A 72,089-nucleotide genomic window follows, 5' to 3' on the forward strand; every position below is an offset into this window, starting at 1 on the left:
TACCTTCCACCGTCATTCACATTACACAATCACTTAGTCTTCCTGAGTCTAAACTCATACCGTAACATGAAATTTACTTCACTCCAAACAGGAGACATGAAAAGATTCTTCACGCGCCCATAACTCGGGGCTACACATCAGATCACAATGAAAATCAAACACTTAATAGTTCATCTATTATCCTGACGCCCTTCCTCGTCACCTCCAAGTCATATAGATATATCTCGCAATACTAACATACTCCTCACGTGGCTATCCAACCATCATTCCCACTAATAGGGACAATACCAGACATAAAATTTCAAAACTCTTGCTCGCACAATCAGCACTTCGGTGCTCAAGCCATAGGCAAGGATCTAGCCTCAAATCCTCCAGACTGGCCTAACATCAAACTCATAGCGATTACGTCTCGCCCTTCGTCCGGAGAATTACAAGCCATCAAGGCACATCTAATACTGAGCGCTCGTTCGCGCATACGAACACGTGGATGAAATTGTAAGAGTTACTTTTTTTTTTCCAACTGAATCAAGGACGCACGATAAGAATTCAAGAATATGAAGTTTTCCTAAAGGTTCTGTAGCCTCTCAAGGATAAATACAGACGTCTCCGTATTGATCCGCGAGACTCTACTAAACCTGCTCATGACTCGCGAGACCTAGTAACCTAGGCTCTGATACCAACTTGTCACAACCCAATTCCCGAACCTGGTCATGATGGCGCATCTCATGAAGACAAGGCCAGCCATTCAACCCAATTCATCCTTTTAAGACTATTAATTAACATAATTTTAGTATAAACATGGTTTAATAATATCCAATAGCGGAAAATATAGATAAAATACGGAAATCCAACCCAACTCAGCCCTAACCGGGGTGTCACAAGTCATGAGCTACTACAGAGTTTACTAAAATTCTACAAAGTATGGAATTAGGAACAAAGTCTGAAGATATCATAAATAACAGAAGATAAGGGAGAAAACGGGTCTGCAAACGCCATGCAGCTACCTCGATAACTCCGATGAAAACTGAACAGCAAAAAACTCGCTCTATGCCTCTGGAATACCTGTACCTGCACACATGGTGTAGGGAGTAATGTGAGTACTCCGACCCAGTGAGTAAAAAATATAAATAATGACTGAAGGTAAGAAAACACGTTAAGGCACACAACATTCTATACAGAAGCAGTGAAATCATTTAAAATAACAATTCAGTGAAATATCATGTGAAATTTCTTTTAAACCAGTAAAACAGGTAATTTGGTAGTAAAATGATAAGTAGAAACCTGCCCCTCGAGCTCAATATCAAAACAACAAGTAGAAATCTGCCCCTCGGGCTTAATATCAAAATAACAAGTAGAAATCTTCCCCTCGGACTTAGTATCAAAATAGTAATTAGAAATCTGCCCCTCGGGCTCAGTATCAAAATAATAAGTAGAAATCGGCCCCTCGGGCTCAGTATCTCAGAACAGTATCAGCCCCTCAGGCTCAGAACAGTATGAAGCAACGAGTCAATGAAGTAAGAGCCCATAATTATTATGGTAGATAATGTAGATAAGGAATAAATGCATGAGTGCAATGCAATGCATATGACAGTACCCTCTCGTACCCACTGCGGCGTGCAGCCCGAGCCATCCATATTTATTTATCGTCGACGACGCTCATTGGGGGTGTGTACAGACTCCGGAGGGGCTCCTACAGCCCGAGCGCAATAACAAGCCATCTCGTGGCATCAATCAAGTCCTGGTCAGTCATTGTTACCTGACCAATTTATATCACACAGTGTCATTGTTACCACTGTTTCAAGTCACATCATACAGTGTCATTGTTACCACTATTTCAAATCACTACTTCGGCGCGCAGCCCGATCCATGCTCAGTCGAGAAATCATAATAAGCCCCTTGGGCATTCGTAAAACAATAGTTCTCAGCCCGAAATATCATTTAGAATTATCATTTAAGTTTTCAAATCTTAGAAAGATGGCTGAGTTTGCAAAACATTTTTTAAAACCTTGGACTGAGATCAAATGATATGCAAAATATGCGAAAACAGTGATATCAATCCCTGAAGGATTCAAATAATTGGCAAGAAGCCCAAATGTAACAATCAAATCTAAGTAAAGATGATTCTCAATTTAGTTCAAGTAGAAAATACGGTAAAAAAAAACATCTCTCGAGACGGACCAAGTCACAATCCCCAATGGTGCTCTACCCCATGCCCGTTATCCGGCATGCAAGTCACCTCAATATAGCGTTATGATGTGAAATTCCGGGGTTTCAAACCCCCAGGATATCATTTACATCAATTACTCACCTCAAACCAACTATTTCTTTAATTCGCGACGCCTTTGCCCCCCGAATTGGCCTCTTCATGCGTCGAATCAATCCAAAATTAGAACGAATATGTCACATTATGATGTAGGAACAATACCCAATCGAAAATAACTGAAAAATATCAAAATCCCGAAATTTGGCAAGACTCGAGCCCCGGGCCCACTTTTCGAAATTCAGAAAAATTAACATCAACAGATTCCTTATCTCGCCACGAGTCCATACATATAAAATTTACCAAAATCGGACATCAACTCGACCCTCAAATCTTCAAATCTTATTTTGAAATCCATAGGCCTAAATCCCCAATTTACTCCTCAAAAACATGTAATCTAGTCGGATTATTCGATGATAATTCAATATTATGGAGTAGAAATAATCACAAGTGACTTACCTCAAGATTTCCCATGATTTCTTGCTCAAAAATCGCCCCAAGCCGTGTTCTTTCACCAAAAAAATGTGAAAATGAGCAAAGAAAACCAGAACAGCATTAATAACCCAAATCTGGTCGCTAAAAGACCCATTCCCGTCACTAAAAGTCCCAAATCCGGTCGCTAAAGGTGCACACCAGAACCTTCTGCACCAGCAATATTTATTTTCACTAAAAAGGCTCTAACTCCACCATACGAACTCGGAATTAGATGATTCTTGTTCCTATGAGTCACAAATAATGATACGAACATAGTCATTCAATCGAAACTCAATTTCGAAGCTCGTTTGCTCAGTGTGATATCCATTTCGCTCGTTAAACAATTAACTCATGTTTCGCGTAAAAAACCCAATCGCGACTTGATGAAATTAGACCAAACTTTCCAGATCACTCCTATAATTCATTATTTAAATTCTGGAAATCTCGAAATAAAATTTCGATCTCTAGAACTAATAATGGACCGTTGGGTCATTACGTGTTTATGCTCAAAACAACAAAATTTTTCCAAAAACTCTTCCAAAACTTATCCGAGCCTCATGTGACCCCGACCAAATATGCCAACACACCCCATAATATCGTTCAAACTTTTTCCAATCAAAGAAACACCTAAAACAACATCAAAACCATCAATTCACATCGAATTCAAGCCTAAGTTTTCCAAAAACTTCCGAAACACGCATTTGATCAAAAACCCGACCAAATCACCTCCGAATGATATGAAATTTTGCACACACATCCCAAATCACATAATGAAGCTACAACAACTCTCAGAATTTCATTCCTACCCTTGGATCAAAATCTCACCTATCAACCAGAAATCGCTAAAATACTACTTTCGCCAATTCAAGCCAAATTCCACACCGGACCTCCAAAACCAATTCCGATCGCGCTCCTAAGTCATAAATTACCTAATGGAGCTAGACAAATCATAAAAATTCCGATCCGAGATCATTTACACATAAGTCAACGTCCGGTTGACTTTTCCAAAACAAACCTTCCTTAAAGAGACTAAGTGTCTCATTTCCTACTAAAACCAATCCAAATCAACTCGTTCACACCCAACACTGATAATGAAGCATAAAGAAATAGGAAATGGGAAAAACGGGGCGGTAACTCACGAAACGACGGGTCGGGTCGTCACAGTATCTTTTATAGTGTCTGGACAACTCTGTTTACCGGTTATAATTGGATCGCTACTGTACTTGCATGAATTGACCACTATTTTCTTTAATAATAATAATGTCCGCGCCAGATTACGCGTACCTCGACTACTTCTACGGAATAATCATCACCTCCTATCAGCTTTGACCACTATTGAAGTGCTATTTTTTTTTCTAGAACCAATATTCCACTAATATTCGTTCACCTTCACTTGTGGGATTATACTGGGTTGTTGTTGTTGTATTCGTTCACCTTCGTTCTTCAAACAAAAATATTCTTTTACTTATTTCAGTAACTGTGAACCATTATTATCCTAGTTCTAGTGTTGTTAATGATTGTGTATTTTTCAATTAAAAGTTTCAAAAAAAGATGTTTTGTAATATCATAATTTTTATAATTTATGATATTTAGGTTAAAATAATTATTACAAAGAAAATAAAAAATAAATATAAACAAAAAAATTGTAAATCACATGATAGATTAGTGTTATGAAGTCAACTTTGAGGGGCGTCTCTAAAAATATTCCTATATTCTACAAGAAACTTATGGATCAATTTTTCTTCCCTTGATTAAATTAATTTGAAACTAATAGTATACTAAAGTTTTAAATAAATAATGTTCTAATCTTTCTAGAGATTGATTGAATATGCTCTTTGACATTGTAATCTAGTAATCATTTTGCAGCATCAAAAAGTATGGCTTCGTCTTTCTCCATATCACAAATGTCAAGTTTTAAGCAATATCTTAAATATTGTTGATAATTAAAAAAATTAATACTAACTTTTTTTTCATGAAGCAGGAAAAAACTTTTTAAATGCATCTGACCTTCAAAATTCTTTATGTTACAACTGACACCTTGGAAATCCTATTGCCTCTGTATAATGTGGTAGACATTCATGAAAACCTCTTTGCCCGTTTTAGAATATTATTTTAATGTCTTTGCAGTGATTTTCTTCTTTAAACAATGAAAGCCATCAAGAAATTAAGTTTGTGTACGTGTCAATATAAAATACCATAGCCAAGTTTTCTACCAGAAAGGAGAATTGTTCCATGAACAATATGGTAGCTGCCGTCAAAAGCATTTCATTTGTCGTCTTTTCTTATTATTAGAAATAGAAACCTTGGACAAGAAGACAATTTATCCAAATGGCAAACTCTTAAAGTTTGGCCTTTGAAGCATCACTTTGTTTTGCAATAGGTGGAAATAGGCGGGCTATATCAACTATAAACTAATCGACACCATTTATTTAATTTCAAGTGAAAAATTAAATTAATTATTTAGAAGGGTAATTTAGTAATTTAACTTTTAACTTAAGGGCTTTTCACTTTTAATTTAGTATAAATATAGATATGATAGAGATTGAAAAGAATACATAAATAACATAATAGGATATGAAAGATAGAGAATATGATATAAAATATCCTATCTCGACTAAACAAGTCTAATGCATGTAAAGAATACATTGCACCAACATATAGATGACATGCACAAGGAAATCATTTAAGAATACATCAAGTAGCTAGCAGAAAGGATCACTTTAAACAGATAAATCTTCCACCTTTATGCTTAAACTAATCAATCCGAAAACCCATTGGTATCTCAAATCACAACCTGCACAAACATAGTTCAAGGTAAAATGGGTGATCATGACTCTAGAGGGATCGATAAATCCAAATCCATGCGCAATAGAAACATAAATTTATACGCCCTTTAGCTAGAAATATGTATGACATGCTATTAACAAATACCTAATCGGAACGTGAGTCCACATGCCCGAATAGCTCAACGACTCCCAACAATCTCAAGATAATCAATGAGAACAAATACATATGCTAACAAAAGTACATATAAGAAACAATATATGACTATGCAGTATTATCATATAAAAAATGTACATGGAATAAATAATGTTAAATGATATTTGGATATAATTTTATATTTTAGAATTTTAATGATAAATTATGAAATATTTGATCTTAATTGAGTTATTTTATGTGTAGGACTATTGCAACATGATATTAGACTATATAGATGATATTTACACCTCAATATTACCATACTTTATTGTGGTTTTATAGGCAAATTGATAACAAAATGCTCTAATTGGTGTTCTTTTGCTTCGCAAGGAATAATCTAAGTGAGGAAGCACTAAGGAGTGTTTTGAAGTCAATAAAGTGAAGAAAACGCCCAATCAAGAAGTACCCGAGCATGAAATAGTGAAAATGGACTGAAGGAAATCCACCGCGGTCGCGGTGGAACCGCGGTTAAACCGCGGGAGATCAAGTGACGAGGCAGAATGTTTAGCGTTCACCGCGGTTCTGCCGCGACCAGGTGAACTGTTCATTCGCCAGAAAATTGTGGGACCAAAGTGCAAAAATCGGGAAAACTTGTTCCAAACCCTTATTAAACTTTAGAAGCTCACACACAATAGAGCAAAGCTGGTTTAGACATTAATGGAGGCAAGAACAAGTGTGAGAAGATCAACCAAACATTAGAGTTTTTCTATATCCCTTTTATTTTCTTGCAATCTTACATTATGAACAATTTAGTAGTTTTCTCTTATTTTGTTATGAGTAGCTATAACACTTATCTAGGGTTGATGAACCCAATTTTTGGTTGAAGTTTTGACTCAACTTGTTATAATCGAGCCGGATTTATTATATGATTGTTCTACTATGTTTTGTATGGTGATTAATTGAATGGTCCCTTGATTAATCGTGTCTAGTTACCTCTTATTGCTTGACAAAGAATATTGGATTAGATTAATGTTGAACAACACCACTTTTGGGTAATTGAAGAGATTCATTACTTGAACTTAAAAGTGGGCTTAGAGATAACGAAACTTTGGTGGGATAATTTAGAGCTGTATATATTGTCAGCTAGAGTAGTTCGAGAGAATGCTCTAGTAAATTATTGTAGTTGATAGAGAGATAATTACGATAAATCATAGCTCTTAATCCTCATAGAATATTACGGCGAAATTATAGCGAACGAGTCAAGAATCTAAAACTAGCAATTGGGGACATCACTGCCCTAGACCTTTTACCATTGAATTATCTTTGCTTAAGCTTATTGTTATTTTTAATATTATTTCAAGTATTTAAATGAAAACCAAATCTTTATTAATCAAAATATTACATCTAGAAAGTGGTTGAGTTGATAATAGCATTGCCAAAAAGTTGTAATAGATAGGTTAGTTCCATGAGGATTCGACTCCGGACTTAAAATCGGATTATATTTACAACGACCGCTTTGTCTTTTAGAAGACATAGTTGGGCGTGATCACAACACAAAGAGAAATAAAAGTTGCACAAAAGAATATTAAAAATATAAGAAAAGAGTATGAAAGTTCTCGGGGTGGGGGGAAGGGTTGGTGGTAGTGGGGCAGGGGATAGGGAGTGGGACGGGAGGCAAGGGGGGTAAGTGAAACAAGGGAGCCTATAGGTTGAGGATATGGTCATCGAACATAGGTACATTGACGGGTAAGTCTACAGAGTTGGCGAAGATTCTCCAGAAGAGGAAGGTTAATATAGTTTGTATCAAGGAGACTAGGAGGTAGGATCGAAGGCAAAGGATGAAGACGGGTATAAGTTGTGGTACTCTGGAGTCATCAAAGGTAAGAATGGAGTGGGTATTTTAGTGGATAGGGAATTAGAGAGTCTGTGGTTGAGGTTAGGCGGGTGAATGATAGATTAGTGACTATTAAGTTAGTGGTTGGGGAGTGTACCCTAAATGTCGCTAGGGTTTATGCATCGCAAACAAGCTTGGATGGGGAGGTTAAAGGGCTCTTCTGGGAGGGGTTCGATGAGATTGTGCATTGTATTCTGCTTGCTGAGAGGTTATTTATAGAAGGGGATTTCAATAGTGATATTGGGTGGATTGCTGGTGGCTATGGCGAGGTGCATGTCGGCTTCGACTTTGGTGATAGGAACGGAGGAGGAACTTCGCTATTGGATTTCATTAAGACATTCGAACTGGTAATTGCGAACTCTAGTTTTCCAAAGAGGGAGGAGCATTTAGTTACTTTTCAAAGTACGGTGGCGAAGACTCAGATTGATTATCTCCTCCTCAAGAGGTGCGATAGAGGGTTGTGAAAGGATTGCAAGGTTATCCCGGGTGAGACCCTCGCGATGCAGCATAGGCTCTTGGTGATGGACGTCGGTATCATGATAAGGAGGAAGAAGAGGTCTGTTCGAGGATCACCGAGAATCATATGGGGAGCCTTGACTAAGGATAAAGCTCAAGAGTTGGAGGGGAGGTAATTGGCTTTGGGAGCCTGGAGGAGCAGTGGGGATGCGAGCTTTATGTGGACGACGATGGAGAACTGTGTAAGAGAGTTGGTGAGACAAGTGTTAGGGGTATCGAACAATTTCTGTGGCGGGCACAAAGGTGACTAGTGGTGGAATGAAGTGGTCCAAGGCAAAGTGGATGTGAAAAAGGCGGTGTACCCGAAGTTAGTAGGGAGAACTGTGAGGATGAGATGAGAGCAAACATAAAGAGGTATAAGGTAGCAAGGAAGGAGGCAAAGTTGGCGGTCATGGAGGCTAAGACTACGGCTTTTGCTCATATGTACGAGGAATTGGAGGACAAATGCGAGGATAAGAAGTTATTTCGGCTTGCTAAGGCGAGAGAGAGGAAGGCTCGAGATTTGGATCAAGTGAGATGCATCAAAGATGAGGACGATAAAGTATTGATAGGGGAGGCTTAGATTAAGCGGACATGGTAGACTTACTTTCATAGACTTCTGAATGAAGTGGGAGATCGGGATAGTGTGCTAGGTAATTTGGGGCACTTGGAGAGTCACCAAGACTTTAAGTATTATAGGCGCATTAAGGTTGAGGAGGTCGTGAGGGTTACGCGTAAGATGAGTAAGGACAGAGCAATAGGGCCAAACGAAATTCCGGTAGAATTTGGAAGTGTGTGGGTAAAGTAGGCTTGGAGTGGTTGACTGGACTGTTTAATGTTATTTTCAGGACGAAGAGGATGTTGGATGAGTGGAGGTAGAGTACAGTGGTACCGTTTTACAAGAACAAATATGATATCCAGAGTTGTAACAACTATAGGGGTGTCAAGTACTAAGTCATACCATGAAAGTTTGGGAGAGGGTGGTGGAAGTGAGGGTGAGGAGGACAGTGACTATATCCGACAATCAGTTCAGTTTATGCCGGGTCGTTCAACCACGGAAGCTATACACCTTATTAGGAGGTTGGTGGAACAATACAGGGATAGGAAGAAGGATCTGTACATGGTGTTTATTGACCTAGAGAGCGTATTAAAGGTCCTTAGGGAGGTTCTCTGGAGATGCTTGGAGGAAAAGGTATGCCAGTAGCTTACATTAGAGAGATCAAGGATATGTATGCAGAGATAAGACTCGGGTTAGGATAGTGGGAGGCGATTCGAAGCATTTCCCAATTTTTATGGGGTTACATGAAAGATCTACGCTCAAACCATTCATATTTGCCCTGGTGATGAACGCACTAACACAACATATTCAATAGGAGGTGCCGTGGTTTTTGTTATTCATTGATAACATAGTTATGATTGATAAGACGCGAGGTGGTGTTAACGAGAAGTTGCAGATTTGGAGAAAGGACCTTGAGTTTAAGGGTTTCAAATTAAGCAGGACTAAGACAGACTACCTGGAGTGCAAGTTTAGCATCGAGTCGAGGGAAGCGGGCAGGGATGTGAGGCTTGGAACACAGGTCATCCCCAAAAGACGCAGTTCCAAGTACCTTGGGTCGGTTATCTAGGAGGACGGGGAGATCGACGAGGACGTCACACACCATATAAGGGTGGGATGGATGAAATGGAGGTTAGCATCTGGAGTCCTGTGCGATAGGAAAGTGTCATTGATACTCAAAGGTAAGTTTTATAGAGAGGTGGTTAGACTGGCCACCTTGTATGGGGTATAGTGTTGGCCGGTTAAGAACTCACATATATAGAAGATGAAAGTAACATAAATGAGGATGTTGAGGTGAATGTGTAGTCACACTAGGATGGATAAGATTAGGAATGAAGATATTCGGGAGAAGGTGGACGTAGATCCTATAGATGACAAGATACCGAAGCGAGGCTCAAATGGTTTAGGTATGTGCGGATGAGATACTCTGATGCCCCGATAAGAAGGTGTGAGCAGTTGGCTTTTACGGGTATGAGAAGAGGTAGAGGGTTGCCTTATAAGTATTAGGAAGAGGTGATCAGGCAGGAAATGGCGTGGCTTCGGATTTCCGATAACATGACTATAGATAGGAAGGTGTGGATGTCGAGTATTAGGGTTGTAGGTTAGGAGGTAGTTGATCATTTTTCTACTTCGTACCACGTGTGAAGCTAGTCTGATAGGGTTTGTCTTAGACTTCTAGTGGTTAATATTGTGTTCATACTATTCTTCCATTTTTCATAGCACCAGGCCTTATTTACTAGTTCTTGTTATTGAGTTTCATCTATTTTATGGTTCTAATAATGCTGTTATTATTTTTGTGGTTTCTGTTGAGGATACTGATATATTGTCTTTTTTTTTCTTGAGCCGAGGCTCTATCGGAAATAGCCTCTCTACTCCATCGAGGTACGGGTAAGTTCTGTGTACACACTAACTTTCCCATACCCCTCACTTGTGGGATTTTATAGGGTTGTTGTTATTGGTGTTGTTGTTGTTGTTTTTGTAAGAAAGAGTATGAAAGGAAAAATCGGTGAAGGCACGGTGGAGCTCGCCCCAAACCTCGCCTATAATGACAGTACTGGTTGTTTTGTGTATTTGAGAACTTTTTTCCTATTTGATATTTATCGTATGCTTGTTTGTAATTTTGTGACTTGCAGACATAGTTGGCTTATTTTCGGGGAGGTTTAGGATTAAATTGGAATAGTTAGTTATATTGTTGGAAGCTTAAGTTGTAAGAGTTGATCAAGGTTTGACTTTTATATAAAAGATCTTGAATTTGTGATTTGATGGTTTCATTAGGTTCGTATGATGATTTTGAACTTAGGAGTATATTCGTACTTGGATTTGGAGGTACCTAGGATGTTTTGGCTCTATTTGGTGAAGGTTGGCAATTGGAAGGTTTGGAGTGTTCCTAAGTTTGATAGGGAGTTGACTTTGATGATATTGAATTTGGGTTATTGCTCCAGAACTTGGAATTTGTTTGTTTTATTATTTCAAACTTGTTTGCAAAGTTTGAATGTAATCCGGATTGGATAGGCTTGAATCGAACGCTTGATTGGAAGTTTGGAAGTTCTTGAACTTAAGGGAAGGCCAACTTGTGTTTTGATCTTTGATTCATTAATATGATATTATTGCATGTGTTTGTAAAATTTTGATAGGTTCGGAGAATTTGGATAGGTTTTGATAGTATTTATAGACTTGTTGGTATGACAGGACAGGGTCCCGGATCACTTGGGTGAGTTTCTGACCATCCGAAGCATGATTGGAGTTGGCTGATTTTGTTGGTTCTGGTGTTCATCGCATACGCAAGAAAAGCCTTGCTTTCATGATGAAGGATTTAGTGCTGGGGGGATTGTTTCTTTACGTTCAAGCCTGGGTGGTCGCTTTCGCGATGGCTGGCAGATTGGTTCTTTGCGTTCGCACTAGGAGGGTCACGTTCACAATGTAGAAGGGAGATCGGGGATTTGGTCTTTACATTCGCGAAGGTTTGGTCGCGTTCACAGAAAGTTGGGATGTTTGGCCTTCACGATCACTATGGCTATGTCGTGTTCACGATGTGCGTTTTGGGAAGAGGTAGATTTTATGATTTGCAAACACAAGGCCCATGCTGCATTAGCGAAGAGTAACCCTAGGCATTGCATTTGAGTGTTGAATTTCAGGATTTTAGCCCATTCTTTCATATTTTGAATCTTAGATTTGGAGAGGGCCGATTTTGCTTGGAGATTTTTATATAAGACTTTGGGTCAAGTAATTTCTACTCATTTTTGGTATTATTTCAAGAATCTATATGGATTGTTAACACCCAAACATGAAATTTTGAGGTAAATTTGGGGGGTTTTCCTACTACTTAAGAGAGTAAAAATTGGGGTTTTGAGTTATGATTTGGTCTTTGTTTTAGAATCTAAATATATATTTGGACTCGTACGATTATGGGTAGTCGTAATATACCAATTGACTTGGGTTTTGACCATGTGGGCCCGGGTTGACTTTTGTTGACCTTTCGGGAATTGAATAAATATTGAAGTTTTATCATTTGAAATTGATTTATATAGCTTTGTTTGACTTTATTGAGTTATTTTTTGTTAGATTCAAGCCAGTTGGAGGTGATTTCTAAGGGAAAAGCAATTTTCGAAGGTTGATTTGGGCTTTTTAAGGTAAGTACCTTGCATAATCTTGTATGAAGAAATAACTCTTAGGATTTCACCTTATTTGTCTAATTGTAATATATTAAAAATGACATATATGCAAGGTGATGAGCGTATATGCGGGGTGCTATGTATGATTCATGACAACATTAAACTTTAGACTTCTAATAGGCCTTGTATGGATTGTGTGCTTTATATGATATATGTTTAATCATTTGTATGACTACATGAACTTATCCTTTCATGCTAGAGACTATTTTTAGAATTATTATCTCCTAATTGGCCAAGATGCGCTAATGTGGATTTCTTGATTTAGTTGATTTAGTCGTAGTCATGTTTCATATCTTGAGCATACATCATATTTTATTATTATCATGTCCTTGTGTACATTATTGATAAATTATAAGCTTATATTTTGATGAAATTTGACATTAATATTTTTGTGATAATTATGGCACATGTGGACATGTGGGGTGGATTATTTAGGTGTTGGCATAAGATTTCTACCATGTGGATATTGTTGTGTTGATGATGTTACGGCACAAGGTCTTTGTTGTGCAACTATGACGATATTGTTACTATTTTGCATGAGTATATTACACTGTGCAGCGTGTGGACTTGGATCCATCCCCCGAGGATCGCCCTCCCACGTTTCTTTCTTGATGGAATATATGCAGATTGTTGTAAAATGACTGATGTTGGTTTATTCTGCTATAGAATTCAATGATGATGAGTTTTGAACATAAAGGTGGAAGCTTTGACCATGCAAATGACTCCTTTGTACCTTATTATGCATGATTATATGTTGAACTTTAACATGCTACTCTATGACTCTATTATTTATTTATGACTTGACTATCAATATTGATTATCCATGCATTGTTGATAGCTCGTGATTCGATAGTTGATGATATTGCTTCATGTTATATTCTTGTTGCAAATTATTATGTATATTGCACAGGTCCTTTGATTAGTGAGTATCATATGGCTTGAACTTTGTCAGTACTCCATCAAGGTTAGTTTTGATACTTTAGTACACGTCGTCCCATACTCTTACTACACTTATGCATATTTTGTGTAGATTCGGGCGGTGGCAACATCGGATCCCAAGAGTGAGCGTTATTGTTGATTGACAAGATTCAAGGTAGTGTTGTATGATCGTCGTAGACCCTTGGAACCCCCTTCCCTTATCTCTTACTATTATTTACTCACTGAGACATTATTGTACCATTGAGATATCTTCTTGTATCAGTTTTAGAGTTTATGACTCTGTACATCCTAATTTAGGAAGTTTGGTATTATGTATCACTGTATTGACCATTGTTGGAGTATTATTCTTCTATTTATGTTATTTCAGACATATTATATCTTATTTTGTTATTTTAAATTCTTATTGCATGTTGTCTTACCTAGATCTTGTCACGACCCAAAATCCCAACCCGGTCGTGATGGCGCTTCTCGTGAGGACAAGGCCAGCCAATCAACAAAACAGTACATCTCTTTATAATTACTTAGCAGGAATAAGTCTAAATCATGGGCAATATAATCTTAAATGCGAAATAAACATGATAGAACAAGGAAAACCCTCCCGACTTAGCCCGAAATCGGGGTGTCACAAGTCATGAGCTACTACAGAGTTTACTAATATTTTACAAAGTCTGGAATTATCATAAATAACAAAGATAAGGGAGAAAACGGGGCTGCGGACGTCAACAGCTACCTCGTTACTCCTAGTCACCGCCTGGTCTGGAAAGAATCAGCGCTCAGGAGCAAACTCAGCTCTGCCTGTATCTGCACACATGGTGCAGGGAGTAATGTGAGTACTCCGACCCAGTGAGTAATAAAAATAAATAACGACTGAAAACATGAAATCTCATAACGACACAATATAGCGCTATCCCAAGCAGTAAAATCAGTTATACAGTAAAATAGTGAGTATCAGATAATTCTTCTTTTAAAACAGTAAAGACAAATAATTTCCACAGTAAGGATAAATAAAAAGCTTGCCCCTCGGGCTCAATATGTAAATCTCAATATAGTATCAGCCCCTCGGGCTCACTCCCAACTTACCAACACACAACATCAGCCCCTCGGGCTCACTCCCAACTCACCACACATAAGCAACGGCCTCTCGGTCCCACTCTTAACTCGCCTGGGTACCCTGCGCTCACTGGGGGTGTGTACAAACTCCGGAGGGGCTCCTACAGCCCATCCTCATATAACACTCGAGGCCTGAAAGCCTCCTCATATAACACTCGAGGCCTGAAAGCCTCCTCATATAACACTCGAGGCCTGAAAGCCTCCTCACATCACTCAACATATCCTCACGTATGGCCCTCGGCCTCAATCAGTCCAGAAAATAATCATAAGCCTCTTGGGCATCAGTAAAACAATAGTGCTCAGCTCAACAGCATTATAAATATCATTAAATCTCGAGTTGAATATAAATGTAGCTGAGTTCACAAAATAATATAATTCAATTGGACTGAGTTCAAATAATATTTCAATTCGTGAGGAAAATAGTGATGTAAATTCACAAAAGATTTCAGATAATTGGCACGAAGCCCAAATATGGAAATAAGCCCAATCATAGTGAAAAACAATAAATCTTTATCAATTACGCGGTAAAAATATCAACTGGGATGGACCAAGTCACAATCCCCAATAGTAAATGACTCCGCGCTCGCCATACAACGCGTGTCTCATCTCAACGTAGCAGTATGTTGTGCAATCCGGGGTTTCAAACCCTCAGTGCATAATTTAAAATCATTACTCACCTCAAGACGGTCCAACGTCTACTCCGCTATGCCCTTGCCTCTCGAATTTACCTCTTCGCGTGTCGAATCTGGTAAAAACCACAACGAATACATTACAATAGGCTAAGGGAATATAACCCAATCGAAAAGACTCGAAAAAGATCGAAATTCGCAAAACCCGAGCCCCAGGCCCACTTCTCAAAAAATTACGAAAGTCACATCACCGGATTCCTCGTCTCGCCACGAGTCCGTACATATAAAATTTACCAAAATCGGAGTTCAAATGGCCCCTCAAATCTTCAAATCTTATTTTCAAATCCCTAGGCCTAAATCTTCAATTTACTCCTCAAAAACATGTAATCTAGTCGGATTATTCGATGATAATTCAATATTATGGAGTAGAAATAATCACAAGTGACTTACCTTAAGATTTTCCAAGATTTCTTGCTAAAAATCGCCCAAAATCCGAGCTTGGAAGTCAAAAAAAAAATGACCAAACTCGGACTACTGGACATTAAATCTGTCCAGAAATTTTTGGTACTGTTCACGCGGGGGCACTGTTCACTGCTGCAGAAAATACAGCAGCTTTTAAGAAATTTGCAGCACATCCATTTTTCACTAAAATGGCTCTAACTCCATCATACGAACTCGGAATTAGACAATTCTTATTCCTATGAGTCACAAATAATAATACGAACACAACCCTTCAATCAAAACTCAATTCGGAGCTCGTTTGCCCAGTTCAATACCCATTTCGCTCGTTAAACAATTAACTCACATTTCACGTCAAAAACCCAATCGCGACTTGATGAAATTAAACCAAAATTTCCAGATCAGTCCTATATTTCATGATTTAAATTCTGGAAGTCTCGAAATCAAATTTGGATCTCTAGAACTAAAAATGAACTTTTAGATCATTACATGCTTATGCTCAAAACGGTAAAAATCTTCCAAAAACTCTTCCAAAACTTATCCGAGCCTCATGGGATCCCAACAAAGTATACTAACAAGTCCCATAATATGACACAAATTTAGTTGTTCCTTCGAATCACCAAAAACAACGCAAAAATACTAAATTCACCTCGGATTCAAGCCTATGAAGTTTGAAACTTCTAACTTTCACATCCGATGCCGAAACAAGTCAAAACTAGTCCGAATGACCTCAAATTTTGCAGACAAGTCCAAAATGACATAAGGAAGCTACAACAACTCTCGCCATTCCATTCCGACCCTCGGATCAAAATCTCACCTATCAACCGGAAATCGCCAAAATACTAACTTCGCCAATTCAAGCTTAATTCTACACCGGTCATCACAAAAATATTCCGGACACACTCTTAAGTCCCAAATCACCTAACGAAGCTATCCGAACCATACAATTTGCATTTCGAGTGCTCTAACACATAAGTCAATATCCGGTTGACTTTTCCAACTTAAGCTTCCTTAAAAGAGACTAAGTGTCTCAAACCTTATCAAAATCATTCCGGAATAACTTCAAATTTTGCACACAAGTCACATTCGACATTATGGACTTGCCACATCTTTCGGAACCGCATTCTGACCCCGATATCAAAATTTTCACTTCCGATCGAATTTTCTCAAAAGCCTTCAAATTTTTATATTTAGCCAAATGACTTCAAAATGACCTCCGGACATCCGAATTCACTTCCGATCGCGCTCCGAACTCCAGAATCACCATACGGAGCTATTCCCAGACTCGGAATCCCAAACGGACATCTATAACATTGAAATGCCTTCCAACCCAAATTTATGCAATTCTTCTAAAATACTAACTTTCACAATATACGCCGAAATGCTCACGGGTTATCCAAAACCAAATCCGGACATACGCCCAAGTCCGAAATCATCATACGAACATGCTGGAACTTTCAGATCCCAATTCCGAGGTCGTTTACTTAAAATTCCAATCTTAGCCATTTTCTTCAACTTAAGGTTGCCGCAATGAAAAGTTTCTTTCCAATTTGACTCCGAATTTCCCGAAATTCAACTCTGACCATACGTACAAGTCAATATACCTGAAATGAAGCTGTTCATGACTTCCAACTGCTGAACGACGCGCTAGAGCTCAAAACGACTGGTCGGGTCGTAACAAATCTGCAGGAAAATTATCTGGAAACTCCCTCACTACTGGAACTGACCTAACATTAGAAGTATCAATAGTAACATCCCGAACAAAGGCTAGACACACCAAACACCTCTTCTCAACTATCTGCTAAGCCTTCAAAAATGAAATCACTCCATTATAAGTATAACCCATAGAACCTCTCCATTATAAGTATAACCCATAGAACCTCTCCATTCTAACCTTGGCAACCCCACATAGCCAACATCACTGTCTTAGCATGAAAATCAAGAATAACATGATATAGAGATAATTAATTCATGCCCAAAATCACGTTGAAGTCCACCATACTAAGAAACAGAAGATCAATACTAGTCTCATAACCCCCAATGGTTACTACATAACACCGATACACATGATCCACCAACAGGTGTAGATACATGAACATGGATATTAAGAGAACTACGGGGCAGGTCCAAATGTGATGCAAAGTACAATCACACATAGGAATATCTAGAACCATGATCATATAGAACTGACGAATCTATGTGGAATACGGAACCATACCTTTAATAAATGTACCGGAGGCCTTCGCCTAGATCCTCCCCTAAAATACATAACAGCGGGCTTCTCCACCGCCTGACTGACCTCCACATCTGGGACATCCCTTGACTTCTTGGGCTCTCCCCCTAGCTGGTGGGGCCGGTGGTGTAACAACTGGTGCTGGAGTAAAGGTCTGAGAACCTTGTTAAGCTGAGCCTTTACCACGTCCAGGGCAATCCCTCTTGATATGCCCTACCTCTCCACACTAAAAACAACCTCGATTTAAAAATGGCTACTAAATCTAAGGAGGACTCTAATAACCCGAGTAACCATTAGTAGAAACCTGGAATGAAGAAGTACGGTATGAACTCTAGGCTAGTAATGTAGTGAATGAAGACTGGACTAGGGCACCACGAGCGGGCTGATAAGATGAAGGAACTGCCTGCTAGAATGATATCTCCCAGAATGATCCCTATCTCCAAATGAGGTGCCACTAAATCTACTAGAATTTCGGGGTCTCTTTCCCCTCACCACCATGGCCTCCCTGCTTTGAACCCAGATGTGATCAATCCTATGTATTATATCTATAGCTTGAAGAAATGTAGTACCAGTCTCTGCTTCCCTCTCCATTGCAATCATGATACCAAAAATCAACCCTTCAATGAACCTAATCACCTTCTCAACCTTGGTAGGAATCAGAAAAGCTGCATGATGGGACAACTCAATGAACCTCATCTCTCTCCTTATGAGTGGAATGAAATTCTCTAAGAAGAGATGGAAGAACTAATCCCAAGTGAGTGGAATGGACCACGCTGGCTTGCTATGCTCATATGATTTCCACCGCCTTTTGGCTGGCCTCTTAAGCAGGAAACCCAAACCCATTCAACTCCACCAAACCAAGATTCTGTAGAATCTCCTAGAAACTATCTAAGAAATCATGTGAATTTGCCAAAGTATCACCATCAACTTGCGGAGGACCCAGCTTCCCGAACCAAACATACCTCTTCTACTCATCCTCATACATAGCGTCATGTACAACCGACCCAACAGTAGAAACGGAAGTATGTCCCTATTCGGTATTACTCTTGGAGTCCGATAAATAGTACCAACCTACTTCGGAGTTTGAGTAGTAGGAGTCTGTGCTCTTCCTCCAGCCTGAGAAGTAGTCGGTTCCATAGGAAGTACTATGGTTTGTGCCGAACCCACCACAAGACCAATCAAACAGACAAGAGCATCCTGAAGTACTAGGCTAGCAACAAAACCCTATAGGACTTGAGTTTTCCAACTGGCTCACCCTAATCAAAATCCTTCTCCTCAACCGGGGCAACTGGTGGCTCCAAAACGACTGCCCTAGTAGGGGATCTAATTGCAACAAGAGCTCTACCTCTACCTCTGCCTCGACCATGGCCCTAGCCTGAGGTGTTGGCATCTTCCCAACTACTACCAGTGAAAGAGTTCTCACCATATGTGTGATAATAGAAAGACAAGTATTCAAACTTCGGATCAATAAAGTTGCTCGATAAAGAATGAAAGTAAGGTAAGTTCCCTAACATCATGTAGCCTCTTGAAGATAAGTACAAATGTCTCTGTACCGATCTACAAGACTTTACTAGACCTGCTCATAACTCGTGAGACCTACACAACCTATAGCTCTGATACCAATATATTACGATCTATAGCTCTGATACCAATATGTTACAATCTAAAACCCACTTCAAGGCTGTGATGACGCCTAGCCGAACTTGCTAAGCAATCCAACTCACAATTCAAAATAACAAGTCCATTTCCTTTAGTTAACAATGACACATCATAAAGAAAGATATAAATAGTCCAAAACATTAACAATATCTGATATAGCCATAACACGGTCTAAAAACTACCAGTGTAATATGCAGTACAACGCCTAATACTAGGTGGCACAAGTACATGAGTAATTGTTAGAATGAAAATAGTTTGTATACATAACAAACTAACTAAAATACTAATAGACAAAAAATAGCAAAGAAGAATAGGGACTCGGGATATGCGAAATGGATCCAGAGAGTGTAGCTCACCCGAAGTGTCACGACCCAAAATCCACTAAAGTCGTGATGGCACCTAACATTGCTATCAGGCAAGCCAACAGTGAATGATTAACTTAATTACTCATTTTAGTATTTTTGAAATCATAATTTTCATCAACTAAATAGTAAGAAATAGAATTTACTATGTAAATGATGATATTTACACGAACTACAATAATGAGCCACCCTTAGGAACCCCCAAAACCCGGTGTCACAAGTGCATTAGCATCAACTAGGAAATATAATAAAATATAACATCTATCTAGAATACAAATTAGACAGGAGAACATAAATAACTCTGATGGAGACTCTGCAGGCTGCGGATCATAACATAAAATGTAGCTCATAGTAAGTCACTGCAACATCCGCTCCTCTACACCCAAAAGACCACCAGACATATATGTACCTGCACAAAAATGTGTAGTAATTGTAGCATGAGTACGTAAATCAATGCATACTCAGTAAGTATCTAGCCTAACCCAGAGAAGTAGTGACGAGGGGTCAACATCAACACTTACTAGTAATCCAACAAGATAGATACAGTAAGAGTTAAACAGATATGGGGCAGAGTAAATAAACGAAATAAAAAAGTATAAATACGTAGTGAAATCCTCCTCTCAACAATAAACTCAAACTCTCGATTAGTAGTCTCCTCCTCCATTGAAGTGTGTGTGTGAGTGTATATATAATAGACCTCACCAAATAAGTCGTCATAATATATATTGGATCTCACTAGATAGGTCATCATAATTCAAATCAGGAAAACTCCCAAATACACTGGCTTATTGACAAATAATATGCATGTTTTCCATAGGAGTATTTTATAAAAATGCTGAGGCGTACGGTCTGATCCCATCATAATCTGGTACATAACCATAGATACATCTATTATATTGCCGAAGCGAACGGCCCGCTCCCATGAGAGTTTAGTACATAATCTATCCGAGGCGAACGACCTGATTCCACAAGATGTACGCACTGCCAAGGGTTGAACGGCACATCTATCCTGCCATGGAGAGCGGCCCAATCCCATTAGAATAAGAAGCTTTGACGGGTTTTTGACCCCACATATGAAGGGACATGTGAGTAATAAGAAGCTTTGAGGAAACCTTTCGATGATAATGCACAACACGGGAGAAATTCATAAGAGGAGTACAATTATTCCCGACTAATCACGAAGCCCGTCGAATCTCTACAATAGCGAGTTTATCGCTCTACACAAGTCTAGTCTCAAGTCGTAATGCGAAATAAAGGAATTTAATAGGCAAGAGACTGCTCAGATAGTACAGCTATAGCATAGTGTGAACATGTCTACCCGAACAACAACATGAATTTAGCTACGTACGGACTCTCTTCACCTCGTGCGTACGTAGCCCCCACAAAAAGTAGCACATATCAAATACATCACCTAGGGGCAGTTTCCCCCTCACAGAGTAAGACATGAGACTTACCTTACTTCGCAAACAAATTCAAGATTCCAATAAACCTTTGCCTCACGAATTCATTTTCGAAAGCTTCAAATCTAGTCACAAACAATTCAATGTACTCAACACAAATCGAAGGAATTAATTACATATGAAATTACTAATCTTTCGAATAAAAATCCGAAATTCATCTATAAATTCAATAGTGGGACCCACGTCTCGAATCTCGAAAAAACTCACGAAATCCGAAAACCAATTTTGAGATGAGTCCAACCATACAAAAGTTATCAAATTCGGACATCGGATTACCTTTCACATCTTTATTTTACATTTTTGGAAGATTTTATAAAAAACTGATTTTTCTTCCATTAATTCATGATGTAATTAAGTATGGAATTATGAAATATAATCAATATAGTATAAGGAACACTTACCCTAATGTTTTCCCTTGAAAATCTCTCAAACATCGCTCATTCCCGAGCTCCAAATCGTTAAAAATGTCCCATTTTAAGAACTTAACTGATGTCCAGTCATTTACCATATGCGATCGCGGCCAAACTCCCGCGATCGCGAAACACATAATTTTTCCAGCATTTTTTTACTTCATGCGATCACGCTTATTCTCCCGTGATCGCGAAGAACAAATTTTTCCAACAACCTTCTCTAACTTTTCCAGACAGCCTCTAGTATAATGGTTATAACTTTTTGTACAAAACTCTGAATAATAAATAATTTAACTTTTGAAAATTAGACAGCAAGATCTACAACTTTTATGTTTTGGTCATCTTCTAATTCCTTATAGATTTCTAGATATAAGCTACCAAAATCAGCCATGTGCAACAAAAATTTCTTTTTCGCGATTTCCAAACATCTTCCCGGACAGCCTGTAGTGTACCAACTATAACTTTTTTTATACAACTACAAATTCCAAATGGTTTGTTTTCCAGAAAACTAGACACAAAGAGATACAACTTTCATTTTTGGATCATCTCCAAATTCCTTGTAGAATGCGAGATACAAGCTTCCAAAGTCGGGTTAGTGCAGCAGAAAGTTTTCTCTACGCGATAGCGAAAGCTCTTCTGCGATCGCGAATCACTGGCCAATTTCTCCCATTTTACTCATAGCGATCACGGTCAATTCACCGCGATTGCATAGCACACTGTTGTAGCCAAAAACCAGCAGCTAAAATTGGCCTAGAGATGGTCCGAAACTACCCTGAAACTCACTCGAGCCCTTCGGGACCCCTTCCGAACAAACCAACAAGTCTCAAAACATATCATAGACTTAGTCGAGGCCTTAAATCACATCCAACAATGCTAAAAACACGAATTACACCCCAATTCAAGCCTATGAAACTAAGAAATTCCAACTTTTACATTCGATGCCGAAACCTATCAAATCAATTCCGATTAATCTCAAATTTTGCTCACAAGTCATAATTGACATTACAGACCTAATCCCATTTCTAGAATCAAAATCCGACCCTGATATCAAAAAGTCTACTCTCGGTCAAACTTTCAAAAACCTTCAACTTCCAAATTTTGCCAAACGACACCGAAATGACCTACGGACCTCCAAATCCACATCCGGACGCGCTCCTAAGACCAGAATCACTTTACGGAGCTATTCCGAGGCTCAGAATCCCAAATGGACATCGATAACATTAAAATACACTTCAACCCAAATTCATGAAATTCTTTCAAAATGCCAACTTTTCACAATAAGCGTTTTAACGCTCCTAGGTCATCCAAAACCTGATCCCGGCATACGCCCAAGTCCACAATCATCATTCAAACCTATTGGAACCCTCAAATCCCGATTTGGAGGTCGTTTACCCAAAAATCAAACCTTAGTCAACTCTTCCAACTTACAGCTTCCGAAATGAGAATTTTCCATCGAAATCAACTCCAAACTTCCCGAAATTCAATTCCAACCACACGCGCAGGTTATAATACCTGAAGTGAAGCTACTCAAGGCCTCAAACCGATGAATGAAGCGCTAGAGCTCAAAATGACCGATCGGGTTGTTACATTCTCCCCCACCTAAACATATGTTCGTCCTCGAACGTGCTAAGAACTGCTCCGAAGTTGTCCAAAATCACTGTTTAACACCTCGTGCACCTACCCATGCACCACAACTCAGTTGTGCACATTAACTCGAGCTAATCTGAAGATTCCCCTTTTATTCAGTCAATATGCCTTAAGACCTAATTCCAACCTCCGAATTTCCCTACCAGACCTGATTCTAACATACGAACACCATATCAATCACCACGCGCTGTATCAAACGTGATCGTACACCTTTGCTAAATTCACACCATGCACTACATAATTTACATGACATAATAACGTCCTCTGACAACAATAACTACAATTTCACGAATCTAATGCTCGTAATACACCTTATAACATATAATAGCTTGAACTCTTGCAAATATCGCGATGACGAAAGAGATGCATAGAAACTAGTAACCATTTGCCGAATCGGCAAATCATGGAGTCTCTCTTCTTGACAAGGACCATTTCCTCATTCTGAATTGAATAATGATACTTGCTCTTTAATATACCCTTCATAACTCTGATCGCACTGAATCTCAGGTCCAATAACCTCGTCTCACCCAGTACAAGCTGCTTCGGCAATAAGCCACCGCAAACACCATCTAAGATTTCATATGATGCCATCAATGCGTCAACAAGCCACAACTTGAATATGACACATAAGGAAGATGAAATCTATGAAAAAAACTATCCAGCCGACGTGACAAATAAAACGACCATCAAACACTATGAGCCTTTCTCAGAGGCAAACAAATAGGACATACAAAATAAATATAAGGGACCGTGCTTAACATCTCACTGTTGCAGCGTTCAATCCGATCCAATGTGACACTATTGTGGCATGCAACCTGATCCACACAACATACCCATGGCGGCGTGCCACTCGGTCCAAACAATATACCCATGGAGGTGTGCCACCCGATCTGCACAACATACTCGTGGCGGCGTGCCACTCGATCTAAACAATATACCCGTGCCAGCGTGCCACCCGATCCACTCATAACAATCAAAAGAAAACAAACATCAAGCCATAACAAAAAATGTCCGAATATCAACCACAAGCACGCAAAAAGCATAATACAAATCCTGGGGATATGGGTAGCGCCATACACTACGAAACGCAAGCATAACTAAGGTGTGATATATGATCTACATCTCGAGAGCCATCATGCTCACATAATACCACTGCTACGCGGGACCTCAACACATGTGTGAATAATCAAGTCGTGTCACAACCCACATGGCACAATAGAGTATTACATGAAATAGCTAACGATGAAAATACCATCTAATGACCGAATACTCCTCCATAAGAAATGTTATGTTGAATGAACACACCCGGGCTGGTGTAGACCACACATCCATATTTAGACCCATCAACGGACCTCAAATCGATTTTGATCGTACCGTTCTGGGATAATAATCTTTCAAGGATCCATAATAATCCTTTTCCATGAAACATAAGAACAACCATCAAATACGAAACAAACTCACACGGTCCACAGCCCAAGGAATAGAATGCCTCTCAGGCATAAACTCTCACATTTGCGATATTATCATAACCTCCATACGTGGTTTCAATCTTTAGCAATCAAGTGACTAACATATCACACTTATACAAATCTCCCTATGGGGCACGCTCTCACAGCCTTTCGCTCAGGTAGCAAAGTCCGGACATCCATACCACCAACCGTTCTAATTATGTAAAGCGAATCAAAAATCTGCAAGTCAATACACAAAGCCTCTTCTAGAGAACACCATTCTCAGGTGACATTAAAGAAAAATGTCAGCTTACTCTGAACATCTGAATTCACCCATACTCATCCGAGCTCGTGACATTCTATCAACACCGAACCGCAACCTTGGCCTTCAACTTTTAGTTCCCATGCTGCTCACTGCACCTATCATGCCGCTACGTGATAATACACGTATTCACCATAACCCTCGAACTACTAATGGAATAACCAGTTCATTGGCTAGAAACTTTTCACTTAGCTCGTCGTTTCAGAAGAACCAATGCAACACGCAACTAAATTCTCAAACTGCAGAAAATACAAACTTCAAGTCGTGATCTAAGCCATCATAACTCTTTTGAGATCCATTTACACAACAAAGTCATTCGAGTAAAATACCTCCCAAATCAACCAAGTGGTGGTGGAGCTCAACACCAAGTGTACAACCACAAACTACATGTATAACTTCACGTTGAAGAAATTGATCACTGCCACAATCATGCTGATTCAACCACTACTAACCGACCCAACTTCTTCCAATTTATTCTCAACTTTCCATAAAAATAATAATAGCTGCATTCAAACGTAACGAACCAAATCCGCACTCGTCCCGAGTGACCCGCCTCATGAGACCACATCGTCTCATTACTTATGAATCATCTCATATTCTCCTTACGCGCACAATAGCATCTCCAACTAGTACACCCATTCTGCAAGACCTTCCGTGAATCCGAAGTTATTTCTTCCTTTTCTCCAATACCGCACTGCATACCTAATTATAACATAGACCATCCCAAGTCCTTAGGCATTGCACTTAAATTCTTGAATCCACTAGGACCACTGTTGAGAGTCGCCCACTCTAAGTTGGTCCCGAATATAAGCCAAACTCTAGTGCTCTGCTAGCACGTGAACCCCCTATCAAAAAAGCACTTGACTGAATTCTTTCCTTGTATATTACACCCACAAGAAGCATAAACTCTAAGTCTTCCCAAAAACCTAAACATGAATCGATAAGGCCCAACTATAGCACGCATTCCTCAAATCCTTTACTCAAATTACCACTAATGTTTTGTGTCCTTAGTCATAATAACCTATCAATACATTGATAACCCGAAACTGCACAAGCAGACAACCAGGTGATCCAATCGTAGATGGTGGGGCTCCCCCACTTAGCTTGAAGTTACAATTACATAACCCTGGGACCCACCAAGATTCCTTATTTCCCATCGACATCAACTGAAAGTCCAACAATGCATTCCAAACTCGAACTCATGGTGCATCCAAATAAAATCAGTAGACCTAGTCACTGTCCATCATGATTCCCTAATTGCTCTAAACTTTCCTCAAGGCATGTGGCTATTCTACTACAGGACCCATATGATGCTTTGCCACTCTCCCACTTTGGTTAAACCATCTCCTTTAAGCAAATTCTCGAGCTATACTTTATATACTTGACCTACTAGCAATTCAATCATCGTGAGACACTTTCCGCCATGTCCTTCTTCATCTTTCGCTGCCCAAATATTGCCTCAAAGCAAAATCCATTGTTGTAGCACCTGATCTAATAAATTGCTACCAACTCTAAGCCTCCTAGAAGATCATCTTTCTCGAGCCATCAACACTAGAAACATCGATTCAATTTCAAAACTACTACTCATCGCTATCTCTGACAACCACTTCTCAAGCACCATTTCACAATGCCCTGCCCTAAAGGCGAATCGAAGAAGACCATAACACCAACGAGCTTTAATGCATTCAACAAAGACAATGACACTACATTACAATTGAGAATTCCACCACGCCCGAAAATACCACGTTCCATCACTTCGTCAACCAAACCTAGATATTTATAGTCTGTTTGCCTTTCCTCTGCTGGGATTAAATGTTGAACCCCTGAATCATGAACTGAGAAGAACCTCCTTTCAAGTCTTTCACTACATCGGCACATAAACGAGCACCCCACCATTACATCAATACTGTGAGATAACAAGTCAGGAACATCATAGCAACCTGTACATGGCTTTAAAACCATCAGAGATACAACTACTGAGCTGAAATGACAAAACATCCTTCTGCAAGAAAACGATAATAACTTGCTCGAATGGCAGGGAGAAACATCCCGCCCCATGTCTGTAGTAGTACTACAACTCTTCGATACTTAGTCGACACGAGCGCTCAACATCGTATAAGAATAAGTAGAAAGGAAGTAAAAGCATAAGCCTCAAAGGAATCAAATTGCACGATGAGGAATCAAGAAGGGAAGTGCTCCTAACAACCTTGTAGCCTCTCAAAGATAAGTACAAACGTCTCCTTACCGATCCGCAAGACTCTACTAGACTTGATCATGACTTGTGATAAGTGAACCTAACGCTTTGATACCAAGCTGTCACGACTCAAAATCCACTAAATATAATGATGGAACCTAACACCGCCATCAGGTAAGCCAACAGTGAATGATTAACTTAAGTACTCATTTTCGTATTTTTGAAATCATAATTTTCATCAACTAAATAGTAAAAAATAGAATTTACAGGGTAAATGATGATATTTACACGAACTACAATAATGAACCACCCTTAGGAACCCCCAAAACCCGGTGTCACAAATGCATGAGCATCAGCTAGGAAATATAATAAAATACAACATCTATCTAGAATACAAATTAGACAGGAGAACATAAATAACTCTAATGGAGACTCTGCGGCTGCGAATCGTAACATGAAATGCAGCTCACGGTAAGTCCCCGCAATATTCGCACATCTATGCCCAAAAGACCACCGGACATATATGTACCTGCACAAAAATGTACAACAAGTGTGGCATGGGTACATAAATCAATGCGTACTCAGTAAGTATCTAGCCTAACCTCAGAGAAGTAGTGACGAGGGGTTGACATCAACACTTACTAGTGGTCCAATAAGACAGATACAGCAAGAGGTAAACAGATATGGGGCAGAGTAAATAAACGAAATAAACAAGTATAAATATGTAGTGAAATCCTCCTCTCAGCAATAACCTCACACTTTCAATTAGCAGTCACCTCTCCACCGGAGAGTGTGTGCGTGTATATATATATATATAATGAACCTCACCAGATAGGTCATCATAATTTAAATCAGGAAAACTCCCAGGTACAACGACTTTTTGACAAATAATATGCACGTTTTCCATATAAGTATTTTATAGAAATGTCGAGGCGTACGTCCCGATGCCATCATAATGACACGAACCATAGATACATCTATTATATTGCTGAGGCAAATGGCCCGCTCCCATGTGAGTGTGATACATAATCATGCTGAGCCGAACGGCCCGATCCCATAAGATGTGCGTACTGCCGAGGGTCAAACGACACGAACCATATATGTATCTATCCTTCCGAGGCGAACGGCCTGATCCCATTAGAATAAGAAGCTTTGACGGGTCCTTGACCCTGCTCACGAAAGGACATATGAGTTATAAGGATCTTTGAGGAAACCTTGCGATGATAACGCACAAAGAGAGAGAAATTCGTAAAAGGAGTACAATTATTCGCGACTATCGATGAAGCCCGTAGAATCTCTACAATAGCGAGTCTATCGCTCTACACAAGTCTAGTCTCAAGTAGTAATGTAAAATAAAGGAATTTAACAGGCAAGAGACTGCTCAATCTCTTAAGGAACACTTACCCCAATGTTTTTCCTTGAAAATCTCTCAAAAATTGCCCTTTCCCGAGCTCCAAATCGTTAAAAATGGAAAATATTCAAAACTTAAATCTGCTGCCCAGTCATTTACCATATGCGATCATGGCCAATCTACCGCGATCGCGAAGCATAAAATTTTCCAGCATTATTTTACTCTACGCGATCGCGTCCATTCTCTCGCGATCACGAAGAACAAATTTTTCCAACAACCTTCTCCAACTCTTCCGGACAGCCTCTAGTATAAAGGTCATAACGTTTTGTACAAAACTCCAAATAATAGATGGTTTAACTTTCTGAAAACTATACACCATGATCTATAACTTTTATTTTTTTGGTTATCTTCCAATTCCTTATATATTTCTAGGTATAATATGCCAAAGTTAGCTATGTGCAACACAAATTTCTTCTTCACGATTTCCAAACATCTTCCTAGATAGCCTTTAGTGTACCAACTATATATTTTTGTACACAATTCCAAATGTCAAATGCTTTGTTTTTCTGAAAACTAGACGCAAAGAGCTACAACTTTTATTTTTGGATCGTCTTGAAATTCCTTATAGATTGCAAGATTTAAGTTTCCAAAGTCGGGGGTTAGTGCAATAGAAAATTTCCTCTATGCGATCGCGAATTGTCTACCGCGATCGCGAATCACTGGCCAATTTCTCCCATTTTACTCATCGCGATCGCATCCAATTCCCCTCAATCGCATAGCACACTACTGTAGCCCAAAACCAGCAGCTAAAAATGGCCTAGCAATGGTCCAAAATCACCCCGAAACTCACCCAAGCCCCTCGGGACCCCGTCCGAACATACCAACAAGTCTCAAAACATATCATGGACTTAGGTGAAAGCCTCAAATCACATCAAACAATGCTAAAAACACGAACCACACCCCAATTCAAGCCTAATGAAACAAAAAAATCACTTGTACATTCGATGCTGAAACCTATCAAATCATTTTCGATTGACCTCAAATTTTGCACACAAGTCATTGACCTATTTCCGAAATTGGAATCCGACCCCGATATCAAAAAGTCCACTCCCGGTTAAACTTCTGAAAACCTTCAATTTCCAACTTTCGCCAAACGACCCCGAAATGACCTACGGACCTCCAAATCCACATCAGAACTCGCCCTCAAGACCCGAATCACCTTACGGAGTTATTCCCAGGCTCAGAATCCCAAACAGACATCGATAACATTAAAATATACTTCAACCCAAATTCATGAAATTTTTCCAAAATGCTAACTTCTCACAATAAGCGTCATAATGCTTTCGGGTCATCCAAAACCCGATCAGGGCATATGCCCAAGTCCATAATCATCATACAAACCTATTGTAACCTTTAAATCCCGATTCCGAAATCGTTTACTCAAAAGTCAAACCTTAGTCAACTCTTCCAACTTAAAGTTTCTGAAATGAGAATTTTCCATTTGAATCAACTCCGAACTTCCTGAAATTCAATTCCGACCACATGTGCAAATCATAATAGCTGAAGTGAAGCTACTCAAGGCCTCAAACCGCTAAATGACGCATTACAGCTCAAAATGACCGGTCGGGTCATTACACTAAGTCTTCATCCGGTCACCTAAGCTCAGTCAAGAATCTCTGCTAATATCCACCGGAGGATCTGCATAAAAAATATGCAGAAGCGTAGTATGAGTACACTACAATCGATACCATTAAGTATCAAATCTAACCTCAAAGAAGTAGCGGCGAGGCTAGATGCATCCGAATACTTACAACACAGATGTAATAATAGAATTTAGAACTAAATAGTAGATAATGTAAGGAATAATGAGAATTAAAGATATCAACAGTCGAAAGATGCTAAGCTTGTTTTCTAGTACAAGAAATAATCATAACGTTACCCAGATATAGTATTAAGAGATATCATGCTCAAATAATAGAGTCGGGGCTCCAATCTAGCATATAATGTGTCAAGTAAAAACTAGCATCTAAATGAATGCATCTAAGGGAGTCAAAAATATTTATGCATGCTCAACTGATACATGATCCATATAACCCTATATACAATAAATGTATCACGAAAACCGATACAAAATGCATGTATCGACCCAGTGCAAAATTCATGTACCAAACATACTCATAGTGTCCAAAGTAATATGGTTAATCACTTGACTCCAGAGGGATGGATCAAAATCCAAGCGCAAAGAGGAGTTTATAGCATCACTCAAATATCCGATCATCATGCCATGTGTGCCATAACTATATCTTATCTACACGCCTTACTTTTCGTGCCAAAATCCTCAGTCCAAAATAAGTGTCCATATACAACATGTATGCATATGTTCAATAATTACAGATAAAAGATGCACAAAGACTTAATAAAATCATACGGATATGTGCTCATGGAATCTCTAAGTGACTACAAACAATATAAGAAATTTAACATATCAAGGATAAGTTCCCATGCCTTTGTAAATAATCATAAACCTATGCATGATTTCTTACATGAATAAGAGTGCAGACGTAGTTACATAAGCCAAACAAATCATGAATCAAATGAGCACATAATCAAACAAGGGATAAAATATTCTAATTATACCCCGGTCATAATGTAAACTCGCTAAGTGCATATATGCTCGCCACCATGTATATACACCACCCCCAAAACCTTAACCACATAGCAATCAAGTCAAATCCTAGGGGTTTCCCTCTTAACAAGGTTAGCCAAAAGACTTACCTCCAGCAGGTAGCCTTTAACCTTCCAAAATTGCTTTCCTCTCAAATCAACCTCCGAATGAGTTGAATCTAGCCAAATACAACTCAATAACGTCAAATAAAGCCATATAAATAAATCCTAAATAATAAAGTTCAAATCTTTAATCAAATGCACAAAGTCAACCAAAACATTAACAAGGGCACGCACCTCGAAATCTGACTAAACTCAGCAGTTTTGAATACCCATTCTAATATGAGTCCAAATATAAAAGTCTCATCCAAAACCGACTCTAAATCGGGGTTCTATTTTAAATTTCCAAAGGTTTTTCCAATATCCCCCACCCCTCCCTAAATTTCTCTTCCAAATATCATAATCTATGTGTAGAAATTCATGGGGAAACAAGATGTAATTTCAAAATCAAGTATAAATTACTTGCCCTCAAAGTGGTGATGAAATTTTCCTCAAAAATCATCTGTAGCAGGGCACCAAAAGTCAAAATAATGAAAAATGCTCAAACAGGATATACCTTCTGCCTAGCGACTTCCAAAGTCTCAAAATACTGAAATTAGTATCAAAACTAAGAATCAATGGTTAAAACCCAATTTAAACTTCTCTTATATTCATTAGCTTCCAAACTTCAAATCACGCGTCCGATTCAAGACTAACCAATCTGGATTCCAACCAAATGTAGGATACAAGTTCCAAATGATATAACAAACCTATACAAAATTTTGGAACAACAATCTGACTCCAATAACATCAAAGTTAGCCCTCAGTCAAACTTATTAACTCTGCAATCTCACCAGTCGCCAACTTTTGGCAAATAGAGTGAAAATATCCTAGGAACCCCCAAACAATTCCGAACATATGATAAAACCCAAAATCGCCATATGAATATTGGAACCATCAAAACGCCAATCTAAGGTCAATTATAATTTAATCAAACGTTGGTTTAGGCTTCAAAAATGAGAATAAGAATTCACTCTCAAATATTCCCAAAGCCAAACCAACCACCCTGCGAGTCACAAACCAAGAAACACACATATGAGATGCATAAAATACACAAAACAACCAGGTGGGTGGTCAAATAAGGGGTCTTGATGGATCGATTGTGTTTCGAAAGGATTCCAGAGCATTTTTGTGTCTTACGGGAGTCCTGGTTTTAGCTCTTCGCACCTGCAATAGAGTGGTCACAGGTGCGAGGCCACCTTTATGGATTGTCTATCATTTTTTTAAAATTTTATAATGGTCTGGAGGTGGTCACTATTGCGTAAGAAGGAGTGAAGTTGTGTGGCTGCACCTGCAGAGTTTTGGTCGCAGATGCGAGGAACAGACCTGGCAAAGGAGTCCACATTTGTGAAGTGTATGGTGCGGATACAGGGTCACATTTGCGATGGGTGTTACGCACTTGGAAAGTCACAGATGTGAAGGTTGGAAACTTGAATGGAGTTTGCATATGCGGGAGGGGGTTAGAGGGTAGATGTAGTATCACAAATGTGATGGTCTTTTCCGTAGATACGAGACAACTGGCAGACTTTATAATTTTGAGGGTTAGCTCAATTTTTCCATATTTTGGGATTTGAAGCTCGGGAAGAGGAAACGTTTGAGGAGATTTTTATCATTGATTTAAGGGTAAGTAATTTCTACCTGATTTTAATTATATATCATGAATTCCCATAGATTTTTACATCTAAAATGTGGAATTTTGAAAGGAAATTTGGGGTTTTTGTCTACACTTTTAGAGAATGTATTTTGGATATTTATGCACCGTTTCAGACTCGATTTTGATAACTAATTTTATATTTGGACTTTGTAGGTTATGAGTCATTGAATTTTGGTATTGGTTTCGTATTTCGGGAATGCGGGCCCAAGCTTATTTTTATTGACTTTTTGGGAATTATTCAAAGATCAAAGCTTTATGGATTGGGTTCGCTTCTTATAGAATTGTTTGACTTCCTTGAATGATGTTTGGCCTAGATTTGCATAACTGGAAGGCTAGAGCGAGGTTTTGATGCAATTTGAGGTTGAAGCTAGCGAGGAAGAAGTATGTCTCTTGGCTAACCTTGTTAAGAGGGAATCCCCTAGGATTTGACTAGATTGCTATGTGTTTAAGGTATTGGGATGGTGTATATATGAGGTGGAGATGATATATGCACGTATCAAGTTTATATCATGTCTGGGGTAGAATTGACATACTCTATGCCTTGTTTTAATTATATGCTCATCTTGATTCATGATTTGTTTGGCTTCTATGGCTACATTCGCTCTCTTATTAAAGTTAGAGACCATGCCTAGATTTATGATTATTTATGAAAGCATGAGAGCTTGTTCTTGATATGAATCCTTCGTAGTCACATAGAAATTTCACGAGCACATATCTGCATAATTATTACTCCATCGGTCTCATATTATATGAGGTAGTTTGACTCGGCACAGAATTTAAGAAAAAAGAAGAAGACTTTTGAAACTTGTGGTCTTAAAAGCTTAAGGGGTAAAAAGTTTGTGGGGCCATGACATTTATGTGGCTATAAAAGCTTCTCATTAAGGGTAAATGGGTAAAATGAAAGATTTTAAAGTTGAATTATTTCCAAATTTAGAAATGTGTCATTTATTTTGGAACAGACTAAAAAGGAAAGTACCTCATTTAATATGAAACGGAGGGAGTATTAAATACATGTGCATCTTCTATCTGTCCATTCTAGGGCATATGCATATCTAGTATAGTTTGTAATGACCGGCCAGTTGTTTCGTGTGTTTGAGACTCGTTCCCCTATTTGATGCTCCTATATGTGCATTTGTTGTTATGTGACTTAAAGAAATAGTTGGTTTGGTTTCGGAAAGGTTTTGGAGTGAATTAGAGCACTTAGTTCCAATGTTGGAAGCTTAAGTTATACGAGTTGACCAAGGTTTGACTTTTGTATAAATGACCTCGAAATGTTGCTTTGATGGTTCCAATAGGTTCGTATGGTAATTTTAGAATTAGGTGTATGTCCGAATTTATAATTGGAGGTTCCTAGGTTGTCTTGAGTCTCATTGGCAAAAGTTGGAAATTTGAAGGTTTGGAAGTTCATAGGTTTGACCGGGAGTTGACTTTGCGGCTATCGGAGTCGGATTGTTCTTTTGGAAATTGAAATAGATTTTTTATGTCATTTGAAATTTGTGTACAAAATTTGGGATCATTCTGAGTTTGTTAGACGTGGTTCCGCATGAGTTTTGAAAGTTGGAAGTTGATTAGTAATTAAGCTTGAATTGTGGTGCAATTAGTAGTATTGATATTACTATGTCTGATTTGAGACCTCGAGTAGGTCTGTGTTATGTTTTTGGGATTGGTTGTAGTTAATGAATGGGGTCCTGGGGGGCCTCAAGTGTGTTTCGAAAGGATTTCGGATCATTTGAGCTTGGTTGGATAGCTAAAGTCAGCTAGTGTCTGGTGTGCTTTACGATTGCAGCGCGGATCTCGCAATCGCGAAGGCTTAATTTGGGTAGAGGAATTTTGTTCTTAGCATTCGCGATGCTTTGGTGACTAGTGGCATTCACATTCACGACTTGGGCGTCGCATTTGCGATGAGGAAGGCAGGTTGGGGGTTGGACATGAATTTGGCCTACGCATTCGCGTGTAGGCGATCACGTTCGTGTAGACTAGTAGGTATTTGTGATTTGTGTTCGGGGGATGGGGGTTCTGTTTCCGAAGGGTTATTTCCGGGCTCGAGCTGGTTGTGCTTCGCGAACGCGAGGTTAGACCGTGTTCGCGAAGGGTATCACTAGGCAGATTTTTAAAGTGTTATATTTTGGGACTTAGACCCATTAATTCGTATGGGGCAATTTTTGAAGGGGATTTTCACACAAACCAAGAGAGTAAGTTATTTTTATTTTATTTTAACATTATATCTTATTTACCTATGGATAGATTATAGGATTTAAAAGTTAAATTTGGTGATTTTGACTATAGTTTTGGAGAGTGAAAAATGGGGATTTGAACTCCAATATGGAGTCAGATTTGGATGAAACTTGTATATTTGGACTCGTATTGGAATAGGTAGTTGGGATTTGTGACATTTGTTGGATTCTGAGAGACAGGCTTGGGTTGATGTTTTTGTTGTCATTTTGCTGTCTGATAAAAATTGGAGCTTTATTACTTAGAATCAATTTCAATTGCCGTGTTTAATGTTATTGAGATATTTTTGACAAGATTCCCGTTAGGAGGTCGATCCTCATGGGAAGGACTTTTTGGAGTATTGAATCATGCGCTTTAAGGTAAGTAACATGTCTAAACTTGGTTTGAGAGTAATTTTTCCGCTGGCTATGATATTTGAGATATGTTGGAGGTGACGCGTATGCTAGGTGACGGGCGTATGTGCATACACCGGGGTTATGCATGATTCAGGTATATTTTTGCTATTATGTGCCTTGTTTTTCTATTATTCCCCGTTATTTCTGAATTTTCTCTACTTGTATGACTACTTGAGCTATTCATTCTAGGAATTAAGTCTAGGCTATGTGCTTATCTGTTTGAGACATAATAGGGATATTCTTGCTATCTTGAGTTGTTTTACTTAACTGTAGTCATTTTCTCAATTATAATGCTATATATGCATATTATATCACTGTCTCTGTGCATTCTCAATATGCTATCTCACATATTGTTGATGCCCTTATATGTGTGACATAGTTTGAGGTGAGTACTATGAGATTGTATATTTGAGACTTGAGCGGTTGATGACTAATCTTGGGCCATATAGTCGATTTGGCATAGATTATGAGGTGACGCGTACGGAAGGCCCCACATTGGGCTAAGTGGTATTGATTATGAGGTGACGTGTGTGATATGCCCTATGTGATATTGATCGTTGGTTCTAGCATGTTTACTTGTCATGCAAGTACTAAGTTGTGATTTTTTCCTCATGTTTATTGGTACTAGATGCCCTTATTTACATGTATGAACTTGGGATCACTATTAAATTGATAAACCATGCCTAGATGAATTTTGTGAAAAAATGTATGCCTTAACAACTATTCTTGAAAAGCATGCCTATTTCCCTGCTAATTGTTAACAAGGTTGAATTTAATATTGCTTTAGCTACTTCTTTTTGCCATTATTATGTTATAATTTTTGTTATTTGTTATTGGTATTGAGTATTGAACCTTATTGAGTTCATCACTGCTTTCAGCCCGAGATTAAGCTTGTTACTTATTGAGTACATGAGGTCGGTTGTACTGATACTACGCTATACACTTCATGTGCATATCCAAGTACTATCGAGAGAGGCGATTTGTTAGCTAGAGGCACCAGTATCAATTCTAGGAGATTTGAGGTAGCTACTGATTCTATTCTTAGGCCTTGAAGTCCCTTGTTGCTTTGTTTATGTTATCACAGTTCTATCTTTCAAATGGTTTTGTACTTTGGATTAGACTCTGTATTTAAATCTTGTAGTGCTCGTTGACACTAGATCATGGAATGGTTTTAGATGTATTACGATTATTTGGCTCCAGTTATTTATAATTATTTTTTTGTTTAGACTATTCAAATCTGTTATTTGAGTTTATTGTTGTCATTTAATTGTTGGCTCGCCTAGCAAGTTGAGTTATGCGTCGTCACAACTCCGGTGGGAGTTTGGATCGTGACAAGTTGGTATCAGATCACTAGGTTGCTTAGGTCTCTTGAGTCATGAGCAAGTCTAACAGAGTCATGTAGAGCGATACAAAGACGTTTTTTCGTATCTTCGAGAGGCTACAGGGTTGTTAGGAAACTTTCCTTTCTTTCATTCCATGTCGTACGGATTTGTTTACCTCTAAGTCTGAATCCTTGGTTTTCTACTCTCTCACATATGGTGAGGACACTATTGTCGGGTACAGCTAAGTTGGCGCCGATACCCCAGACTAGGGCCGTGAGAGGCCAGGGTCGAGGTAGAGGCATAGCACGCACCGCGGATAAATCCTGTATAGCTGTTTTTGAGCCACCATTAGCTGCTCTTGAGGTTCATGTGCATGATTATGTGGAGCCGGAGGTACTAACTTAGGTTCCCCAAGGCTTATTTATTTCACTAGTTATTTAGGATGCATTAATTCACATGGTTGATTTGTTCGAGAGTTTGGTTCAGGCGGGGGCATTTCCAACTGTACCAGCTACTTCCCAAGTAGGGGGCAGAACGCAGACTCTAGCTACTAGTACCTAGAGCAGGTGCCCATGGTTATCAGACTCCTATAGCATTGCCATTTGGGCGAGTTTAGCCTATTGCTGCATAGTCTGATGATAGGCCTACGATGTCAGCTTATAAGATGAAGAGGTTAGATAAATTCACCAAGTTGCATGCTCCTCACTTCAGTTTTATGCCTTAAGAGGATGCTCAGGGATTCTTAAATCGTTGGCATGAGATTCTGCATAATTTGGGACTAGTTTCGTCCAATGCAGTTGAATTCACTACCTTCCAGATGCAAGGCCGGCCAAGAGGTGGTAGTAGGTTTATGATATCGGTCGACTAGTAGGATCTCCTCCTCTTACATGGGCTTAGTTCTCCAGAGTCATTTAGAGCATTTTGTGCCACGCACCAGGAGAGTGGAGCTGAGGAGGCAGCTTGAGTACATATAACAGGGCCATATGTCAGTTACTGAGTATGAGATGAAGTTTATAGAGCTATCCTGTCATGCTATTGCTTTGATTCCCACTGAGGAAGAGAGGATGAGGAGATTCATTAAGGGTCTTCACCATAGTATTTCCCTTGTTATGGCTAGAGAGACCAGGACCGGGACTCTATTTCATCAGGTGATTGAGATAACACATCGTGTGGAGCGCATCCACATCGAGACTAGAGATATGATGCTGACTAAGGACAAGAGGTCTTATCAGGTAGTTTTAGTGGTGCCTCGTCTGGAGGTCGAGGTCAATTTCTGAGAGGCCAGTCTAACAGGCCAGTTTATTATTCACCACCCCTTTGGTGCAGTCTTCATTCAGTGCACTCCTAGATCAACGCTCTTACTGCACTCCATCAATTTAGGGTTCGTCGGTACCAAATCCTTCTAGTAGTTATTCTAGTTCATAGGTTTCGATTCAGGCCTCACAATCATTTGCAGTAAGAGGTTGCTATGAGTATAGGGAGTTGGGGCATATTAGGAAGTATTGCCCCATCTTTGTAGGGGTCCAATATAGCAGGGAGGCCAGGATATGATTCCCGCACCAGTTGCTACACCACCCGCTTAGCTAGCTCTAGGTGGAGGTCATAGGGGACGTAGGCGTCCTAGAGGGGGATCTCAAACTAGTAGAGGATGCTTCAAGGATGCTTCAATATTATTTGCTTCTAGTTCTACTTATTCATATATGTCATCATACTTTGCTTCTCGTCTAGGTATGCCTCGTGGTTATCTTAATGCTCATGTGCATGTGTCAATACCTATTGGTGATTCTACTATGGTGGATCGAGTTTATCGATCATATCTGTTCACTATTTGTGGTTTTAAGACGAGGGCAGACTTTCTATTCTTAGATATGGTGGATTGTGGTGTGATCTTGGGTATAGATTGAATATCTCCATACCATGTCATTCTTGATTGTCACGTTAAGACCATGACGTTGCCGATGTCGGGGTTGACGAGGTTGGAGTGGAAAGGTTCTCTTGGTTGCACTCCTAGTAAAGTAATCTCATTTTTGAAGGATAAATGGATGGTTGAGAAAGGATGTTTGACATATTTGGCTTTTGTCAGAGATATTTGTGCTGATACTCCTACTATTGAGTCACTTCTAGTAGTGAGGGAGTTTCTGGATGTGTTTCAAATAGACTTATCGGTCATGCTACACGATAGTGATATGATATTAGCATTGATTTGGTACTGAGCACGCAACCTATCTCTATTCCTCTGCATCGTATGGCTCTAATGGAGTTGAAGGAATTGAAGGAACATTCAGAAGATTTGCTAGATAAGGGTTCATCTCGCCTAGTGTTTCACCTTGGGGTGTACCAGTATTGTTTGTGAAGAAGAAGGACGGGTCTATCAGAATGTGTATTGACTATTGACAGTTGAACAAGGTGACCATCAAGAACAAATATCCATTGTCGCACATTGATGGCTTATTTTATCACCTTCAGGGTGCCATATTGTTCTCGAAGATTGACTTGAGGTTGTGGTATTAACAATTGAAGATCAGGGCTTCGGACATCCCTAAGACTACTTTACAAAATCGTTATGGGCATTATGAGTGTTTGGTGATGTCGTTTGGGTTGACTAATGCCCATGCAGCCTTCATGAATTTGATGCACATTGTGTTTAGCCTTATTTGGATTTTTTTCTTCATAGTGTTCATTGATAATATATTGGTGTATTACCATAGTAGGGAGGAACATGAACAACATTTAAGGATCGTGCTTTAGACATTAAGGAAGAAGAATCTATACTCTAAATTCTCCTAGTGCGAGTTTTGGTTAGGCTCAATGGCATTCTTGGGTCATGTGCTATCTAGTGATGGGATCAAGGTGGACTAGAAGATGATTGAGGCAGTTCAAAGTTGTCCCAGACCTTCTACTGCAATAGAGAATAGGAGATTCTTGGGTTTGGCTATTTACTATTGTCGCTTCGTAGAGGAATTTTCATCTATTGGAACCTCATTGACTAAGTTGACTCAGAAGGGCGCTCTGATAAGGTGGTTTGATGAGTGTGAGGAGAGCTTTCAGAAGCTCAAAACAGCCTTGAAAACAACTCTAGTATTGGGTTTTCCTTCGAGATTTGGGTCATATGCAGCTTATTGCGATGCCTCGGGGGTTGGCATTGGGTGCGTGATGATGCAGGATGGTAGGGTGATTAATTATGCGTCATGCCAGTTGAAGCCCCGTGAGAAGAACTATCCAGTGCATGATTTGGAGTTAGAAGCTATTGTACACACGTTTAAGATTTTGAGGCATTACTTATATGGCTTGTCCAGTGAGGTGTATACGGATCATCGAAGTCTCCACCATCTGTTTAGATAGAAAGATTTGAATTTAAGGCAACTGAGATGGTTGGAGGATTATGATATCACCATTCTTTATCGCCGGGGATGGTAAATATTGTAGCATATGCCTTGAGTAGAAAAGCGGGGAGCATGCAGATTTTAGCATTTATTCCAGCTAGGGAGAGGCCTTTGGCTATGGATGTTCAGGCTTTGGCCAACAGATTTGTGAGGTTGGATATATCAGAGCTTAGCAGAGTCCTTGCTTTTGTTTTATCTTAGTCATCCTTGTTTGAGCTCATTAAGACTCGTCAGTATGATGATCACCACTTTCTTGTCATTAAGGACACGGTGCAGCGAGGTGGTGCTAAGGAGGTGCATATTGGTAATGACGGTGTGTTGTGACGACAAGGCTAGATTTATGTTCCTAGTGTGTATTGGATGAGAGAGTTGAACTTGGAAGAGGCCCATAGTTCGCGGTATTCCATTAATCCAGGTGTTGCGAAGATGTACCGGGATTTGAGGTAGCACTATTGGTGGCAGAGGATGAATAAAGAAAATGTTTGATATGTTGCTTAGTGTTTGAATTGTGAACATGTCAAGTATGAGCATTAGAAACCCAGTGGGTTTCTTCAGAAGACTGAGATACCAGAGTGGAAGTGGGAGCATATTACTATGGACTTTGTGGTAGGTTTGCCACGGACATTGTCACGACCCAAAATCCACTAAGGGTCATGATGGCGCCGGACACCACTGTCAGGCAAGCCAACCAAAATACTTAATTAAATTCACGTTTTAATAATTTTGAAAATTATGATTTTCCTTCAATTTTACCAGTAAAAGATAATTGTTTCAAACCGAATATAAATGTTAAGCAGTTAATACAAGATACCCCGTAATCATCCCAGAACTCGGTGTCACAAGTGCATGAGCTAATCCTGGGAAGCAATACAATACAACAACCATACGGAATACAAATTGGACAGAAAGTAAATACAATAATCTGGAAGAGACTCCGCTGGATACGGGTCATTTGGGGAAGTGTAGCTCACCTAAGTCTCCGTGTCAACCATGCTGGTATGCCCACTAGGCCTCTAGAGATGCATATGCCTGTGCAACAAAAATACCCAGAAGTGTAGTATGAGTACGAAAACAATGTGTACCCAATGAGTATCTCGTCTAATCTCGAAGAAGTAGAGACGAGAGGTCGACTTCGACACTTACTAGTGGTCCAATAATGTTATCTCAATAATGTAGTAAATCGGTGATTTTTATAAACATGACTGTAGTTCAATGGAATGAAGCAGGTAAGAAATTCTTTCTTTTATAGAAAATTTCCAAATTCCTTTTCATCGTTTATACAAATATTCTCAAACCGGGAAGAGGCAATAACAACTTCAATAAGTTTCAAGGCAAGCAATACAAGCATACACAAATCATGCCGAGGTTGTACAGCCCGATCCAACAATATTTAAATTGTGCACTGCCAGAGGGTTGAATGGCGCGAACCATAGATGTATCTATTTAATCTGCCGAGGCGTTCGGCCCGTTCCAGAATTTAAACACGCACAGGCAAGCAATCAAGAAGTCATCAGGAAGCAATTATCCAAAGAAAACAAATTCTCCTTTAACAATTTAGAAAAACAAAATGAAGTTTAATTCTTTTTAGAAATCCATTTACCAATTCGATAGGATTTAAGCAATCAACTGTCAATAAGGTTACAGATATTCCAAGTATAGCATGCTTTTGGGTCCTAGACTACCCGGACAATAGCATAATAGTAGCTACGCACGGACTCTCGTCACCTCGTGCGTACGTAGCCCCCACAAATAGGAGCACATAACTAATTATTTCAACTATGGAGACAATTCCCTCTTACAAGGTTAGAAAGGAGACTCACCTCGCTCTGAAGATCTATAACCGGCATTCCACGCTCTTCCGAAGACTAGAATTGATGCACAATGCTCTAAAACAAGCCAATAATTATGTAAATCCATTAATATATATTCAATTACTCACTACAATCCAATTTATAACAATTCCTAACCCCGATCGAAAAGTTGACAAAATTGCCCTCGAGCCCACATGCCCGGATTCTGAAATTTTTTGAAGATAAAGTTTATCCATGAACTCCTGAACTCAAATATATGATTTTCTCTTAATTTCATACCCAAAGTCGTGGTCAAAATCCAAGAATATCAATTTTTTCTAGGTTTACTCTCAAACCCCAAGTTCCTACCAATTTCCATGTCCAAATCTGTATATAATCATGTATTTATCTAAAAAACTAGCATAAATTACTTACCTCATGCTTGGTGGTGAAAATGGCACCTCAAAGTTGCTCCAAAATCGGCTCCAATGGAAGAAATGAGGTTAAAATGAACCCAACCCCCGATTTAAAAGAACCTCACTGCCTCCAGCATTTTCGCACTTGCGGTCTCTTCACCGCTTCTGCGTCTCGCAGGTGCGAACCAAATGCTGGTTCTGTGGTCCAGGGCTCCCAGCCCATTCCGCTTTTGCGTCCACTCCTCCGCAGATGCGGTCCCGCATCTGCAGCAAAACGACCGCATCTGCGGTCCCAGCCTAGCCATCCTTTTCCGTTTCTACGGCACGAAGGCCGCTTCTGCAGCTCCGCACCTGCGGCCCTAGTCTCGCAGGTGCGGTTACACCAGCAACTTCAGCCCTTTCCAAAATATCATTTTCGATCCGTTAACCACTCGGAATCCATTCGAGGCCCCCAGGACCTCAACCAATCATACCAACCAGTCCCAAAACACATTACGGACTTGCTTGAGGCCTCAAATCATATCCAACAATGCTAAAATCATGAATCGACCTCCAATCCAAGCTTAATGAACTTTAGAATTTCAAACTTCTTCATTCGATGCCAAAACATATCAAATCACGTCCGATTGATCTCAAATTTTGCACACAAGTCATATTCAACATTACAGACCTACTCCAACTTTCGAAATCATATTCCGACCCCGATATCAAAAAGTCCACTTCCGGTCAAACTTCTCAAAAACCTTCAAATTTCTATCTTTAGCCATATGACTCCAAAATGACCCACGGACCTCCGAATTCACTTCCAATCGCGCTCCCAACACCAGAATCACCATACAGAGCTACTCCCAGACTCGGAATCCCAAACGGACGTTGATAACACTGAAACGCATTTCAACCCAAACTTATGAAATTCTCCCAAAATGCTAACTACCACAATAGGCACCAAAATATTTTCGGGTCTTCCAAAACCTAATCCGGACATACGCCAAGTCCAAAATCATCATACGAACCTGTTGGAACCTTCAAATCCCGATTCCGAGCTTGTTTACTTAAAAATCCAATCTTAGTCCATTCTTTCACCTTAAAGCTTCCGAATTGAGAATTTTCTTTCCAAATCAACTCCGAACTTCCCAAAATTCAATTCCGACCATGCGTACAAGTCATAATGCCTGAAGTGATGCTACTCATGGCCTTAAACCATCGAAGAACGCGCTAAAGCTCAAAACAACCGGTCGGGTTGTTACATTCTCTCCCACTTAAACATACATTCGTCCTCGAACGTGCTAAGAACTGCGCAAGAGTTGTCCGAAATCACTGTTTAACACCTCGTTCACCTACCCGTGCTACCACAACTCAGTTGAGCACATTAGCTCGATCAAATCTGAAGGTATTCTCTTTCATTTAGGCAAATAATCCTTAGAGTCAAATTTCAACATCCGGAATTCTCTGTCATGCCTGCTTCCAACATACGAACACCGTATCAATCCCCATACGAGGCACCCGTACATGATTGCATACCTTTGTTGAATCCACACTATGCATTGCATAACCCACATGACCATAATAATATCCGTTGATAATAACCGCCGAAGTTCCACGAATCTGACGCTCACAACACACCTCATGACATATATAAGTCCTGTTCCAACTCTTGCAACACTGCCACGACGGAAGAGGTGTGTGGAAACTTATAACCAACTACTGAGTCAACAAATCATTGGGTCTATACTCCTGACAAGAACCGTCACCTCATTCTGAACCAAGTAATGGTCCTTTCTCCTTAATATACCTCATATAATCGGATTGCACTGATCCTAAATCCAATGATCTCTTTTTACCAAGTACGAACTACTCAGGCAATAAGTTACCCCGGACATGATCGAAAGTCTCATATGATGCCACAACGTGCTAATAGGCCACCAATTCGAACGGGATACAAAGGGAAACGAACTCTAGAAGGAACTACTCAACTCGTGCAACTAATATAAACTTTCCTTATAAAATGGGAAACAAACACACATAAGATGAAGTATGAAAACTGTATTCAACATCACACTATTGCGGCGTGCAACCCAATCCAAATAACATACCCATGGCGGCGTGCCACCCGATCCACACATAATGCTCATTCAGATGCACATCGAGCTAAATTGCTCATTACAACAAAATACCGAATTTCGGTCACAAGCACACTAAGTGCATAATACGGTCCCTGAGGGGACATATAGCGCTATAAGCTACAAAACTCAAGCACAACTGAGGTGCGATATACGATCTGAATCTCAAGAGCCATTTTGCTCATATAACATCATCTCTACGCGGAACCTCAACACATAAGCAATTTACCAAGCCGTCTCATAACTCACACAGCGCAATATATCATTACATGAAATAACTGACGACGAACTACCACCCTGACTACTCTTCCATATGGAGAGCATTACCGAAATGAACACATATTGCCTGATATAGAGCCCATATTCACATTCGAATCCATCCACAGGCCTCAAGCTGATTCTGATAGCACTAAACTAGGCTAACAACCTTTCAAAGGTCCATAATAACTCCTCTTTTTTTCTCATAACACATAAAAACAACCATCATAACTGGAGTAATTATCCACAGTCCACAACTCAATAAATCAAGTGCCCTCCAAGCATAAATTACCCAATCAATGATATCACCACAATCTTCATACTTGGTTCAACTCTTCAACCAATCAAGTGACTACCGGCCACACTTATACAACCTTCCCGTGGGGCACGCTCCCACAACCTTCCATAACAGATAACAAGTTTGTACATCCAAACCACCGGTTGTACTAACACTGAAAAGCGATAAAAAATCCTTAACCAGGATGCAAAGTCTTTTTCATAAAGCACCAATCTCAGGTGACGCTGAGGACAATACCAACTTACTTTAAACATCGAAACTCCCTTCCTGCTCATCCGAGCTCGTGACATCCTTGTCAACACCAAACTGCAACCTTGATCCTTACTTCAATTTCCATACCACTTACTGCACCCATCATGCCAATATGCGATAGAACACGATTTTCATCATAACTCCGGAACCACTAATAGGTTAATGCTTCATCATATAAAACTTTTTACTTAACTCACTTCAGGAGAACCATAGCAACACACATGTGAATTCTCATAACCGTAAAATATGCAAATCTTCAAGTAGTGGTCTAAGCCACCATAGCCCTTCCAGGATCCGCCTACACATAACAGACCATAACAGTGGAATACTTATGAATAACATCAATTACGACTGCCGACAGGCCTCACCTGTACTGTCACAAATCACTTGCATAACTTAATCACACTAAGGGAACTAGTCACAGCCATCATCATGCCAATTCAATTATGGCTAACCAGTCTATCTTCTTCCAGTTTATCCTTGGTTGCCTTAGAAGAATAACTCCATTCAACACATAGCACACTTCATCCGCACTCATCCTGAGTGACCGTGAATCACGAGACCATGCTGTCTCAAATCCCACGAACCATTTCATACCCCCCAAACGCTACACTGCAAGTCAAAACATCATAGGACATTTTGTTCCTCTTCTTATAAGCTGCTACAAAGCTTGTTTCTTAACTGTACTTATAGGCTCGAAATCATATTGCACCACACTTTACCCTTTGAATCCACTTGGCCGTTCTTGAGAGCCACCCACTCTGACTTGGCCCCTATCACACCTCCTTTTTTACACCCCGAGGGGGTATAGGAGTTTTTCCAATTAAAGTGACATTATTCGAAATGGAATTATTTCAATTTAATCAGAGTTGCCAATTGGAATAGTTTAATTGGTGTCCCAAGTCACCAATTTATTTTAAAATCTCAAATCGAGGATAATCGACTTTTATTTTTTATAGTCTGCAAACTAGAAATTCTAGATAAGGAATTATGTTAACCGGGAGAAGGTGTTAGGCATTCCCGAGTTCCGCGGTTCTAGCACGGTCACTTAACTATTAAAATTGGTCTATTATCCGATTTATTACATATTTTAACCTATTGTGCAATTTCAGCTTATCAACCGCTTTTAATTATTTTAAAATGCTTTTAGGAAGATTCAACATTATTTAAAATATGCTTTGAACCACACCACATGAAATACACCTGCGGTTTGCGACACGTTCTATTTAACATTGTTAAGAATCGAAATTGGGTTACATGAAATGTACACACGAATTTAGTAATTAAAAGAAAATCAATTTAATAATGCGCCTAAAGCAACTACGAAGGTTCAAATTAATAACAACGTTTGCGAGGGCCATGAAAAATTCAATTGATGGCACAACTCGATTTTTAAAAGGGTTATTACTTAGTTGAATGAGGGACATAGATTATTTAATGAAAATGACACACCTCAAATTTTCTATAAAAAGAGCTAACTAGTTTTGTAAGGGCCATGGGCTTAGAGGTTTTATTTGGCATGGCAAGCCTCAAATTATTTAACAAAAAAAGGTTTATTATTCGAAGTTGTTATGATCGGGTTACATGAAATGCGCCCCCAAATTTTGGAATTGTGTATCATAACTATGTCACAGGAACTGTACCCATAGTCACGATGATTTATTAATCGTGCCTAAAGCAAAGCTACGATGCTCAAATTATTATCTAAACTATTTTTGAGATTATTGTGAAGGCTAAAGTTATGAAAATTATTATAGAAAAGTGTAAGGTTTAACTTTTATGAATTACTAACCTGACCAATGGTATTGCTAAATTACTAGAGATATCTACAACTTTACGGATGGCCAAATTCTATATCTTGAAATCATCCAACGTTTTGGGCTTATTAGCAGTAAGTCCGTTCGGCCCAATTCTTTAAAGATTTTAGCAACCAAGGTCTAATAATGTGATAGATTTCAGCCCAAAACTAATTAATGAACAATTCATATATCCTTGAATTCTTAATTCCCAACTTTACAAACAAGTTAAGCTCAAATAAGGGTCAATCCAGTGAGACGAAAAATGCATGCTTACTTTCCTTCAAAATGAAAAGGAACTTTGAAATTACAGATTTAACCAATCAAAAGCTAGTTCCATAAAATTAGACCATATACACTATGAATCACCTCTATGATTATTAAACATCACTGAGATGACACAATTAGAGACACAGAATGTGCAAGCTTTTAATAAGCTGAATTTTGTGTTCAAGCCAACACGTCATAGCCAATTCAGTTGCCTAACAACCATATTCCTAATTGTCAACAGGAATCGAGTAATTCACATAAAATATTGCATTTCAAATTATTTCATTGTTTCATTCGAATGGAAAACAAATACGCATGGATTATACATCAGAACAACAGAGATTATCTTGAACAAACCCAAAGAAGACGACTAAGTAAGGTCTCAATAATTTCAATCATTTAATGATATCATAATACAAGAAAAGTTGGAGAACTGACCTAATTGAAAACGAAAGCATTAAAATGAGCCCAAATGTGGTAGAAATCAAAACAAGTGTGGCTCAGCAATATTAATCCAGCAGCAAAAGATAGCATCTGAACCCCAGATTTCAACTCAGAAGAACCAAACCAACGGAAGGCAACGAGACTGTGAACTCAACAACCTCTTAACCGAACTCCATTTCACATGAAAATCCAGAAGAAGCGCTGAACCCTTTTTTTTTGTCCAGATCTTCCCCGTAGCCTCTGTCGTGAATCTCTGTGCTATTGTGCGTATGTGTGCACGTTTTTGAGCAGTAGAAAGGCGTGAGAATGAAAAAGGAGAAGGGTCTGGTTCTTGAAGGAGATGAAGAGGAGAGAAGAAGAAGCAATTTCAAAGTTTGTTCATGGGTGAGGAACTTTGTTTTGCTCCAGAAGATGAGGGCGACACTGTATGGAGTTCTAAAGGGGAGGGTCTACGTTCTTGTTCTTGAAGAAGATGAACAGGGGGTCGTTTTTCATCGCTTCTGATGAGAGAGGGGAGTAAATGGCGCTCAAGCCCAGGAGTGAGGGATCTCCATAATGTGTGTTAGGTCTAGGTTTTAATGAAAGAATTGGGTCAAACGGGTTGGGTATGCGGGTCGGATCTGGTTTTTGGGCTGGGAAATTGGGCTTGTTGGTGAGTTTGGGTAGGGATTTGGGCTCAGCATTAATTTTGGCCCAATCAAATTTAAACCAGCCTTTTCTTTTCAATTATTCTTTTTTCTTTTGTTTTCTTTTTCTTTTTCTTCAATTAAAATCCTAGATTATCTAAAAATGTGAAATTAAATTAATTAACTAATTATAACATTTATAAAAGCTACTTAATCCTAAATTAAAAGATAAAATCAATAAAAGGAAAAAGTGTAGAAATGAAGCATTTTTTTGTGATTTTCAATTTTTATAAAACAAGTAACTACCGATTAATCCTAAAAAATATAAAAATAAAGCCTAAATGCCATGCATGATATTTTTGGTATTTTTCATGATTTAAATAAAACTTAAACATGCACAAAATGCAAACAATTAAATAAAATTCTACAAAAATTCCCAAAATGGCAAATAATTAACAAAAATCTATTTTCTTAGGATTTTATATGAGTATTTCGTATAGGGAAAAAATCACATGCTCACAGCCCCGAATATTATCAACTCCATGAATCTTCTAGCACATGAATACCCTCTCAACGAAGCACCCGGCAGAATCACTTCCCTTGAAACCCGCACCTATACAAGACATAAATCTTTAATCCTTCCCCAAGTTTGAACATGAGCCAATAAGGCCAACCATAACACACCTTTAACAATTCTTTTGCTCAAATTACCACTTATGTTCTTTTTCCGTAGATAAAATAACCCATCAATATGCTAATAACCAGAAACCTCGCAAGTAGTTAACCATGCACCCAATCATAGTCGGTGGGACTCTCCCACTTAGCTCGAAGCCACTATTACACAACTCTGGAATTCATTAGGATTCTTTATCTCTTATTGACATAACTTTGCACAATCAGCCGCCAAAATTCTTGGAATCTTCCTGTAAAACCCCTTTTATACTCTGAATCATCCACCACATTCGCACGACCGATCTCTTTGTTGTACAACCAATAGAATTCTTCGCAGAAGCCTCGCCAACCACACGGCCGCTAACCTGCTCACAGGGAATAACCCACCTGTGGAAATAACTTCCCAACATCTTCCAACGCCACTGCACGGGGTACAATCACTATGACATCAATAACCCATCCTGAGTTCGAGCTCACTCTCTAGCTGAACAAGTCCATTCATCCCTCGTGGACATCAATTAATTGTGCGGCAACATCCTTCCAATTCAAAGTTATGTTGTATCCTTCTTCATTTCAAGCAGCTCCTTCCCGTTATATCAAATCTCCTGCCATATAATAGTCCATACTTCAAATTAAATCCATAGACCCTAGTCACCAATCACTAAAATTCCCAAATCATTCCAAACTCTCCTTAAGGTGCGTAGTCATCCTACCACAAAGCCTATATGCAACTCCGCCACTCTCCCACTTTGGCAGAACTCACCCCTTTAATTGACTACTCGACCTTTGCTTCTTATACCTGGCCTTCTAGAAGTTTTAACCACCACCTGACACTCCCCACATGTCCTTCCTCATCATTTGTTGCTCAGTTGTTGCCTTAAATAAAATCTATCTTCGTAGCGCTTGAACTCACGAACCGCTACTAACTTTAAGTCCCCCCCGAGGTCATCTTTCTTGGGCCATCAACACTAGATATACCGATTCAATCCTGAACCACCACACATCCCGATCTCTGATAGTCTCCTCTCCACAATTATTTCACAATATTCTTCCCCAAAGGTGAATTGAAGAAAACCATAACACCAACAAACTCAACATATTCCATCGAGGACGATGATACCACGTCATAGATGAAAATTCCCCCACGCTCGAAGATACCAAGTCTCATTACCCTATCACCCCAAATTAGGACATTCATAGGCTAATTGCTTTTCCCCCCACCGGGAGTAAAATATTGAATCTCTAAATCATGTACTGAGTAAACCTCCCTTCAAGTTGTTCATGGCCCCGACACGTAGGCAAGCATCCTACCATCACATTAATAATGCATGATAATCGTTCATAAGCATCATGTCAACTTGTGCCTAGCCTCAGAGCTCTCAGAAGTACAGCTACTGAGCTGAAACGACAAAATATCCTTCCACGAGGCGACGACAATAGTTAAATCAACTATGCCGGGAGAAGCATCCCGTACCACCTCTGTAGTACTTTTAAAATTTCTCAATTCCCGATTTATAATAAGCGCTCCACGTCGCATCAGATTTAATAGGAAAGAAATAAAGGCATAAGCCTCAAAGGAATCAAATCGCACGATGAGGAATCAAGAAGGGAAGTACTCCTAACAGCCCTGTAGCCTCCCGGAGATAAGTACAGACGTCTCTGTACCGCTCCGCTAGAATTTACTAGACTTGCTTATGACTCGTGAGACATAAGGGAACCTAGTGCTCTGATACCATGCATGTTGTCGCGACCTAAAATCCACTAAGGGTCATGATGGCGCCGGACACCGCTGTCAGGCAAGCCAACCAAAATACTTAATTAAATTCGCGTTTTAATAATTTTGAAAACTATGATTTTCCTTCAATTTTACCAGTAAAAGATAATCGTTTCAAACCGAATATGAATGTTAAGCAGTTAATACAAGACACCCCGTAATCATCCCAGAATCCGGTGTCACAAGTGCATGAGCTAATCCTAGGAAGCAATACAATACAACAACCGTCCGGAATACAAATTGGACAGAAAGTAAATACAATAATCTGGAAGAGACTCTACTGGCCGCGGGTCGTCTCGGGAAGTGCAGCTCACCTAAGTCTTTGTGTAAACCATGCTGCTACACCCACTAGGCCTCTAGAGATGCATATGCATGTGCAACAAAAATGCACAGAAGTGTAGTATGAGTACGAAAACAACGTGTACCCAATGAAAATCCCGTCTAATCTCAAAGAAGTAGAGACGAGAGGTCGACTTCAACACTTACTAGTGGTCCAATAATGTTATCTCAATAATATAGTAAATCGGTGATTTTTATAAACATGATTGTAATTCAATGGAATGAAGCAAGTAAGAAATTCTTTCTTTTATAGAAAATTTCCAAATTCCTTTTCATCGTTTATACAATATTCTCAAACCGGGAAGAGGCAATAACAACTTCAATAAGTTTCAAGGCAAGCAATACAAGCATGCACAAATCATGCCGAGGTCGTACGGCCCGATCCAACAATATATAAACTGCGCACTGCTAGAAAGTTAAATGGCGCGAACCATAGATGCATCTATTTAATCTATCGAGGCGTTCGGCCCATTCCAGAATTTAAACACACATAGACAATCAATCAAGAAGTCATCAGGAAACAATTATCCAAAGAAAACCAATTCTCTTTTAACAATTTAGAAAAAAATGAAGTTTAATTCTTTTTAGAAATCCATTTACCAATTCGATAGGATTTAAGCAATCAACTGTCAATAAGGTTACAGATATTCCAAGTATAGCATGCTTTTGGGTCCTAGACTACTCGGACAATAGCATAATAGTAGTTATGCACAGACTCTCATCACCCCGTGCGTACGTAGCCCCCACAAATAGGAGTAGATAACCAATTATTCAGCTATGGGGACAATTCCCTCTTACAAGGTTATAAAGGAGACTCACCTAGCTCTGAAGATTAATAACCAGCATTCCACGCTCTTCCGAAGACTCGAATCGATGCACAATGCTCCAAAACTAGCCAATAATTATATAAATCCATTAATATATGTTTAATTTCTCATTACAATCCAATTTATAACAAATCCTAATCCCGATCGAAAAGCTAACAAAATTGCCCTAGGGCCCACGTGCCCGAATTCCGAAATTTTTCGAAGATAAAGTTTACCCATGAACTCCCGAACTCAAAGATATGATTTTCTCTTAATTTCATACCCAAAGTCGTGTCAAAATCCAAGAATATCAATTTTTTCTAGGTTTCCTCTGAAACCCCAAGTTTCTACCAATTTCCATGTCCAAATCCATATATAATCATATATTTAACTAAAAACTAGCATAAATTACTTACCTCATGCTTGGTGGTGAAAATGGCACCTCAAAATTTCCCCAAAATCGACTCCAATGGAATAAATGAGGTTGAAATGAACCCAACCCCCGATTTAAAAGAACCTCACTGCCTCTAGCATTTCCGCACCTACGGTCTCTTGACCACTTCTGCGGTCTCGCTGGTGCAAACCAAACGCTGCTTCTGCGGTCCAAGGCTCCCAGCCCATTCTGCTCCTGTGTCCTCTCTTCCGCAGATGCAGTCCCGTATCTGCGACAAAATGACCGCATCTGCGGTCCCAGCCTAGCCATCCTTTTCTGTTTCTGTGGCATGAAGGCCGCTTCTGCAGCTCCACACCTGCGGCCCTAGTCTCGCAGGTGTAGTTACACCAGCAACCAGCAACTTCAGTCTTTTCCAAAATATCATTTTCGATCCATTAACCACCCGGAATCTACCCGAGGCCCCCGGGACCCCAACCAATCATACCAACCAGTCCCAAAACATATTACAGACTTGCTCGAGGCCTCAAATCATGTCCAACAGCACTAAAATCATGAATCGATCTCCAATCTAAGATTAATGAACTTTAGAATTTCAAACTTCTTCATTCGATGCCAAAACATATCAAATCACATCTGATTGACCTTAATTTTTGCACACAAGTCATAATCAACATTATAGACCTACTCCAACTTTCGGAATCAGATTCCGACCCCGATATCAAAAAGTCCACTTCCGGTCAAACTTATCAAAAATCTTCAAATTTTTATCTTTAGTCATATGACTCCAAAATGACCCAGAGACCTCCGCATTCACTTCCGATCGCGCTCCCAACACCAGAATCACCATACGAAGCTACTCCCAGACTCAGAATCCTAAACGAACGTTGATAACACTAAAATGCATTTCAACCCAAACTTATGAAATTCTCCCAAAATGTTAACTTCCACAATAGGCACCAAAACATTCTCGGGTCTTCCAAAACCTGATCCAGACATATGCCCAAGTCCAGAATCATCATACGAACCTGTTGGAACCTTCGAATCCCGATTCTGGGGTTGTTTACTCAAAAATCCAATCTTAGTCCATTCTTTCACCTTAAAGCTTCCGAATTGAGAATTTTCTTTCCAAATCAACTCCGAACTTCTCGAAATTTAATTTCGACCATGCGTACAAGTCATAATGCCTGAAGTGAAGCTGCTCATGGCCTCAAACTGCCAAAGAATGTGCTAAAGCTCAAAATGAGCGGTCAGATCGTTACAGACATTGAGGAGATTTGATGTTGTATGGGTCATTATGGATAGATTGACCATGTCTGCATATTCCATTCCAATAATAACTTCCCACACTTTGGAGCAATTGTCTATGATCTACATCTGGGAGATTGTTCACTTGTATAGTATGCCAATTTCTATCTTCTCGGATCATGACACTTAGTTTAATTCATATTTCTGGAGAGTGTTTCAACGTGGGTTGGGAATGCAAGTTGAGTTGAGCACCACATTTTACCCTTAGATAGATAGGTAGTTCGAACAGACCATTCATATATTGGAGGATTTATTAAGGTCATATGTCATAGATTCTGGAGGCTAGTGGGATAAATTTCTTCGATTAGCAGATTTTGCATACAACAATAGGTACCAATATAGTATTCAAATGGCTTCGTATGAGGACTTATATGGGAGGCGATATCGCTCTCCGGTTGGTTGATTTGAGCTGGATGAGGATAGGCTATTGGGCACAGATTTGGTTCATGATACTTTGGAAAAGGTAAAATTTATTCAGGAGTGGTTTCGTATAGTGTAATCTAGAAAAAAGTGTTATGCTGATGGGAAGGCTCGTGATGTGGCTTCATGGTATATGAGAAGGTTACTCTCAAAGTTTTTCCTATGAAGTATGTGATGATTTGGGGAGAATGGCAAGTTGAGCCCTCGTATATTGGCCCTTTTAAGGTTTTGGAGAGGGTTGGTGAGGTGGCTTATAGACTTGATTGCCACCCAACTTATTAGGAGTTCAACCAATGTTTCATATTTCCATGCTCCGAAAGTACTATGAGGATCTATCACATGTGTTGGATTTCAACTTGGTGCAGTTCGACAAGATTTAACTCATGATGAGGAGCCGGTGACAATTTTGGATAGGCGGGTTTGGAAGCTACGGTCGAAGAATATTGCATCGGTGAAGGTTCAGTAAAGGGTTTAATCGGTCGAGAAGGCAACTTGGGAGGCCGAGCATGATATGCGAAGCACATATCCTCAAATTTTTGTCATGCCAGGTATGATTCTAATCTCGTTCGAGGATGAACGTTTGTTTAAAAGGGGGAGAATATTATGACCCGGTCGGTCGTGTTGTGTATTTGAGCCTCGTTCCCCTATTTGATGCTTCCCATTTATGCATTTTTGTTATAGGACTTGTGGGGATGGTTGGTTTAGTTTCGGGAAGGTTTTGGAGTACATTGGAGAACTTAATTCCAAGGTTGGAAGCTTAAGATAAGAATTAACCGAGATTTAACTTTTGTCTAAACGGCCTCAGAATGGTATTTTGATGGTTTCAATAGGTTTGTATGGTGATTTGGGACTTAGTCATATGTCTGGATTTGGAATTGGAGGTTCCTAAGTTGTATTGGCTCTAATTGGCGTACGTTGGAAATTTTAAGGTTTGGTAGTTCAAACGTTTGACTGGGAGTTGACTTTGAGGCTATCGGGGTCTGATTGTTGTTGTAGAAGTTGAATAGGTTCTATATATCATTTGTAACTTATGAGAAAAATTTGGAGTCATTCCGAGTTGGTTAGACATGGTTCAACATGAGTTTTGTAAGTTTGAAGTTGATTAGTTCACTAAGCTTGAATTGTGGTGCGATTCATAGTTTTGATGGTACTTTGTGTGATTTAAGACTTAGAGCAGTTCGTATTATATTTTCGGACTGGTTTATGTGATTGAATGGGTTCCTGGGGGTCTCGAGTGTATTTCGAATCGTTTGAGCTTGGTTGGATAGCTGAAGTCTGCTGGTGTATGTTGTTCTTCATGATCGTCTAGTAGGTTTTATCGAACGCTTAATTTAGGTAGAGGTATTTTTTTCTTCGCGTTCGCAATGGGGAGTCGTGTTCGCGATGCTTTGGTGACCAGTGGCCATCGCATTCGCGACCTGGGCCTCGCGTTCGCGCTGAGGAAGGCAGGTTGGGGGTTGGCCGGGCATTTGGCCTTCACATTTGCATGTAGGAGATCGCATTCGCATAGGCCAGTAAGTATTGGTGCTTCACATTCGTGGGAGGGGACCGCGTTCGTGAAGGGTTATTTGAGTGCTAGAGCTGGTTGTGCTTCGCGAAGGGTATCATTGGGCAGATTTTTAAAAAGTTATATCTCAAGACTTAGACCCATTATTTCATATTTTGAGCCCAAGACTTGGAGAGGGGCGATTTATGAAGGGGATTGTCACACAAAGCAAGAGGGTAATTAATTTCTACTTAATTTTAACATTATATCTTGTTTACCCATGGATTATTACATATAGATTATGGGATGTGAAGGTGAAATATGGGGATTTTGACTATGCTTTTGGAGAGTGAAAATGGAGATTTGAATGCCGATACAAAGTCGGATTTGGATGAAACTTGTATATTTGGACTCGTATTCGAATGGGTAATCGGGATTTGTGAGTTTTGTCGAATTTTGGGAGGGGGCCCCAGGTTGACTTTTTGTTTCACGTTTTTAATAAAGATTGGAGCTTTATTACTTGGACTGGATTTCTTTTGTCGTGTTTGATGTTATTGAATTTTTTTACTATATTTGAGTTGTTAGGAGGTTGATTCATGTAGGAAGGTCTTTTTGAGTATTGACTCATGTGCTTTGAGGTAAGCAACATGTCTAAACTTGGTTTGAGGGTAATTTCCATGTTGGCTATGATATTTGAGATGTGTTAGGGGTGATGCACGTGCTAGGTGACGGGCATATGAGCGTACACCATAGTTATGCATGATCGGAGTACATTTTAGGCTATTATATGCCTTGTTTTGCTTTTATGCCACGTTATTTCCGTGTTTTCTCAACTTGTATGGCTACTTTAGCTATTATTCATGCTAGAAATTATGTTTATGGTATGTGCTTATCTGTTTGAGACATGATAGGGCTATTCCTGCTATCTTGAGTTGTTTCTTGTTTTATAGTCATACTCTCAGTCGTGATGCTATATTCGCGTATGATATCACTGTCTCTGTGCATTCTTTATATGTTATCTTACATGTTGTTGATGCCCTTATATGTGTGACATGGTTTAAGCTGAGTATTGTGAGATTGGATATTTGAGACTTCAGTTGTTAATGATTGAGCTTGGGCCATAGAGCCGATTTAGTATTGATTACGAGGTGATGCATACATCAGGCCCTATATTGTGCTAAGTGGTATTTATTCTGAGGTGATGCGTACAATAGGCCCTATGTTGGTCTATGTGATATTAATCATCGACTTAGATCTGATTAGTGATTGGGCAAGGACCCGCCCCTCCAGATTCAGGTATAATCCGTGAGTGCAAGAAGAGGGTCGTATATATGCTTTAGTGAGGGACTTGTGTCAGGCACCCGTACGATGCTGAGTGTTATCGTGTTTGATTATTGAAGGACAATGTTTCCAGGCACTATGCATGTGTTGAGATTTGATATACTTGATGATTTAATTGCAATATTGTTGATTCTGGCATGTTTACTTGTCATGTAGGTACCAAGTTGTGATTCTTCCATCATGTTTAATTGTACTAGATGCCCTTCTTAAATGTGTGGAATTGGATCACTGTTTAATTGATGAAACCATGTCTAGATGATTTTTGTGAAATAATTTATGCCTTAATAGCTATTCTTGAAAAGCATGCCTATTTTTCTACTAATTATGAAAAGGTTGAATTTAATATTACTTGAGCTACTTTTCTTTACCATTATTATTCTATCATTGTTGTTATTGATATTATGTATTGGACCTTGCCAAGCTCATCATTGCTTTCCACCCGAGGCTAGGCTTGTTACTTATTGAGTAAATAAGGTCGGTTGTACTCATCTATGTTTTGCACTTCATATGTAGATCCAAGTTATGCCGAGAGAGGAAATTGTTAGCTGGAGGCACCAGTATCAATTCTTTGATATTCGAGGTAGCTATTGATTCCATTCGCATGCCTTGAAGTCCCCTTCTGCTTTGTTTATTTTTTTTTTCTGTTTTGTTTATGTTATCACTATTCTATCTTTCAAACAATTCTATACTTTGGATTAGACTCCGTATTTAAATGCTATAGTTCAAATGCGCTCATTGACACTAGATCATGGGATTGTTTTAGTTGTATTATGATTATTTGGATCCGGTTATTTATGATTATATCGTTTTTGAGACTATTTAACTCTGTTATTTGAGTTTATAACTTTCATTTAATTGTTGGCTTATCTAGCAAGCAATGTTAGGCCTCGTCATGGCTCCGGTGGAAGTTTGGGTCATGACATATTTGGATAATTGACTTAGACTAGTTGGGAGCCTCGAATCCTTTGGTTGAAGCATGCCATCTTTAAATCCATACTCGGGGAGCGTTATGATTGTCTCTTGAATTGGAAATGCATTCTTTATATTTTTCAACTATTTTATATCTTTGATACCTGTAGTTCATGAGGATATTTACTGTTTTGGTTTTAGCTATTTTTTTATAACGGTGTTGTAAGTATCATGATACTTATAGCCTCGCTATTACTTCTTAAAGGTTAGACTCGATACTTACTGGTTACCAATTGTGGTGTACTCATACTATACATCTGCATATTATTTTGTGCAGATCCTCAAGTAGGTACTAGTGGATCCTCTTGTTGAGCCTAGGCATCTGCTGAAAGACTTAGGGTGAGCTGCATCTCAGGGATTCATTTTGCAGTACACGAGTCCCTGTAATTTTTTTCATTTACAATGTACTTTGTATTCAAATAGGTTTGATCATGTATTCATACTTGTACTTATTAAGTAGTTGCTCATGTACTGTGCAACCTAGTCCTTAGGGGTTGTACTATTTTGGTCGTGTTTAGACTATGTTATGATTCTATCAGATATTATTGTTTGAGATTATTCATGTCTTTAATTATGATATGACTCTATCAATTAAAGAAATTAGGACTATATTTAATTATTTGTGAGTTGACTTGCTTAGCAAGTATGTTTAGGTACCATCACGGCCTAAGGTAGGATTTTGGATTGTGACAAGTTAGTATCAGAGCTCTAGGCTCTAAAGGTCTCACGAGTCACGTGCAGGTCTATTAGAGTCTTATGGATCAGTGCGGAGACGTCTATACTTATCTCCGAGAGGCTACATGATTTTAGAAAACTTTCCCTTTGTTGTTTCTTTATCGTGCGACTTTATTTCAGCTTGAAGCCTATATTTTCTAATCCTTTCTATACAATTGTATGCAACGTTAAGTACTTGTTATCAATTGAGCACCGACAATTTGTGGTGATGTTGCACCTGTGGTGTGGGATGCTTTTCCCCTTTGTTGAGGGTCGACTACTATCGTTGCTTTATGGAGCGGTTTCCATCCATAGCCGCACTAGTGGCGGTGTTTCCCACGGGTTTAGGGTCTTACACAGCGCATTGTGATGCTTCACATGTTAGTTTTGGTGCGGTGTTAGTGCAGAGCGGTAGGCTGATTTCTTACATGCCGCGACAGTTGAAGCCCCACGAGGAGAACTATCTGGTCCATGATTTGTGGTTTAGGCATTTTCTCCAGCGGAGTAGAGGCATTTGGGCTATAGATGTTCAGGATTTGGTCGATAGATTCGCGAGATTGGATATTTCTGAGCACAGTGGAGTTTTGCTTGTGTAGTTGCATAGTTGTCCTTGTTTAAGCTTATTAAGATCTCCAGTATAATGGTCTCTATTTGCTTGTCCTTAGGGACACGATGTTGCAGAGTGGTGCTAAGGAGGTGGTCCTTCGTGTATTGGTGTGTTGCGACTTCAGGGTCAAATTTGTGTTCCTGGTATTGATGGTTTGAGGGAGTTGATACTTGAGGAGGATCATAGACAGTTGTGTTTTATTCATCTGGATGATCCAGAGACGTATCGTGATTCGAGGCAGTATTATAAGGTAGAGGATGAAGAAGGACATTAACGGGCATTTCTCGTTATGCTTGATTGTCAGCAGGTCGAGAATGAGCATTAGAGACTGAGTGTCTTACTTCGGAAGGTGGCTATACCTGCATGGAAGTGGGAGCATGTCATTTTGGAATTTGGTGGTAGGATTTCCACGGACCTTGAAAATGTTTGACGCCATTTGGGACGTATCATAACTAATCTCGGTGAGGTAAAAGAAGCAAAAATTATAAATGATACTTGCCAATTACCTGTACAGTACATAAATTCCAACAAGTATAGGACTGAAATATGATCAAACCATAAAATCACAGATAAAACCACCTTGATGCTCACATATTTTTCTTACAGTATTCTGCTCAGTCAACAATCCAGCATATAAAGAAGATATGTAAATAATTCGGGTAAAATCCAAGGAAAATTGCAAGTAAAGATGAAATGCAACACCCAAATATCAGTCTGTTGTGGCGTGCAACCTGATCATATAGAAATCACATCATGGCTCTCAGGCCCACATCAGAATCTCAGTAACCGAACCAAACCAATAACCATCTCTCCTAGAGCTCACATCAACCGGAAACCCGTCGATTTCTTACAATCCGCGTGTACACCATCAAGAAAGAAATATGAAAGGGTGACCCTAGGGGGATAGATCCATATCCACATGCTGCACGGTCAACTCACACACTGTACGGACAAAACATGTTCTAAAAATATCAACTGCATGGACGACTTACATGCTGCAAAGACAACTCATGTGCCAATAATATCAATATTTGGATCTGCACGAACAACTCACATGCTGCACGAACAACTTACGTGCTAATGATATAACAACCTCACGAACAACTTACTTGCTGCATGGACAACTCACGTGCTAATAATCAAAATCTGTCTGGCGTGATCACAGGTACAATATCACAATCCACCTGGCATGGTCACAAGCAAAAATATTACAATCTGCCCGGCATGGTCGCAGGCTACCAGTCCAAACCATATCACGCATAAAGCAGATATGCAAGAATACATGTACATGATCAAAGAACATCAAACTTCATAATCCCGGACTAGTGTAAGTAACATGCTAAGGCGTATGCATGTGCAAGTGTGATATCAATCAGGTGAATGCATCACAAAATAGCAGCTATCAAGCTTAAGTAGGAGATTAACCTCTTTGCAACCTCATACATGGTACAAATAAGGGAAACATCACATCATGAAGCTTAGCATATAATTTAACGCATATCATAGCCTAAGAACTAGCCCAAGCATGGTATTTACCCTGATGCATGCACATGGGCTTAGCCCCACACATGTACACCATTCATATCACGTAGCTATCACAAATAACTCCAGCAACTAGTGCCTCAACCAAGTTTACATAAGATACTTACCTCAAGCAAGCTAAGCCAATACTCTAGAAATGCTACCCTGCGGGATTCCACCTCCGAACGGCTCGAAACTAGCCAAAAGCAACTCAAAAATGTAAAATTTGCCAAAGGTAACAAACCTAAACGATAAAGGCCGAATCATTAATCAAATACTCAAAGTAAACTAAAAAGTAAACTCGAGCATACACATTGGAATCCGACAAAACTCACAAATTCTAACAGCCCATTCGGGTACGAGTCCAACCATACTAATTTCACTCAAATCCGACTCAGAATTGATGTTCATAATGCAATTATTCACTTTAGGAAAGTTTAGACAAAAAACTCCAAATTCTCTTTTAAATTCACAAATCAATTGCCAAAAAATGAAGATGGAATTACATAATATAATCAATCTGAGTCAAAAATGTTTATCCCAATCCAAATCATGAAAATCGCCTCTAAAATCGCCCAAATCCGAGCTATATAACTCAAAATGTGATAAAACAACCAAAACATTCAACATAGAGTACTTTATAACATTGCTTCAAGGATACCCATCGTGATTGCCGAAATTTCATGATCGCGAAGAACAAAACCTCACTGCCCACAGAATACACTACACATTCGCGGCACACACCACACGAACGCGATACACAATGATGCCAGACTATCGTGAATGCAGAATTCAACTCGCGATCGTTGAGACAACTCCACCAGCTCCCAGCCACTCCTACACGGATGCGACAAGCCTATGAAAACACGATGCACAAACCCCCACAACCTACATGAATGCGACCCTCCAGTCACGAACGCGAAGAAGAGAATCCCCTAGCTCTAGTATTAACCTACGCAATCACGGCTACATCTTTGCGATTGCTAAGAGCAACTGTGGCATCAGAAATCAGCAGAAACCAGCAATGAAATCATCCTCTGAAATGATCCACAACCACCCCAAAAATCACCCGAGCCCCTCGGGATCCTTTTCGAACATACCAACAAATCCCAAAATATAACATGAACCTACTCGAGGCCTCAAATCCCAAAAATCAAGTCTAACCAATCTGTAATCCAACAAAACTTTGCAAACAAGTTTCGAATGACATAACAAACATATTCTAACTTCCAGAACAACAATATGAACCCAATAACATCAAAGTCAACTCTCGATCAAACCTATAAGCTTTTCAAACCTTCAAATTGCCAACTTTCGCCAAATAGAGCCAAACCCTTATAGAAACATCCAAATGCAAATCTGGCATACGCCCAAGTCTAAAATCACCATTCGGACCTAAAAGAACCATCAAAACTCTGATCTGAGGTTATACACACAAAAGTCAAACTTGGTTAAGTCTTCCAACTTAAACCTTACTTTCAAATCAATCTCGAACCACTTGAAAACCAACACCGATGATACACGCAAGTCATAACGCACTATATAAAGCTACTCATGACCTCAAACCACCGAACGAAATGTCAATACTCAAAACAATAGGTCGGGTCATTACATTTCCCCCCACTTAAATATAAGTTTGTCCTCGAACGTGCCAAGAGTCATTCCAAATCCATCAAACCACTATATAAACTCATTATGCACATACCCATGGGTGATCCCACGTCACCCCAATCCATATAAGACTGACAACACAACCTAATTGAAGATCCTACTTCAACCTTAGTCCATAGAACTTACAACCCAATCTCTAACATCTGGAACTCATTATAAGACCCGATTCTCGCATCCGCACACACATATAATCTAAACAAGTTGTATCAAGTCATAACCATATTCTGAGACATAATCTCATGATATACCACATAACTTAAATACACATGACAATAATTTCCGACCACCATAGCTGATCATTAACAAACCCAGTACTTGTAACAATCCTCATATCAACTAAAACCTCGTTTTGAACCTTTGTACACTGCCAATGAAGAAAGAAACACGCAGATACTCATAACCAATCATCAGATCTACAAGTTATGATGCTTTCTCGCCCGATAAGAACCATTGCCGAATTATAAGCTGACTTCTGAAATTATTCTTCCAAACATATCCATCCAAATCCATTAGTTCTAATTCTAGGTCCAAAACCTTATCTTATCCAGTACAAGCTACTCGGCCGATATGCCACACCAAAACTACCTAGAGCCACATACGATGCAATCCCTGCAACAAACATGCACCAACTCAAATGTAACCGAGTGGTGAAAAAAAAAACAAATAAGATAAATGTTGCGCAAGCTTAACCGATACCACCACGAAGTGCAATGCTATGAACCCATCACACAAAGGAGAAATAGAAAACACAAAATAAGCACATGGATCACATCCCAATCATAACTTTATTGCATTGCATATCCAATCCAAACACCGGTTTACATGTACCTCGAGCCATGATTTTCACAATCAACAAGCACATACATATCAATGACAAACACACGAAGTGCATGACCATAACCATGGAGGAACAGGTAGCACAACATACCACAAATAGGAAGACCATAACCAAGGCACAATCAACCATTAACACCCCAAGAACCCTTTCGCTCGAATTCTGCCACAAAGCCCAAATAGAACAGCACCTTGTGAGTAATAGCCAACACCCTCACAACCCATAGTAGCATAAAGAGTAGCACATCAAACGAATCAGAACACGAATAAGATCAACTCTAATCGATGACACACCCTTCAAGAATAGTTGTACTGACCCGATCCAACATAGAACACATATCCTCATTAGGCCTATCAGTGGCCTCCAAATCAATTCTGATCCTCCCGAAATAGGTAAACAACCTTTCAAAAGTCCCCAAAAACCTATCCATAACACATACAATCAACTTTCTAGCTTTTTCATACCTTCACAGTCCGCAACCAAGAAACAATCTGGCTCTGAGAACTCCCAACATCCGAATCCCCAGAATACCATAATCATTTTATTTGATACCAACTCGACCACTCAAGTGAGTGACACATCCCTCAAACATAATCACCCTACGAGAAATATTTCCATAATTGTTTCTTTGTACTAGCAAAATCTAAACATCTATAGTCAATCAACCAGGTGATCACCGTAATACTAATCTAGCATTCACACGTCAAAATGCAATGCGCCTTTTTGAAATGCACATTCTTCTCAAGTGATATCAAAATAGTGCCAGCATTATTCTAAACATCTGAAACCTTCCATGTTGTATAGAACTCATGACCTTCCCTTCAGTACTGAACAAAAACATGTAAATACATATCTTAAACCCATATGACGCGCCACCTCTATCATATTATCATATGAAAATACAAGAATCCCATTATCAACTCTAAATCACAAGTAAGATACACATTCTGTCATCTAGAAACCTTACACTTGACCCCATCTAGGAAAAGATCACAACATGCATCATACTCCTCATACTTGTCGAAAACATCCATCCCAAGCTGTATTTGAAACCATCGAGAACTCTTTGAAACCCACTTGCACATAACCAAGCCATCAGAGCTAAATCCCTCTAACTCAACCAAATCACACATATCACCAAACCTAGGAGTATTACCACAAAACACCGATAAAGCGTCACCGTACAAAGAGAACTAGAAGAACCGATCATTTATTTTACCATGTTGATCCAATCTACTACTAACATGTACTATTTCATTGGATTCACTTCGAATTTCCTTCAAGTTAATACTCCTTCTTGTTATTTCACTATGATCCTTAATCAAAGCTCATCACAAGAGATCCCAACATAAAACTACGTCGTTTGAAAACACATACGCCATTGTAATCCCTCTAAATTGCCCAATAATCCCGCAACCTAAATACGTGCTCTCAAGAGAGTTTATATGAATTTGAAGTTGTTCCCTTAACCTTTCTGATACTGAAATATAGAATCCATGATGATACAGAAACACCGCAAGTCCCGTCACCATCCAATGCAAATCTCAAATCTTACTCATTTATCAATCCGAAAACTTCTAAAATACCACTTATGAATCTTGAACCCATTAGAATTTTCCCGAGAGTTATCCACCCTACCCTAATCTCAAATGCACTGCCAAAACGAGCCGAATGACCTGTGATCCATTAGCACACAAACACCTAAAGAAGTACTTCACATCTCTAAGCAATCAAGTGAATCCCTACTCCATGCACACTACATCCACCATGAATAACAAACTCGAGTCATTACAAGATTCTCAGTATTCTAATAAATTATAGCACACCATACATCCAATAATTCCTTTGCTCAAGTCATCCTCAAAGCCAACCTCTTCAAAGTCACAACTAATCCTCAAATATGCCTCAGACTAAAACCAAGATAGCACATAACCATGCAATTTGATCGTCGATAGTAGACTCCCCTACTTGGCTCAAAGCCATAAAACATAACATCCAATAACCCACAACACCCTTACTCCATAACCGCTACGATATCATATTGTAATTCAACTGAATCCTTTACAACTCATGTAGCACAAATTATAAAATACCTCAAATCTTCTGCTAAGCACACATCCATCCCTGTGACAGTCGTGCGAACTTTGTCAAATGAATCAAACTCAAATTGCGACACATACACATCCCACTAGAAGAAAGAAAACTCTTCACACAAACATCATCGAGATCACACAACCCAAGAACATCCCGCGAGAGATAACCCGCCTAATAGCCTCAAACTGGCATCTCACTACGCCCTATTATGGGCACAATCACTATGCAATTGTTAAATCTTCCCAAGTCTAAGCTCGTCAATAAAACATAAGAACCTACTTTATTCCACAAATAAACAATAGGAAAAATCCCTTAAAACACTAAAAACTCAAGACGGTACAACACATCAAGATAGAAATCAAGTACCCATAGTTCCTTCAAATCCCAAGCAAAATTCTTCTCGTCACATCCCAAACCATTTAAGCATATTCATCAATCACGTAATACACATCATATAACTATCCAACCATTCACAGAGCCATCAATCCCACTTCTAGGGACACTACCAGACATATAAGTCAAAAATACATACTCACACAACTGAAACTACCGAGTCCAAGCTGCAGTCTAAACCTGACCTCAAATCCTCTAGACTGGCCAATAACCACAATACCGAGAACATATTTCGCACCTCATCCATGACATCACAAGTCGTTGTTGCACAACTGATACCAAGTGCTCAACATAACATACGAGTGAGTGGAAGGAATTCAAAGAGATACACTCCAAGGTAACTTAATGTCGCACGATAAGGAAAGAAAGATGAGAAATTTTCCTACATGCCATGTAGCCTCTCGAAGATAGGTATGGACGTCATCATATCGATCTACAAGACTTTAATAGACACTTGCTCATGACTTGTAGAACCTATGAACCTAGAGCTTTGATACCAACTCGTCACGATCCAAAGTCCAACTAGTCGTGATAGCACGTAACCCGACCGGCTAGGTAAGCCAAGTAACAGTTAATATAACTCTAATGAAATAATAAGAAGTCAATAAATGAAATAACTAAAATTCTCATATAATAACCCAAGGACCGGTGTTACAATTCATGAGCCACTAAGATTAGATTTACAAAGCTGTTAGGAAATAAATACAACATTTTTTAGAATGCACATAAACAGAATTCAAGGCTAAAACTACCAAGGACAAGTGGTAGCTATAGCTGGAAGGTAGGTACATCTTCAGTGCCAACTCCCACCATCCACAGCATCTCAGCATCCAATATCTGCACGTAAGGTGAAGAAGTGTAGTATGAGTACAACCGACCCCATGTACTTAGCAAGTATCATAACTAACTAGCTGAGGTAATGGAAGCAAGAATTGTAAATGATACTCACCAATCACCTATACAATTTATAAATTCCAACAAGTATAGGACAGAAATATGACCAAATCATAAAATCACAGATAAAACCACCTTGATACTCACATATTTTGATTAACGTATTTTGCTCAGTCAAAAATCCAGCATATAAAGAAGATATGCAGATAATTCGGGTAATAATCCAGGAAAATTGCAAGTAAAGATGAAATATAACACCCAAATATTAATTCGTTGCGGCGCACAATCCGATCCAAATATAAATCACATCATAGTTCTCAGGACTACATCAAAATCTCAATAATTAAACCAAACCAATAACCAGCTCTTTCATAGCTCACATCAACCAGAAACCCATTGATTTCTCACAATCCATGTTATTCAATGCATAGACAATGGCTGCCAATTCTAAATTATGAACGAGGTAGTTCTTCTCATGGATCTTCAACTGGCGTAAAGCATATGAAATCACTCTACCCTCCGACATCAAGACATACATAATACCAATCTGAGAAGCATCACAATACACTGCATATGAACCTGATGCTGAAGGCAAAACTAGAACTGGAGTTGTCGTCAAGGAAGTCTTGAGCTTCTAAAAGTTCTCCTCACACTCGTCAGACTACCTGAATGGGGCACCCTTTTAGGTCAACCTAGTCAAAGGCACAATAATGGACGAGAAACCTTCCACGAAGCGACGATAATATCCGGGCAAGCTAAGAAAACTCCGAATCTTTATAGCTGAAGATGGTCTGGGCCAACTCTAAATTGCCTCCATCTTCTTCGGATCTACCTTGATCCCCTCACTAAACACCACGTGCCCCAAGAACACCACAAAACTGAGCCAAAACTCACACTTGGAGAATTTATCATAAAGTTTCTTCTCACTCAACGTCTAAAGTACAATCCTCAAATGTTGTGCATGCTCCTCCTAGTTATGTGGGTACACCAAGTATCATCAATAAATACTATGGCAAATAAATCAAGATATGGCTGGAATACACTGTTCATCAGAAGCATAAATGCAGATGGGGCATTGGTCAGCCCAAAATACATCACAAGGAACACGTAATGATCATAGCGGGTCCTAGCTGTCGTCTTCAGAATATCAGAGTCTCGAATCTTCAACTGGTGATACCCAGACCTCAAATCAATCTTAGAGAACACTCTAGCTTCCTTAAGCTGGTCAAATTAATCATCAGTGCGCGGCAAAGGATATTTGTTTTTAATTGTAACTTTGTTCAACTACATATAATCACTGCACATCCGCATGGTTCTATCCTTATTCTTCACAAACAGAACCGGTACACCCCAAGCCGACACACTACGACTAATGAACCCCTTATCAAGAATCTTCCGAAGCTGCTATTTCAATTCCTTCAACTATGCTGGTGCCATACAATATGGATGAATAGAGATGGGTTGAGTACCTGGCACCAAGTCAGTACCAAATCAATGTCCCTGTTGGGTGGCATGCCAGGTAGGTCTGTATGAAATACATCCGGAAATTCTCGTACCACCAGAAAAGAATCAATGGTAGGAGTACCAGCAGTAACATCCCTCACAAATGTCAAATATGCCAAACAATCCTTCCTAACCATCCGTTGGGCCTTCAGATATGAAATCACCCTACTGGAATATAGTCTAGAGAACCTCTCCACTTAATCCTAGGCAGTCCCTGCATCGCCAATGTCATGGTCTTAGCGTGACAATCTAGAATAGCATGACATGGGGACAACTAATCCATGCCTAAAATCACGTCAAAATCAACTATACTAAGTAGTAAGAGACCAAATATTGTCTCCGATCCCCCAATAGTCACCGCACATGACCGATATACATGGTCTATAACAATAGAATCACCCACCGGCATAGACACATGAACAGGTGTAACTAAGGAATCACGGGACATTTCCAAATAACGAGCAAAATACGATGATACACATGAATAAGTAGAACCAGAGCCAAATAAAATAGAAGCATCCTTATGGCACACTGAAATAATACCTGTGATCACTACGTTTGAAACAACGGCCTCTGGCCTGGCAGGAAAAACATAGCATCAAGCCTGACTACCACCTGATCGGCCTATCCTCTCTAGGGCAACCTCTAGCTGCCTGACCCTTCTATGGGTACAACGCCTCTTCATATTCCCTAACTCTCCATACTTAAAGCAACTCCAATATGTCAATGGCGGCGGGTACTAAATCGGACCCTAAGAACCAGAATAACTACTAGAAGCACCTAGCACAGATGAACCCTGAACTGATGGAGCACGGGTTGAACTCTGAGGTGGGAGGGCACTGAGAGATGACTGACCCGGATGAGCACTATATGAACCATGGCTAGTTAATGCACCACGATGAACCAGACGAGCCATCTGAGTGGGCCTATAAGGACGACCCCTACTGTGGTGGGACTATCCTCCAAATGAGGCACTGCTGAAACCACCCAAACCACTAGGCCTCTTGGCCTCCCTCTCCTCATGCTCCTGGCTATGAACCTGCTCTAGGAGTCTAACAATATTAACCACCTTGTCGAACCTAGCACCTAATGCAATCTCCTAAGTTATGACGAAGCGCAATCCATAGTTGAGTCCATCAATGAACCTCATATCTCTCCATCTCTGTGGGAACCAAATATATCGCATGACGAGCCAACTCTAAAAATCTCATCTCATACTAAATCACTGACATACCCTCCTGGTGTAGCTACTCAAACTGCCTACGCAACTCCTCCCTTCGGGTCTTTGGAACAAACTTCTCTAATAAGAGAATTGGGAACTCATGCCACATAAGTGGTGCAGCACCGGCTGGCTTGCTCAACTCAAAGGCCTCCCACCATCTAAAGGCTGCCCCCGACAGTTGAAAAGTAGTGAATGAGACTCCACTAGTCTCGAGAATACCCGTGGTGCGAAGGATCAATTGGCACCTGTCTAAGAAATCCTAAGATTCCTCTGAGTTAGCCCTACTGAATAGTGGAGGCCTGAGCCTCCCAAACCACTCTAGTCTGTTCTGCTTCTCGTCATTCATAGGTGGACCAACCTGGGCTCGAGCAACTGCAATCATCTAGGCTGGTAATACCCCCGGTGTCTAAAGTCCCTAAACTACATGCTTTGGAGTATGAGCAACGGGAGTCTAAGCACCTTCCCCGGCCTGAGAAGTGGATGGTGCGGCCGAAACTTAAACAGCCTGAGCAAGGCTAGTGCATACAGTCAATATCTGGGCCAAAATCTCCTGAAGGCCTGGAATCACAATGGGCATGGAAGGTGCCTGAGTTGGTCCCACTAGCTCAACCACATCCTGAGCTAGAGCTATGGGTGGCTCCACAAATGCTACTCTAGCTGCAGTACAAGATGTACCTCGACCTCTACCATGGCCTCGACCTCTCATGGCTCTAGCTGGTGGTACTGGTGGCCGTCCTCTTGATCCGGTTGCACGCATACTCACCGTCTATGAGACAATAGAATAATAAAAGTTTAGTTTCTGGAATCAACAAATCCACACGACAAGAATGCAAGAAAGTGAAGTTTCATAATGGTTCAGTAGCCTCTCGAAAATAAGTATAGACATCTTCGTACCGATCCTCCAGACTCTTTTAAACCTGATCATGACTCGTAAAACCTACGTAACCTAGTGCTCTGATACCAACTTGTCACAATCAAAATCTTAACATGTCATGATTACGCCTATCACATTTCTAGGCAAGCCGATCATCACATAATAACGACGTATTTGAAATAAAACATGATTTTTAACAAGTTCAACAATGTGAAAAATATCATAAATAACTAATAAAAATGATAGAAACTCAACGAAAACAAATCCCAAAATCCTAGTGTCACCAAGTACATGAGCTACTAAGTGTCAACACAGTTTAAATCTCTAATACAATTGTCTGAAAAATAGAATAGTACTGAATAAATTGAAAGAAAGGAGAGTCGAGGTGTGTGAGCGTCATAATAGCTACCTCAATAGTCTCCGAGCATATACTGTACCAAGTCTAGCAATCACCGCATCCAGATATACCTGGATCTGCACACGAAGTGCAGAGTGTAGTGTAAGTACAACCGATTCAATGTACTCAATAAGTAATAGGACTAACCTTGGGCTGAAATCAGTGACGAGCTCAAAGATACAGTTCGATTCCAGATAATAATAGTACATATATAACAAGGAAATGGCAGTAATAACTCAGAGAACATCCATAACCAGTGCGTACACAATACATAAATTTAGACATGCTTTCGAGTTCAACAATTTAAGCTCAACACTGATAAAATATGCCTAGTACATCTAGCATGAGGAATCTTACATCTCTATGACTACATGTCAAATATGCATGTCATATATAATACATCATATTGATACTCCCAGGTACTCACGCTCTCAGAGTACTCAATATGTCTGTCTCAACTTCCACTCATCACACACAATCACTCATCAATGTATGGTACCTGCGCTCTATACTGGTATGTCAGACTCCGAAGGGGCGGATCCTGCCCAAGCGCTGACAAAAATAAAACAGTACTGAATAAATTGAAAGGAAAGAGAGTCGAAGTCTGCGGGTATCATAGCAGCTACCTCATTAGTCTCCGAGCATATACTGCACCAAGTCTAGCAATCACCGCATCCAGATGTACCTGGATCTGCACACGAAGTACAGAGTGTAGTATAAGTACAACCGACCCAATGTACTCAATAAGTAACATGACTAACTTTGGGCTGAAAGTAGTGCCGAGCTTAGAAAAATACAGTTCGAATCCAGATAATGACAGTACATATATAACAGGGAAATGACAGTAATAACTCAGAGAACTTCCATAATTAGTGCGTACATAATACATAAATTTAGACATGCTTTTGAGTTCAACAATTTAAGTTCAACACTGATAAAAATGTGCCAAGTATATCTAGCATGAGGAATGTTACATCTCTATGATTATATGTCAAATATGCATGTCAAATGTAGTGCATCACATTGATACTTTCAGGTACTCCCACTCTCAGAGTACTCAATATGTCTGTCTCAACTCCCACCCATCACACACAATCACTCATCAATGTATGGTACATGCGCTCTATGATGTTACGTCAGACTCTAGAGGGGTGGATCCTGCTCAAGCGCTGATATAAAGCCAACATGGCCTACTACAGCGTACAACCCGATCCCATAATAAGTCAATAAAGCTTGATGCGGCGTGCAGTCCGATCCCATAAATGAGTTGATAAAGTTTGCTGCGACATGCAGCTCGATCTCATAAATAGACAATAAGGCTTGTTGTGGCGTACAACCCAATCCCAT

The 72,089-nt window shown here is 39.6% G+C and overlaps 1 long non-coding RNA gene across 4 annotated transcripts; it reads right to left on the reverse strand.

Moving 5' to 3' along the window:
* Nucleotides 1-19,829: 19,829 nt before the first annotated feature.
* LOC107821912 (uncharacterized) lies at nucleotides 19,830-48,439 on the reverse strand. 4 transcript variants are annotated; one of them, XR_012705390.1, is made up of 4 exons: nucleotides 47,880-48,427; nucleotides 41,213-41,270; nucleotides 31,268-31,335; nucleotides 19,830-20,069 (listed from the first exon to the last, which is right to left on the reverse strand). It is a non-coding gene; the product is annotated as an uncharacterized LOC107821912 (long non-coding RNA). The 4 variants fall into 4 exon arrangements; XR_012705391.1 differs by lacking the exon at nucleotides 19,830-20,069 and adding an exon at nucleotides 27,392-27,670; XR_012705389.1 differs by lacking the exon at nucleotides 19,830-20,069 and adding an exon at nucleotides 28,111-30,190.
* Between the last annotated feature and the right edge of the window lie 23,650 nt (nucleotides 48,440-72,089).

The sequence above is a fragment of the Nicotiana tabacum genome, chromosome 22 (genome assembly GCF_000715075.1).
Source record: "Nicotiana tabacum cultivar K326 chromosome 22, ASM71507v2, whole genome shotgun sequence".
In the NCBI taxonomy this organism is placed as follows: domain Eukaryota; kingdom Viridiplantae; phylum Streptophyta; class Magnoliopsida; order Solanales; family Solanaceae; genus Nicotiana; species Nicotiana tabacum.